The sequence below is a fragment of the Haliotis rubra genome, unplaced genomic scaffold (genome assembly GCF_003918875.1).
Source record: "Haliotis rubra isolate DU_JTF1 unplaced genomic scaffold, ASM391887v1 Scf796, whole genome shotgun sequence".
Taxonomy (NCBI): Eukaryota; Metazoa; Mollusca; class Gastropoda; order Lepetellida; family Haliotidae; genus Haliotis; species Haliotis rubra.
In genome coordinates this window covers 337,425-398,372 of record NW_025767519.1, presented here as the reverse complement: position 1 = coordinate 398,372, position 60,948 = coordinate 337,425, and the positions used below count along the sequence as shown (strand labels likewise).

Below are 60,948 nucleotides of genomic sequence, written 5' to 3'. Positions count from 1 at the left end.
CTTGCCGAATACTGAATAGTAGCTGCGTCACCTCCCGATGTCGATGTCACATGACCGTCGAATTATAGAGCGTGTCGTGGGAGAGGGTTTCAGCATCGTCATGGCCTTATAGACGGGGTATCAACAAGGAGTTGACGTTTTTTTGAGACTGCTGCTTGGAGGTGACATCCAACCTGACATAGCGAGACTACACTCATCTCCACGCACATATGGATTCACACGGATTCCCCTACACAGACCGGAGGTTCTACACTGACGGGGCAATGTCACAGGTATCCGTGATAATTTAACTCTTTGTTTGTATTGTCTGTGTTTATAGAGTTAGCAGTAGATAACAGTCGCCTTAGAGGATAATGTACCCAGTTCCCTATGTATGTACCTCTGCAGGGATCCCTGGAAAAATAGGTTCCCACTCCCCAATACTTCATTGTCTCACTGTTGAGATGCCCAGAAATAGATCCCCAGTAACCCATGCCTTATTCTCTGCAGGGATTCCGGAACAGAAAAAGTCCCCAGTTCCCCATTCTTGTCACATTTTAGGAATTTGTGGCATACTATTCCTCAAACTCCCCTTGCTGGTTTCGTGGAGATCAGTTGCCAAATAGGTCCCACGTTTACTATGCTAGTTTCGTTGAATTAGCCTCATTTTTATCACCTTATCCCGACCTGCTCACACCCTTATCAAAACTCACATACTAACCATATATTGGCCCTTTCTTCCCATTATTTATTTTCCCTATGTTTACCCTCTTTCCTGTGCCTCTCATTCCTTTATTTATCCCCATTCTGCACTCTATTCTCTACCCTCTGTCTCCACCTGCCTTGTCCCTGCTCTCTCTCTCTCTCTCTCTCTCTCTCTCTCTCTCTCTCTCTCTCTCTCTCTCCTCACTCACTCTCTCTCTCTCTCTCTCTCTCTCTCTCTCTCTCTCTCTCTCTCTCTCTCTCTCTCTCTCTCTCTCTCTCTCTCTCTCCGCTTTGTCCCTACCCACCCCTCTCCCTCCTTTATCTCGCCTCATTTGTCGCTCTTCTCACTGTCCCCTTTCTCTACCATACACCAGTCCACCTGTACTTTTATCCACTTTCACTTGTTTACCCTATCTTTATTATGCCTTTCCGTGTATATATGCCAATAACCCCTATTCACTCGTACCTACATATTATGTAGCATTAGTTATAGCAAAGTTAGACCTTTCTAAAAAGTCTTTCTGTTGACACTTGATTAAAGCTTCCGAACCAACCAGGCGTGTCCTGGTGCGACTAACAACCTGCTGATCTGTTGATGACATTCCTTGCCTTGGGCTGTGACAGCCTTTACTGAACGAACACTCAGCCATACAACTCAACCATAAAGGTTTACATGTTCACTTCACCTCAACCTCACAGGCCATATCAACCAGAATCATACAGTTCATATCAACCAGGACCATACGGTTCATATCATCCAGTAGTAACCTGGATATATTGATAGGTCACACCTGAACCATACGGTTCATATCAACCAGTTGTATGTTGGTTATATTGATAGGTCATACCTCAACCATACAGTTCCTATCATCCAATAGTATGCTGGATACATGTATATTGATAGGTCATACCTCAAACAAACAGTTCATATCAACCAGTTGTGTGTTGGATTTATTGATAGGTCATACCTCAACCGTACAGTTCATATCAACCAGTAGTATGTTGGATTTATTGATAGGTCACACCTGAACCATACAGTTCATATCAACCAATTGTATGTTGGACATATTGATAGGTCATAACTCAACCACACAGTTCATATCTGCATCTGTTATATGGATCGATGTTAATCAAACAGGTCATACCATCCAGTAGTTTTTTGAAAGGTATATACATGTAGGTCAAGTGTTACACAGATAGTTCATTTCAATCAATGATATATTGGATGTGTTGACGGATCAGTTGTTTAAAATACTGACGTACACATGTACGTCTTGACATGATGAAAGCCAACGGCGAATCTAAATGTTTCGTTGATGGTGGGAATTGAATATTAGATGTACTGTTTCAAGCATTTCGAAATTGTCCAATTAAAATTACTCGAAATTTGCAGAGTTCCAGTGGCAGGTTTACAAACTCTTACACTAATATTCTTAAAGAGTAATGAGTTAGTGAGTTTAGTATTGCGCGGCACTCAGCAATATTACAGCTATATGGCGGCGGTCTGTAAATAATCGAGTCTAGATCTAGACCAGACAATCCAGGGATCAACAGCATGAGCATCGATCTGTGCAATTGGGAACCGATGACATGTGTCAACCAAGTCAGCGATCCTGACCACCCGATCCCGTTAGTCGCTTCTTACGACAAGCAAGGGTTACTGAAGATCAGTAGTCTTACGCGGACCTTCACGAGTATTTTAAAGAGTATGAAATGGGGGTGCCTCATTCTATAAGATAGGGTCATCTACATGTGATCCCCATATGGTTTGAGAAAACTGACGTGTGTTTAACACGGAGTGCATAGTAAGGGTTTGTGTACTTCTTTTATGCCGTGTGCTCTGATCATGGGAATTGATCCTTCCTGGAGGTAACCTTTCCATGCGGGTGTATGCACACCGTGCCCTAGTTGTGAACGACACGCACTGTCTCACAAGAAACGTAAGAAGATTGGCAAATAATAACTTACAGTCTGACTGCATCTAAATTACCTGCCCGACGTTTACTAGACCTGTAGGCCGTCATACGTCGGCCATTCCAGGTAAATACCCTTTACTTCTTCACCATCGTATGAATTGTCACCTTAAAATCAGCTCTCCTATGATGGTCAATAGCTATTGACTTACTTCATCTAGGATTTTGTATTGTCGAAAGAGCTCAGAGGAAGGGAAAATAATTTGTTTCATGGACTTTGAAATGCACTTCATCCCTACACAATGCTAGGGAGGTGGGATGGTGGGATGGTGGCAGACGATATATCCGGGCAATCAGAAAAGCTAACTTGTTTGGTTCAACTAAATCAAGTAGAATGGCCTTCACATGACAATAATTGATGAATATAGAAACACAGAATGGATTTTCCTTTCACGCTCTATCATTTGAATGAACCAATTGTTACAATGGAAGTTTTGTTTGCTGTCTCGGTAAATATTTCGTGTCCCCGAGTAGGTTGTTAGTACGATTACTGATGTAAATTAGGGAGATCAGTCAGTCTCTTTCAACAACCAGGTTGGATGTGCTGCAGCAGTGTTTATACGTGAAGCGTCCAAGTCGCTATGGCAACTACATCTGATATATACATGTACTTGCAACAACACATTATTTCTATTGACCAGATAAAAGGTTAACCTAACTTGGTACTGTCGATGTTTCTTAACAAGAAATGACTAAAAGGTTTAATTGTAATGTAGTCTGTTCAATCACAATGTTAGACAATTTCACAGTCACTCATGCGAGCACTCCCGATACATGCGATATATTTACTTAATTCCTTGGATAATACATTAATGATGGCCGCACTGTGATATAGCATCCCAATGAACTAACAGCATAATCGATGTTAGTGACAAAATTAATGATGTATGGAAGAGCTCGTATCACCGCGTGCTGAATAATCACACTACATCCCCTACCTTTAAAGGTTTATAGTTTTAAAGTGGAGCGTGGAAAGCTAGGAGCGCTACGGCTGCAGTAACGACTCCCTCGGCTGTGACGTGGTCGTGGTTTTCGCGGCTCCGGAAAACATGGCTATCGGACGACTCTGAACAGGGATGTGGCTGCACTCGTGCTGGGCAACCATGAATATTTATCATTAACTCAATATTTTTTGCTGAATATATATATAAATATGCCTCATCATAGTGATATAATCACTACCACAACGTTGCAAGAGATCGCTTTTTGGGTTTCGTGAAATATCTTATACTCTATTTGCGTGTGCGAGGACGATATTAAAACGTGTCGATTAAATTAATAAACTTCAAATTGTACTTCAACACTTCAACAAAATGGATTAACAATGAGGCCTAGATGTATGCTGTACTAACACATGGCATAGATTTCCCGACACAAATCTGAGCTGTTAAATGGAACAAACAGAAATGTTAATCAACAAGTAGGAATATTTGATCAACTAATGTACTGATATTCTTGTCTGAATCATTAGTTGAAACCGGTTAATGTTCAACTTTTGTTAACATAATATTAATAGAGATCTGAGTAAAAGGTTTTTATCAGATTACTGCGGTAGAAACAAAGGCAACCAAGATGTGTCATCACGTTTGTTTGTTATGGTTGCTGTCTGTTTGTAATGATACATCTGGGTAGATTCTGTTTGGCAAATCCCACCAAAGCATTAAAGTCATTCAACGTCTGAACTAATGCGTCACGTGACTCGGTAATTTCACCGAGTGGTATCACCGCGCGCGCAGACATTTGATAGGTCACATGACCTGTCTGTATGAAGTAGGTGATGTTTATAAGGAAGATGTATGGTATTGTAGCACAGACGCAATTGCGTGTGTCATGGACGGCGCTACCTGGGGACAGAAGGTAGCTCGACGCCTCAGCACATCAGTGAGTACCACTATCTGTCTGGTTACAATTACTTCATGCCATCTTCATTTAGCAGTACTGTGGCATAACACTTATTGGTGTCGTAAACTATCATCCGTTGTCAGTTCTGTGGCATGACACTTATGGTTGTCGCTAATTACGACATGCCATCGTCCGTTACCTTGTTGTGTCTGAGGCTAACCACGCAACATGACAGAAGCAAATAGTAGCTAAGGAAGCAATGTTCAAAGTCTGAGAAATCTCAAATTGAGTAATCAGTTTGTAGGTAGTTCAACTCAAGTTTTGTCATGGTTGCGTAACATTGTTTGTATCAAAATATTGATACTGCACTGTATCTCAAGTAGGGATGGCAAACGGTTCCTAATTAAAAAATACAATTAACTTGAATATACATGTTGTTAGTACTTGACGAGGGCGGTAATAAAGACCATATGTCCACCTTTGAAATTCCAATTCTTATTCTTGACACATATGTGTACATTTTTCCATCACATTCTGATTGTCATCTGATTGTTACCGATGCCGTCAGAATTGTCTCCAGAGTTTTAGGATAACAAATACGTATTTCTTTATTTTTTTCGTTTAAGAAATAGTCATTTCTTAGAATGCAGTCTATTGTAGTCTTGGTGGCAGGGTTCCATTTTCATTTGACTCTGTGTTACAGATGTCCGGTTCTTACGATCCTCACTACAAGATGCCAAAGTCAGAAGAGAACTCCGAACCGGAAGAGCGCCCGAAGAAAACGGCCAAATCTGTAACCGCCGAGTTTGCGGACATGACATCGATGATGGGCGTCAACTATATCCATCACTCCCGGAGGCTGTGGTCCAAGGGCATTTGGCTCATTATCGTCCTCGGAGGATGTGCAGCGATGCTCTTCCACCTCTCCTACCTGGGGCAGGTGTACTTTCTTTTCCCAATTCAGACGAAACTTGAGCTTGGTTTCGACAGCTTGTCATTTCCAGCCGTGACCGTATGTAACATCAACCCTATCCGGGTCTCCAAGCTGGCTGAGGCGGGCCCACAGATGCAGGCCCTTATGCAGAATACCAACACTACCAACCTCATCCGGTACCTCAACGTGAGTATGGCATCCCAAATACAGATTCTTACAAACCGAAACATGAGTCTCATTAACCTATTCAGACAATGGCCTACTTTTCAGCAGATCCGAATTTTCTCGTGCGAAAGTGAAAATAGACATCACATACAACTATGGTTACACTGAATTCCAATTCTTTGTTTCATAAGACAATGGTATTTACAAATGAAGTTTAATTTTAAACTTTAATAATATCGTATTTCTATATTTTATGACGAGGTGTAGGCAGCATGACCTTAACTAAGATGTCACAGACTGCCCCTGTTTATTGAGGTCGTAAAATGATTCACAATGCACCTGGCTCACTGGTTACACATGTTAAGTGTTTTTTGCGCTTATTCAGTGTAGTTCTGTAACGCACAATGTGATTGGTATATCAAGTCCCTACCAGACCGCCAAACTTTTCAAGCGGCAGAGCCTCGTTTTAAGAGTTTCACGATTTCCAGGTTTCTGTTTGTCAGTGCTCGCTGTACAACAGAGCACGCTGCACGATATGTTTGCAAGGATTATAAGGAGCGTAGTGTTGCAATATACAAGTGCTTGGATGTATCAAATAATACTGATTATGTATCCAGTTAAATGAATTGGTCTCAAAATTCTGGACTGGTTATTGTACTAAGTTGCGCAATAGGATGGAACCCAGTCAAAAGGAAACGACACTGTTGTGTAATCAATGTTTTGACTTGTTTTCTATTGATGAAGTTTGGGCCTTTATTAACGTGTGTTGTTATATTTTTCCCAGAACACTAATTCAGCTGCAGAACCATCCGTAAGTGGCAGTACCCAAGCATCAGGGACCGGAAGTACCGCAGGATCAGGACCCGGAAGTACCGCAGCATCAGGGGCCGGAAGTACCCAAGCATCAGGGACCGGAAGTACCACAGTATCAGGGACCGGAAGGACCTCAGCATCAGGAACCAGAAGTACCCCAGCCTCAGGACCCGGAAGTAGCCCTCGACCACCAAGTAAGACGTCTATGAAAGTAAATGTCATATACATAACAGAAATATAAGAGGTAAAGCGCTTTCCATAATTATAAGACGTGTCCTTATTTCGACAATTCCACAAGCACGGATGTCTCTCAGTAATGATAATGGGGTGAACGTATCCTGCCACTACTTTAAACAAAAGAGGCATTGAGTTAACCTTTAAAAACCTATCATGAACATATGATACAAGTTTAAATATGGACTAGCAGTGTACATCATTTTTGTCACTGATCACGACAACTATCGTCCCTACGCCTATGTACCGCAACCCCTTAAAACCTTAACTAAGGGCCTTGACTATTGTAACTCCTGATCTTTTACCAATATACCCACAGGCTCTTTGACATCTTCAAACAATACGCCTGCTCCGAAGTGTACTTCAACCAGTTGCTAAAACTCAAGGCTGAAGCTGGGATGAATGTTGACGACATCAAAGGAAAGTTTACTCGGGAAAGTTCAGGTCACCCCTCGTGTCATTCAGTCTTTGGATAGCCTTTCGTCCAGTTTGAATATTTTGTGCGAGATCTGAAGTATGAAGAGATATGGCGGTTTCGCTTGGCTAGGCTTGACCCTTAATGAACGTCAGAAGTTAAGAAATGAAGGAAACATGTATGTTGACCATGTTTAGTGACAAATGGCCCGTAGATGAGAGGAATGTGGTTCGTGTGTGAGTGCTTGATTGCAGTGCAGGGTACAGACGCACACCTAATAGGTAAGGTCGAGGTAGAGCCGGACCGTATGGACAGTGCCCACAATCTGACAACGTGAGGGTCGGAGGTTCGATCCTACGTCTGCGTAATACTTCTGGAGGATGATACAATATGCCATTCCTCGGCCAGTCAGATGGGATGTACTATAGAGGTTCTGGGTGTTAAACTACACCATGGAAAGTCAATACAGTATGCTTACCGTATATCTAGTTTACTACAGTTCCAAGAGGGTGTTACCATAAACCGTCCTCTTAATGTCCACAGGGTGGCTCCGGCAAGCGAAGACGTAAACGTTGGCCCGGACGAATTTAAAGTAAGCGTCACGACTCCTACGTCAACATCTCTGACACCATCAATAGCGACTTCAATGACCAATGGCAAAAACAATCACCAAGAACGACAGAATCTGAAATTGAGCATGAATTTGAAGGCCATATTTTGGTAAGATACCAAGGTAATGCGCACAGCAGACCATCGCCACTGAAAAACTTAAGAACTGCCCTTGTCTAGACCTACTGTATTCTCTGTTTTCCTGTTAAGAGGCTAAACATGTCGTGTCCTTGTATAAATACTCTGTCCCCAACATTTCCCAGACCTAAACGCCTCCTTCCCTCAATACAACATTCTCTTTACTCACTACAGACCTCAACATCTCCTTCCCTCAATACAATATTCCCTTTACTCACTACAATTACCTGAACATCTCCTTCCCTCAATATCTTCCTTACTCCGCTACACCCTGAGACATCTCCTTCCCTCAATACAACATTCCCTCTATTTACTGCAGACCTGAACATCTACTTCCCTCAATACAACATTCCCTCTATTTACTACAGACCTCAACATCTCCTTCCCTCAATACAATATTCCCTTTACTCACTACACACCTGAACATCTCCTTCCCTCAATACAATATTCCCTTTACTCACTACACACCTGAACATCTCCTTCCCTCAATACAATATTCTCTTTACTCACTACAGACCTCAACATCTCCTTCCCTCAATACAATATTCCCTTTACTCACTACAGACCTGAACATCTCCTTCCCTCAATACAATATTCCCTCTATTTACTACAGACCTGAACATCTCCTTCCCTCAATACAATATTCCCTTTACTCACTACACACCTGAACATCTCCTTCCTTCAATACAATATTCTCTTTACTCACTACAGACCTCAACATCTCCTTCCCTCAATACAATATTCTCTTACTCACTACAGACCTGAACATCTCCTTCCCTCAATACAATATTCCCTTCACTCACTACAGACCTCAGCATCTCCTTCCCTCAATACAATGTTATTCCTTTACTCACTAGAGACCTCAACATCTCCTTCCCTCAATACACAACATTCCCTCTGCTTACTACCAGACGGAGACATCTCCTTCCCTCAATGTAACATTCCCTCTGTTTACTACAGACCTCAGCATCTCCTTCCCTCAATGCAATATTCCTTTTACTCACTACAGACCTCAACATCTCCTTCCCTCAATACAATATTCCCTTTACTCACTACAGACCTCAACATCTCCTTCCCTCAATACAATATTCCCTTTACTCACTACACACCTGAACATCTCCTTCCCTCAATACAACATTCCCTCTATTTTGCCAGACCTGAACATCTCCTTCCCTCAATACAACATTCCCTCTATTTACTACAGACCTCAACATCTCCTTCCCTCAATACAATATTCCCTTTACTCACTACAGACCTCAACATCTCCTTCAATGCAATATTCCCACCGCTACTCACTACACCTGAGACATCCTCGCTTCCCTCAATACAACATTCCTCTATTTACTACTGAATATAAACGTATCCAACTGGACACCAGCTGAGGGGATCTTGTGGTGGTTTCGCTGCCGGAAGAACAGTGAAAACAAGTGGTTCTAGGTCACCGAAATAACATCAGACCAGTGGGGATAGGTATAAAGCGCCGCCTTTGACTCGCCTCTTGTGTCGGGTGGCTTTATAAAGGGGACCTCCGTAACATTTATCGATGTTCTGCGGGCTTCGCTAAACGGTCAAAGTCGCCGACAGTGCTGTATCAGGCGATAAAGTACACTTTTGCATGACGTCGCACTATATTGACGCCATTACGCCATTCGCGGCCACCTCGTTATCAAACGTGCCCTTGGTAACCTACGTCACGATGCATGTCGTATGTGTCATTATCTCATAGCACTATGTTTCTTCGGTTTGCAGTTGCGTCATAAACCCAAACATCACTGAGTCGAAAACATTATGTCTATCATTTACGACTTAACACATGTCTCAGCTCGATTCACAATTAAGCTTACCGATACAGCCATGTTCATAACAAAGCTGTGTCTCCACAGTCAGGCCATCCATGGAAGGTCGGGTGACAAGTCCGCTTCGTCTCGATGTTCTAAACTTACGTTAGTAGTAGAAATGCGACGTTTATATTTTGCCCCATATAGTTTACGATAATCACGGACGTAATTATTATAATATAGAAGATCTTTAATCCGAGGCAATGAAGCCGTCATCACACTGTTTAATCGAACGTAAACCGCGATGACACTGTTTATCAGTTGTTTTCCTGGGAACGTGTGTCTTAACGTGGGGAGAAGAAGCGTCAATGGGGTAGCGTCAGTTATCCCTGAACGAGGATTGAATTTAGACGCAGACACCGTCGCTTTCCCGTTTGTTTTCTGCTTTGATTAATCGTGTTTGAGTATTAAGTTGGGCATCTTAGAAAATACAGTTCGCTCTACCCCAGTCTAAGTAAACTTCGTTATTCGTTACACTGCTATACTGTGGAAAAAGCTAGTAAGAGTCGCGTCAGCTAACCTTTCAATTGATGATCAGAACTTACAGCTTATAAATCGCGAAGTTGACATTCGCACGGCTGCCTTTGAACTTTACCTCGAAAGGTTTTGCCCGAACGATTCAATGCTTCCGGTAATGCAGCTGGAGCACGTCGCTGTGAACAGTCGCTGAAATAGCGTTTCCATCAATATTCAGTCGGCTTGGAAGCATGAGGCTAATGGTAACCATATCACCAGAAGCCTAAGCGTGAATCTGCCGTTCAAATATATGTGTTTTATGCGGATTTTCGTTTCTTGAGAGATCAGTGTCAGTGACCGGGAAACAGTAGCCGTTATCTGATTAGTTAAATCCGTTCGACCTTCTCACATTTGATTGCGCAGTCACGTCGCTCAAGGTTAGCTGACCTTCTACTAGGGTTTGTTAGACTCAGTATGGCAGTGTAACGAAAAATACTGAGACTATGTTTACCGAGACTGCTCCACTCCCATGTAAAGGCTTTCAGGGAGAAAGGCATTATGTCTTGTAAGAGTGCTCGACATATTATATCTAACATTTGGTTTTCAGTAACTACCTCATCCACCCTCCGCATGACCTGCGGGAACTGTTTCACCCTGGAGTACCCGGACTTTATCAGCCGGAAGAAGAGTGGACCTGATGATGACGGTGAGTAGCGTGTCAGCTGAGTAAGCGAGGGCACCTGCCATCGATGATCAATGTAACAACGATGACGGTCTGGTGAGTGTGGCGTCGGTCACCGAAATAGCATCAGACCAGTGGGGATAGGTATAAGCGCCGCCTTTGACTCGCCTCTTGTGTCGGGTAACTTTATAAGGGACCTCCCGTAACATTTGCTCGATGTTCTACGAGGCTTCGCTAAACGGTCAAAGTCGCCGACAGTACTGTATCAGGCGATAAAGTACACTTTTTGCATGACGTCACACTATAATGACGCCATTACGCCATTCGCGGCCACCTCGTTATCAAACGTACCCTTGGTAACCTACATCACGATGCATGTCGTATGTCATTATCTCATAGCACTATGTTTCTTCGGTTTGCAGTTGCGTCACTCGGCAAACATCACTGGTGAAAACATTATGTCTATCCTTTACGACTTAACACATGTCTCAGCTCGATTCACAATTAAACACCGATACAGCCATGTTCGCTAACAAAGCCTATGTCCACAGTCCCAGAATGCATCCATGGAAGGTCGGGTGACAAGTCCGCTTCGTCTCGATGTTCTAAACTTACGTTGGTAGTAGAAATGCGACGTTTATATTTGCCCCATATGGTTTACGATAATCACGGACGTAATTATTATAATATAGAGAAGATCTTTAATCCGAACGTAAACCGTCATCACACTGTTTAATCCGAACGTAAACCGCGATGACACTGTTTATCAGTTGTTTTCCTGGGAACGTGTGTCTTAACGTGGGGAGAAGAAGCGTCAATAGAACAGCACGTCAGTTATCCCTGAACGAGGATTGTCAATTTAGACGCAGACACCGTCGCTTTCCCGTTTGTTTTCTGCTTTGATTAATCGTGTTTGAGTATTAAGTTGGGCATCTTAGAAAAGAAATACAGTTCGCTCTACCCCCCAGTCTAAGTAAACTTCGTTATTCGTTACACTGCTATACTGTGGAAAAAGCCTAGTAGAAGGTCGCGTCAACTAACCTTTTCAATTGACCAATCAGAACACAGCTTACCAAATCGCGAAAGTTGACATTCGCACATGCCTTTTGAACTTTTACCTCGAAAAGGTTTTACCCGAACGATTCCAATGCTTCCGAGTAATGCAGCTGGAGCACGTCGCTGTGAACAGTCGCTGAAAATAGCGTTTCCATCAATATTCAGTCAGCTTGCGGAAACATGAGCTAATGGTAACCATATCACCAGAAGCCCCTAAGCGTAGATACTGCCGTTCAAATATATGTGTTTTATGCGGATTTTCGTTTCTTGAGAGATCAGTGTCAGTGACCGGGAAACAGTAGCCGTTATCTGATTGGTTAAATCCGTTCGACCTTCTCGCATTTGATTGCACGGTCACACGTCGCTCAAAGGTTAGCTGACGCGACCTTCTACTAGGGTTTGTTAGACTCAGTATAGCAGTGTAACGAAAAATACTGAGACTATGTTTACCGAGACTGCTCCACTCCCATCATCTTCACTTTCGAAATCTTAGATGGAAATGCAAACTTTTTGTGATCTACTTAATTGTGTCATGTTATATATCAAATTAAAGCTCTGATTACAGGCTTTTCAGAAATATGGTTTATTAGGGATCAGCCTCACCATATTTGTTCTATTTTTTTAAAAAAAACGTTCCGAAAAATATGAAAATCGTTTCCCGACATCCACATGTACATATGTATGAAACGATTATATAGAAATGACCATTCTTCAATTGTGTGAGAATTTTTACATGAAGAAATATTGTGATGAATCTGTACCAACCAATTGTCATTCCAAATACTAATGAAATATAATGAAAGATCAATACTAGTATTTTATATCAACACATTTTCTCCAGGTAAAATGATGAAAAACAAGTCATTTTGTTGATTGAAAGTTATGTGAGAGAGTCGTCTATTACTCAACTTCATAAATGGTATTTCATTAAGAGTGGATCAATATTTGTTTTACAGTTGCATATGATAATTGTCAACAGTTCCGTTGGAGCTTGGGGAAGATCTGCAAGGTTAGGATCCTTTTGCCATCTCTTTTCCATCCTTAATCTGTCAAACTAAGCGGATGGTAATTTCCTTTCAACTCTTGAATCTGAAAGTGAGCCCAGTGACTGACACTTGACTGCTGTTAAGGTTGGTGGACGATTCTTAGGATAAACATGCATCTGGCTTGAGGCTATTTTGTCACAAAAACGTCTGTGAGTAAGTTCAGACTTTCACCTGTTTCTCCATACAGGAGACAAACCATGGCCTTCCCTCCAGCTTGAATGATTTGTTTTGCTGTTCATATTCCATGGATTCTTGATGTCGTACCACAGCCTAAGACAGGATGTATGAACAACAATGCTTCATGCTTCTTCTTGGTTTCATTGATGTTCCAAAATGGAATTCTTTTCAAAGAACTTTTCTTGGGTGTTGACTGCAAGAAGATATCATGCGAGTCCAGATTTGTGTCACCAGCATGTCCGTGTCGTCCCCTATGAGAACTGTTTATGACTGGCATGCCAGTGAAACTGCTGTTTGAAATATCACATCAGCATCACCAGTGGCTTGAACTGTGTCACATCCTTCAGCTTCTAGATAGGAACACATCATCATGATGAACCGTTGTTTGTTCTGAACATTCTTTGATTGTAAAATCATACTCTCATCAAATTTAACCAAATTTAAGTCCACCAGTCCGTCTCATTTGTGTTGTATACTTTGTCCATGAACTTGAGTATCCATTCAACACAACAGTATCTCTGCCATAGTGTCTTTTGACATATGTGCAGTACGTGGCCAAGGTAGAGTATGCAGCAAAGCCCCGCCATCGAGATACATACACAGCAGTAGAAGCTGGACCACGGGAAACACTATAATCAAAAGCCGCGGTGGCTGAGGGGTCTAGGCGTCTGATTTTGTGTGCTGGTGATTAGGTGCTTGACTCTGATGGTGTGGGTTCGATTCCCGGATGGGACTCAACCCAACAAAAGAAAATGTAATCCCAAATATAACATATGTTACAGGCCATCATCTGAAGGTACAACCGAACTGCTTTTGGTGTACAAGTTATGACCAGCTGCTGCAAATAATGGCAATATCTCAGCAATAGACTTTAGGTGCATCTTCCAATTTCCTTATCTTTCAGCTTTAATGAAAATCCTTAAGATATCCACCATGTTCATGTACTGGATCCAACGTTTTGCTGTCCTCATATTGCTAAGCGCACCGTTTTCTTGGTTAACAAGACGGTGAATGCTTTCTAATGTGTTTGAAGAAGATACTTCCCCAACAGTCAAGGATTCACTCACCAGCTCATTTTACAGCACTGTCGCATGTTGAGATCCTCATCATCAGTGGAGGGGAGTGGCGAGGTCGGCTTCATCAGAAGGTTTACGGAAGCTAGGAAGGCTCACATTTAAAGTTCTTGATACCAACAGACCATTGAGAGCTGTGTCTACAAGAAAGTGAGCTCGAATAGCTCTGGCAACAACTTTCCTTGTTAGTATGTGACTAACTGTGCTACTGGCATATATCAGAAGTTCAAACAGAACCGATCCAGACATGATTTTTCCAATGCATCCAAAAAAGCTTATCTGTGTGTGAATTCCTCCAAGCCTTAGGAAGACGTTCTTAAAAACACTTGATGAAGGCTGACTGGAAATTATCATTGTCATTTGGTGTGACATTGTTTTTCATCCACTTTGTGACAGACTGGGGATGGAAAAGAGATGGCAAAAGGATCCTATCCTTGTACTTGATGAAAATGTGTTGATATAAAACATTGATCGTTCGTTCTATTTCATTATTATTTGGAATGACTATTGGTTGATTCATATTCATCACAATATTTCTTTATGTTAAAAATTGTCACACAATTGAAAAATGAATATTTTGGCATAATCGTAGCATACATATACATGTGGATGTCCAGATACGATTTTCATATTTTTCGGAATGTTTTTTTTTAAAAAAAGAACAATATGATGAGACTAATCCTTATTTCTGAATGTATAAATATATTTCTGAAAAGCCTGTAATCTGAGCTTTAATTTGATATATAACATGACACAATTAAGTAAATTACAAAAAAGTTTGCATTTATATCTAAGATTTTGAAAGCGAAGATGACCCCCTTTGACCTTGAGGGTCGAATTTGACCTTGTTCCACCACTGAGATTTTCCTAGACTTTTTATATGTTATAAAGGAATGCTTCAGGGTCTTAAAACAGTTGAAATCATTTCTGTTGCAATTTGTGGTGGGTATTCTCATAAATTGACTGGACTATAAGTATAACTTAGCTATTGGGGGCATGTTTCGTGACTCTTTATATTCTGCCTCAGGTGTTGAGATGGTGTTGTTCCTGGAGAACTACGAATATCTACGTGGTTGGACAAACGGCAATGGCGCTCACCTGGTTGTTCACGACAAGAGCACCGTGCCCCTTCTTGAACAGAACGGGGTTGCAATATCGGGGGGAACAGAGACGTTTATCGGCCTCAAGAGGGTAACCAACTATAGTCCATATACCTCAACATGAACTTCTTACATATCCATAAATTACTAATAAATAAAGGGTTCCGACATGGGCAATAGGTGTGTTAGGTGTGTGTGTGTGTGTGTGTGTGTGTGTGCGTGCGTGCGTGCGTGCGTGCGTGTGCACAATATGGCTAACGTCTATTACCATTGAATATCCAGGCTTGTCCGATGTCACAAATGAGACAGTCCTTTAGGCAGTGTTTTTATAGCTCAGTCCGCTCTCTGGTTAAACTGAACTATTTCCAATTTATACCTGAAATGACTGTACGGCTATATTCACGCTGTAACACCAACTACGTACAGGTAAACATCCAGCGCCTCGGTCGACCCTATGGCTACTGTGATGACGGCATACAGTTCAAGAGGGACTTCAACGTCACATACACACGACAGGTGAGTTGATACAGACTAATCCCCCCAATTCATCATAAATATTTCTCCGATAAAGCTAGTTAAAAATGAACCATTATGGGATCAAGCCATTAGCGGTAGTGCAGTGATGTCAGTAAATCAGGAACCAGTCTGGGAATAGTTAATATCCCCAAATGTTGCTGCCTACCCCCAGAGTGCTTCATCTCGTATCTGTGTTTGTATGCACGTTTCAGGCCTGTCAGGACTACTGCCTCGTGCGCCTCATCGTGAACGCGTGTGGATGCTATGACGGTCGCCAGGGGGATATGAACAGGATATTCCATCTGTCGGACGCCCATAGTGACTGCAAGAATCAGTCAGGTAAAACTGTATATCGAATTGAAGTGAATGATGTTGTACGCCGCAACCCATTAGCTGAAAGCATAGGCAAATACGCATGACATGATCATAATCATTCTAACTATAGTAAATTCAAAGGTCATTTGTCCCACTATGGCGATAAGAATTCTTCTTCTGTGAATGAAGTTACTGTAGATTATGTCCTCAGACAGAGGCATCAATGAATGTGGGTGCGTATTGTCCTCATACAGAGAAATCCATGAAGGCGGGTCGCTGTGTATTGTCCTTGGACAGAGGAATTCATGAAGGCGGTAGTGTATTGTCTTAAGACAGAGGAATCCATGAAGGCGGCAGTGTATGTCCTCAGACTGAGGAATCCATGAAGGTGGTAGTGTATTGTCCTCAGACTGAGGGACCACTGAAGGTGGTAGTGTATTGTCCTCAGACTGAGGAATTCATGAAGGTGGTAGTGTATTGTCCTTAGAAAGAAGAAATCCATGAAGGTGGTAGTGTATTGTCCTCAGACAGAGGAATCCATGAAGGTGGTAGTGTATTGTCCTCAGACTGAGGAACCCATGAAAGTGGTAGTGTATTAGACTCAGACAGAGGAATCCATGAAGGTGGTAGTGTAATGTCCTCAGACTGAGGAATCCATGAAGGTGGTAGTGTATTATACTCAGACAGAGGAATCCATGAAGGCGGTAGTGTGTTGTTCTCAGACAGAGGAATCCATGAAGATGGTAGTGTATTGTCCTCGGACTGAGGAATCCATGAAGGTGATAGTGTATTGTCCTCAAACAGAGGAATCCATGAAGGCGGTAGTGTATTATACTCAGACAGAGGAATCCATGAAGGTGGTAGTGTATTGTCCTCAGACAGAGGAATCCGTGAAGGTGGTAGTGTATTGTCCTCAGACAGAGGAATCCATGAAGGTGGTAGTGTATTGTCCTCAGACCGAGGAATTCATGAAGGTGGTAGTGTATTGTCCTCCAACAGGAATCATTGAGGGTAGTAGTGTATTGTCTTCAGACTGAGGAATCCATGAAGGTGGTAGTGTATTGTCCTCAGACTGAGGAATCCATGAAGGTGGTAGTGTATTTTCCTCATACAGAGGAATCCATGAAGGTGGTAGTGTATTAGACTCAGACAGAGGAATCCATTAAGTTACTAGTCCACAGAGTAAGGGATCTACATCCAAGTTAGTGTATTGTTCTCCAATATTAGGGTCTGTGGACGAGTTAGTGTATTGTTCTCAAACATGAGGGCCTGTAGACGAGGTAGTGTATTGTTCTCCAAAATGAGGGTCTGCATACGAGGTAGTGTATTGTCCATTGACTGACGGACCTACATACGAGGTAGTGTACTGTTCTAAAATATGAGGGTCTGTAGACGAGGTAGTGTATTGTTCTCAAGCATGAGGGTCTGTAGACGAGGTAGTGTAATGTTCTCAAAGATGAGGGTCTGTAGACGAGGTAGTGTATTGTCCATAGGCTGAGGGACCTACATACCAGGTAGTGTATTGTCCATAGACTGAGGGACCTACATACCAGGTAGTGTATTGTTCTCCAACATGAGGGTCTGTATGAGAGGAGTGATATTAACCTTTGGGAAACATTGTTCTGTCAACATGAGGGTCCGTGAGAGAGGGGTGATATTAACCTGTGGGAAACATTGTTCTCCAACATGAGGGTCTGTATGAGAGGAGTGATATTGACCTGTGGGAAACATTTCATCATGATTGTTCCCTTCCAAGAAATGCTCGACACAGTTTTTTACTCGACACTGAGATCCAATATGATTATACACACAGAGATTGAATGCATGGTCAGGGTAAAGAGGAAATACGAGTTTGGCCAGTACTCATCGGATTGCGTGTGCTACAGTCCTTGCACGTGAGTATTCCTTTCCCCTTTGTTTGCATATACTCACCTTCGGTATAAACATTCTGTCAGAACAAAATGCATCATGAATTTCTTGAGCTGGACAGAAAAACCATGGGGCAGGTACGCAATGTCGCCAGGTCGATTTTGTGTAGGTCACCAAAGCGTCATGTCTACTTTCGGAAATCATTCTTGAGATTTCCCAAAAATTATAAATCTCATTTAAAATTGTTAAATATTTCGTATCTAGGGCAAGAATCACATTGAAAATCACTATTCACATCGTGGATAATTTCGCTCACTTTGCTATTTTGTGTGTGTGAAGAATGTCAATCAATCTGCTTCCAATCGCATGTGCAGCCAGCCGATGTGAAATGTTTCTGATGATTGACAATCTTCCATGTCACCCTCTTTCAGCGAATCGACGTTCGTGAAAAGCATCTCCAGCCGACAATGGCCGTCCGTGGAATATGGGGTGAGTGTCTGTCAGATCTTTCCAGCAGCCTCCATCTTGATATAGTCTTGATATGTACTGAGTCAAAAAAGAAACTTCACAAAATGTAATTTGAAAAATAATGAATAATATTTCTCGGATGATACATCTATGTATCCGAAATGGGATCCCTATCTTTCGACTCAAGAAAAACGTTAGCAAAACCCACTCAAACCAATCCATTCGTCGTGCAAATGACGTTAGTGCCAAATCAGGTTTGATCACGTGATCTTCGCATCGAAGTTTTCTTCACATGCACGTGTTTGCCTTGGCCTAAAGAATTGAAAAAAACACTTTCAAACCACAGTTCTAACGGTACTTGAAATGCCACGATTGTCAAATGTGCAACGTGAACGTGCCGTTGGCATGTTGCAAGCGAGAAGATCAGTTATTGACGTCGCAAGAGCAATGGGATGCAGGCGTCGTACTGTATGACTAACGAGGTCGTCTACAACAAACTGGCACCACTTCTGACCGCCCAAGGTCGGGTCGTCCACGTGTGACGTCACGAGCAGAAGACCGTCAAATCGTCCTACGGCACCTACGTGACAGATTTCACGAACCAGGGCTGAGATGTTTAGAGGTCGACTGTCCTCACAGACCATTCGAAATCGGTTGCGGGCTGCCAATCTCCATTCCCGACGTCCATATCGTGGGCCAATATTGACGCCGTTTCATCAACGTCAACGTCTGCTGTGGGCCCAACGTCACCTCCGATGGACCCAGAGAGACTGGAATCGAGTCGTCTTTAGCGATGATCCAGGTTTACCCTCAGATTCGCAGACGGCAGGCATAGAGTCTGGAGACGACGTCGTGAACGGTATGCCGAATGTTGTGTACAGGAAGTCAACAGATTCGGGGGCGGAAGTTGCATGGTGTGGGATGTTTTCTGTGGGAACAACCGTTCCCGACTTCTGGTCATTCGTGGAAACCTCACAACTGCTGCTTACCGCGACCAGGTGCTCACCCCTGAACTCGTTCCTTTCATGGCGGCTCATGGTCTAGGTTTACAGTTCCAGCATGACAATGCTCGGCCGCATACCGCGATGTTGACACGAAATTTCCTTCAAAACGCTGGAATCAACGTCATGGACTGGCCATCGAGGTCCCCTGACCTTAATCCAATAGAGCACGTTTGGGATGCACTTGGGAGAAGGCTTCGTGGTCTTAGGAACCAACCTCAGAATTTGCAGGAACCCATGTTTTGGAACGGCGGTGTAGCCTAATGGAAATGATTATGGCACTGTCAGTGTATCGAGTACATCACACAAATCTCAGCAATGAAATAATAACAATTTAACCATCTTACCATCTCTTGTTCTTTTATAGTGCCCTGAAGAAGGAATGTGAAGTTTCTTTTTTGACTCAGTATATAGATTTCCCTTCAGAACACCAACGTCTACATCAAAAGTGTGGCCTTTACGTAATATTAACTCACTCACTCACTCTCAGTTTTTAGAACGCTTTGCCTAGGTCTTTGGCGCAGCTGCTTGTGCTGCAAAAGAGTTCATTTTGCCTTGCCATGACGTGTTGGTTCAGATCCGGGTGTATCCCAGCAGATCCACAGTTTGTCCAGCTGCTGCCAGATGTTGATTCCACGTTCATCTGTTTCAGCAAGTCCTGGTGGAGGCGATATGTGCTAAGGGGGATGAGGAACACTGCAAGAGACTACGGCGATATGATGGCTACCAGCTGTCGTAAGTACATCGTTGTCCAACTGATTGTTATAGAAAAATAGGATAGTGTCATACACTAACAGGAAAATCGTAACTGTGCTTCATATAAAGTGTTGTGTATGTAGTCATTGAAAAACAAACATATCTCAAATCATTGCAATGATCAATGTTTTATCAAATACATAACCCATAACTGGTGACAGAGCGATATACCCTACAAGAAGGATGTCATATACCTGATGAAAGCGGACAGAGCGACGTGCGCTACAAGAAGGATGGTCATACCTGATGACAGGGGGCAGGGCGACGTACCCTACAAGAAGGATGTCGTCCCTGATGACAGGAGACAGAGCGACAGACCCTACAAGAAGAATGTCATACCTGATGACACGGAACAGAGCGACGTGCCCTTCAAGAGGGATGTCACACCTGAAGACAGGAGATAAAGGGACGTGCCCTACGAGAAGGATGGTCATACCTGATGACAGGGGGCAGGGCGACGTACCCTACAAGAAGGATGTCGTCCCTGATGACAGGAGACAGAGCGACAGACCCTACAAGAAGAATGTCATACCTGATGACACGGAACAGAGCGACGTGCCCTTCAAGAGGGATGTCACACCTGAAGACAGGAGATAGAGGGACGTGCCCTACGAGAAGGATGGTCGTACCTGATGACAGGAGGCAGGGCGACGTACCCTACAAGAGGGATAGTTGTGATACACGTCCATACCATAATAACTACATTTGCCCTACCAAACTGATGTGTACAATTGACGAAAGCAGTCTGATGAAGACGTTGATATATCGGTGTATGTATAAGGTGCAAAATATGACGTACATATGTCTTGTTGGGTTACAATCTTGAATCTTGAAGCTAAGATACGAAACTTGACTATTAAAATCATACTATATCCAGAAATGTTCCCCAGCCATTTAGTGCACACTAGGAACTTCCGTGTGCGATCGATGCATTGTTTCTGATCGGTCTTGCCTTGCTTAATGTTGCTCAGATGATGATTCATATACTGGAGTGAGTGAGTATGGTTTTAAGCAGCTTTTAGCAGTATTTCAGCAATATCAAGGTGAAGGACACCAGGAATGGGCTTCACACATTGTACCCATATGGTTAATCGAACCCGGGTCTTCGGCGTTACGAGCGAATGCTTTAACCACTAGGCTACCCCGCCACCCCTGATACACTGGAACTATTACTAAGATCATGTTTTTTTAACAGACAAAACTTCATAAAACTCAACATATATTACGAAGATCTCAACTACGAAAACATCACTGAGGATGCGGATTATGCGGTAAGCGTTTGTGTTGAACTGTTTTGTCATTGTTGATTATTGGTGAGGCGAGATGACGCGCCTTGGTGGTATGTTGAAATTGCCAATCACGCATGTCATTCACATGCTCTTTATCAATCTTCTACATATTAATTATAGTATCCACTCCATTAGTGGTGTACACTCTGCAGTCACTGTACACCAAGTACCCACATTCTGTCTTATCCCTGTTCACCAAGTACCCTCATTCTATCTTATCCCTGTACACCAAGTACCCACATTCTATCTTGTCCCTGTACACCGAGCACCCACATTCTGTCTTATCCCTATACACCAAGTACCCACATTCTGTCTTATCCCTATACACCAAGTACCCACATTCCATCTTATCCCTGTACACCAAGTACCCACATTCTGTCTTATCCCTATACACCAAGTACCCACATTCCATCTTGTCCCTGTACACCAAGTACCCACATTCTGTCTTATCCCTGTACACCAAGTACCCACATTCTGTCTTATCCCTGTACACCAAGTACCCAAATTCTGTCTTATCCCTATACACCAAGTACCCACATTCCATCTTATCCCTGTACACCAAGTACCCACATTCTGTATTATCCCTGTTCACCAAGTACCCACATTCTATCTTGTCCCTGTACACCAAGTACCCACATTCTGTCGTATCCCTATACACCAAGTACCCACATTCTGTCGTATCCCTGTACACCAAGTACCCACATTCTGTCTTATCCATGTACACCAAGTACCCACATTCAATCTTGTCCCTGTACACCAAGTACCCACATTCTGTCTTATCCCTGTACACCAAGTACCCACATTCTGTCTCATCCCTGTACACCAAGTACCCACATTCCATCTTATCCCTGTACACCAAGTACCCACATTATATCTTGTCCCTGTACACCAAGTACCCACATTCAATCTTATCCCTGTACACCAAGTACCCACATTCTCTCTTATCCCTGTACACCAGTACCCACATTCAATCTTGTCCCTGTACACCAAGTACCCACATTCTGTCTTATCCCTGTACACCAAGTACCCACATTCTGTCTCATCCCTGTACACCAAGTACCCACATTCCATCTTATCCCTGTACACCAAGTACCCACATTATATCTTGTCCCTGTACACCAAGTACCCACATTCAATCTTATCCCTGTACACCAAGTACCCACATTCTCTCTTATCCCTGTACACCAGTACCCACATTCTGTCTTATCCCTGTACACCTAGTACCCACATTCTGTCTTATCCCTATACACCAACTACCCACATGCTATCTTGTCCCTGTACACCAAGTACCCACATTCTGTCTTATCCATGTACACCAAGTACCCACATTCTATCTTGTCCCTGTACACCAAGTACCCACATTCTGTCTTATCCCTGTACACCAAGTACCCACATTCTGTCTTATCCCTGTACACCAAGTACCCACATTCTGTCTTATCCCTATACACCAAGTACCCACATTCTATCTTGTCCCTATACACGAAGTACCCACATATCGATAGCCTTTGTGATATCGGTAATTTTAGTAATCTCCATAGTGTTAGTAATCTCGATACTCTTAGTAATATCGGTTTTCTCAGTAATCACTCTCGGCAGTCTCTCTGGTGTACAGTCTCTCTCGTTCCGCCTGTAACGGTAGTTTCGAACGCTCGGCTTGTCCAAAAGTCATGTGAAAGAGTAGCACGATATCAGACCATATCACCAATACTATTTCTGTTGGAACCATAACTAAGATCCAGACAGGTAAACAGGGGCGGTTCCAGGATTTTGGTGAAAGGGAGTGCAAATACATCATGACGTCCAAAGATTATGGGGAAATGCTCCTCTGGGAATCTCTTTCGAGGGACAGGGGGAAGCGCATACCCTCTCTGGATCCGCCCCTGGGTAAATCGATGATACAAAGTTAGATTTGACTAGATTTTCCTGTCACAGAAATTTGTGTTCCATGTTTGTCATATATTTACTTTACTTCAAGGATGCCCAGTTCCTGTCCGACATCGGTGGGACGCTAGGGTTATGGATTGGCTTGTCTGTCATCAGTGTCTTTGAGATCGGGCAGTTTTTCGGGGAGCTCCTTGGCGTATGCTGCTCAAGCAAGGGCAGCACAGATTCCCGGAAAACGACACCACGCGTGCGCAGTGAGCCATCCACGGACAGGCCACGTTACCCAGACAACCCGCCTCGCTCTGAGTACGGTCGTAAGCAAAATGGCGACTACCTTGGGAGCTATGGCTACAAGTAGCACCCGACCCAGACGTGTTCGGATCTTTAAAAGAAGATAATGCCACCTTGAAACGTAAAGTCCAAATCTGGGTTCACAGGTTTAGTTACATTTGGTCACTGTGGAGGTCGATTCCCAACACAGGTACAATATGAAGCTCATTTCCCGTTGTGATAGTGCTGGAATTGTGACTTAAGATCAAACACACTCACTGATTCAAACATTTCTTCAGACATTGGGAAAGTTTCAGATACAATGCTCTAGTTGAAGATTTTATTCAGCTTCCTGTAATTCTGGTAGAGAACACTTTACCCGATTCCCTCAAACAGCAACTGTGCACACCGGGAATATTCTTTATCCAACTCAAATCCTTATGGATTTCGCTGTTTGTTGTCTCGGGAGTATAAATTGGAGTCTGGATTTTGGAGAGTTACATTGAGATCACACCATTCACTTGTGCCACCAGACTGTCAGATTCACTTTAGCTGCATATATGTCATGTTCATATCTGTGACAAGCAAACCACTAGTGCAATAAACAATGGACGCACACGGACCAGTGTATCGCTGTTTTTACCTGTTTATCTACTTCCTCAATGGTATTGCTTGCTCCAAATACTAATATTTATATAATATCACAACGCACAACCACGCGCTCCCACATGTAAAATTCAGTGTGAGTTTAACGTACGACCACGACCCAAACGAGTGGCTATATACTGTACGTACACCCACCCAATGGATGCACATATATACCTCACAGAGAGCACCTCAACGTACATTGACTAAAGACCAACGCTTTGAAACGATTGTATTTCAGCAATCAAGATCACTTTACGCATTTTCAAATTTTACACATTCTGTCCTTTTGTCAATTTCTGACGATTACGATGATGTAAAATAAATAGTCTTTCACATTTTTTTATTATTTACACCAGGTTTGGACTAAGTTGCACGAGTAATTTGTCTTAAAATGGGTAACATCACGTCAGCTACTACACGAGTTACCTCCCTTCCACTGCGAACTGGCTGCCTGTTCCGCCTCCGCTGATGGACTCCTATTACATAAAGCCAACTTGTAAAGAACATGTGTGATATCGATGCATATAAAAACACACTTAGTTTCGCAGTTACAATTCCTTCCTAGGATATATCAATATATAAACCCATTTAACCATCTGTAATGTCATCGATTTTTCAGAATTGCTCTTTTAATGAAGTAATAGTTTTTATCGTGACCTGCCTTTTCGAAAGATGGCAAAAATAATCGATAAATCGTCTAATTACTCTCATTTCTCATCGACATTATGATAAAACTGATCACAACTTAATATTTGATAAATGACTGGACAGCCCATTACCTTGTCCCTTCAGCTTGTCGTGTAGGATATCTCAAGTCGTAATTATGGCTGCGTTCGCTTTTGATGGCTTATCCGTTGTGTATCAGCCGTCGCTCCCAATCAATACACCGAGCGACTGGAGCCTGCGATCATCCACATTTATCTAATTTCATGAATTTGGAGAAAGCGTTTTGTTGATCTTTATGGTGTTACTTCTAACTGCGCGTACTCGCTTCAGAAGATGTCGGGTACGCCTGAGTGACACGTCCTCTTGGGCTCGTCACCTCGGGATACCGTCATCATCTTTGACCAAGAACCACAACACAGGCTTGAATCAGTCTACGGTCCATTTCCTGAACGGGACCCGGAGTTGGTTCTAAATATATATTGAAATGTCCAACTGCTGAAATGTGAAAATGGTCCACCGCTTTCTGTCTAGGTGACTGATGATATGTATTGTCCCCCTGCTACAATCTCAATATATACACCCGTGAAGATCCGGGTTAGAATTGGTCTTCAGAAACCAGTGCTAGTCGGTCGTAAGAGGCGACTAGCGGGATATCCTGGCAGGCTTGTACACTTGGTTGATGATTGTCATCCAAACTGTGTAGATCGATGCTCAAGATGTTTGTCAATGGATTGCCTGGTCCAAACTCAATTTCGACCTTCTGCCGTATTCCACTTTATTTTAGGGGCCAATGATTACTTGTTATAACCTAAAAGATCAGGTTAACTGCAGTTACAAAGAATATAGGGAACACTGTTATTTTCGTTTGTATGTTGAATTATGCAGTAGTCAAGCATAGCAAATGCAACTGTATTGTTTAGGTAAGAAAACATTTACTTACATCAGTGGAAAACATGACGTTTGGTTACTAGAGGCTGAATGTCCTAACAAGATCCTGACAGTACCTCCCTACAAGCTACCTTCGGTCACAGATCCTTCTCACACAGTGCTGCGGTCTTGTGGAACTCTTTACCCTTTGACCTGAAGATCGCACCAACTCTGGGCTCCTTTAAAAGCCATCTCAAAACTCACCTTTTCATTTAGTTCTATGACTCATAAACAGCTCACTCTTACTGTACATATTGTTTTAATTGTAACGCCATGAGCATGCTTACGAGCGTGGATTTGTGCGCATTATAAATAGGCACTATATGCTATGGGGAAAATAAATATAATACATGCAGAATAGAAGAGACGCAACGGTTAACTGAAATGCTTTACACCCTGTCTACCTGATGTCCTGACTGATGCTGTTTCAGTGTTCACATGTTGACGTGGTGTCACCCTCTCTATCTGCCGTGGTGCCTGATGGTGCCGCGGTGCCTGACTTTGATGTTTCCTTGTTCACCTGTTGACGTGGTGTCACCCTCTCTATCTGCCGTGGTGCCTGATGGTGCCGCGGTGCCTGATTTTGATGTTTCCTTGTTCACCTGTTGACGTGGTGTCACCCTCTCTATCTGCCGTGGTGCCTGATGTTGTTTCAGTGTTCACCTGTTAACGTAATGTCACCCTCTCTATCTGCCGTTGTGCCTGATGGTGCCGCGGTGCCTGATTTTGATGTTTCCTTTTCAGCTGCTGACGTTGTGTCACTTTCTCTATTTGTGGTCGTGTCTGTTGCTGTTTCTGCATTCATCTGCTTCTAACTTTATGTCCCTCCCATATTTTCTCTGTATACAATTTCTCCACCAAGGCACGTACATGCGAGAATGGTATTATAATAACACTGAAAAGCTTTCTAAACTGATTATATCTAAACCATCCACTACGTATGATATAGAATCGAGCTACATGTCTATGTGTTGATCCAGGGTAAGTCTAAAGGCCGAGGCTTATCCACATGGAACCACTGCCGTACCTTTCATTTTGATTTAATTGAAGAAAACTGCGTGGCTATCATTGTGCACGTTATATACTTACATTGGTTACCAAGAGCAACCCTCACGTCTCCACAGGGTGTTACTTTGTCTCTCGGAGACGTCATGAACGACTCTCTGATAGTCATCTCACCACACTTAAATACATATTTTCCTCACTTGGCGGACTGTCTCCTTTGACTAGCCGAGCGCGTCATACCACCAAACATTAAACTACGGAACTTATTGTTACCCTGCCTGGCGATAGACTTCAAGGAATGGAACAAGGGCTGGCTTGGAATTTTATATTTCTCAATGAGGTATTCGGAGGTAGAGTATCTCAGTGGGCTGGCAATATAAGAGGGTAAAGTACAGCATCCGGCTTTGTATGGGAAGTACTATTTCACTTAGGAATTATTTCGTTAAGTTGGAATCTCTTTCGTAAAACGTAGTGTTTATCACGATCATAAACGGTTATCCCCTCAACTGCCCGTCATGTCACAAATTGAGGTATCGGATCGCCCCGTTAGAAAGGTGTGTCTACATCCCCGATCGGCTGCGGATGATAGAATAGTTTCACAGTTCATGTACCCACCTCTACCATCTTTTCTATTGCCTGGACTTCATTTCATCAACGATGGAAGTGAAAGACTCCAGACGGGACGCAAAAGCCGGTGCAGGTTGGTGTAAAACAAGATGGCGTACCTCGAAAACACCAACGATATTTATTGTTTATAGGATGAGGGTGAACGCAGCCCAGTGGTGACTAAGCCGTAGTTGACTCAACACATAAAAGTGCAGCATTGCTTTTTAACTTCTTTTGGTAAGGGTCAGGTACGATACAATTCTCTGGTGATTACATTGATTTCTCTTAAAAACTGGGTGTGGACCCAGCTGCTCCATTGAAACCAGACAGATAAACGTGGCCTGTGTTGTCTGAAAGAAAGCCCGTGTCCACATGTTTGTACGCAAACTGTTTACCCTCACATGGAACCCTTCTGTAGCATATCCTTACCCTCACATGGAACCCCCCTGTAGCATATCCTTATCTTTACAAGGAACCCTTCTGTAGCATATCCTTATCTTTACAAGGAACCCTTCTGTAGCATATCCTTATCTTTACATGGAACATGGAACCCTTCTGTAGCATTATCCTTATCTTTACATGGAACCCTTCTGTAGCATATCCTTATCTTTACATGGAACCCTTCTGTAGCATATCCTTATCTTTACATGGAACCCTTCTGTAGCATATCCTTATCTTTACATGGAACCCTTCTGTAGCATATCCTTATCTTTACATGGAACCCTTCTGTAGCATATCCTTATCTTTACATGGAACCCTTCTGTAGCATATCCTTATCTTTACATGGAACCCTTCTGTAGCATATCCTTATCTTTACATGGAACCCTTCTGTAGCATATCCTTATCTTTACATGGAACCCTTCTGTAGCATATCCTTATCTTTACATGGAACCCTTCTGTAGCATATCCTTATCTTTACATGGAACCCTTTCTGTAGCATATCCCTTTACATGTAGCATATCCTTATCTTTACATGGAACCCTTCTGTAGCATATCCTTATCTTTACATGGAACCCTTTCTGTAGCATATCCTTATCTTTACATGGAACCCTTCTGTAGCATATCCTCATCTTTACATGGAACCCTTCTGTAGCATATCCTTATCTTTACATGGAACCCTTCTGTAGCATATCCTCATCTTTACATGGAACCCTTCTGTAGCATATCCTCATCTTTACATGGAACCCTTCTGTAGCATATCCTTATCTTTACATGGAACCCTTCTGTAGCATATCCTTATCTTTACATGGAACCCTTCCTGTAGCATATCCTTATCTTTACATGGATCCCTTCTGTAGCATATCCTTATCTTTACATGGAAACCCTTCTGTAGCATATCCTTATCTTTACATGGAACCCTTCTGTAGCATATCCTTATCTTTACATGGAACCCTTCTGTAGCAGGATCCTTATCCTTATCTTTACATATCTTTATCTTTACCCTTCTGTAGCATATCCTTATCTTTACATGGAACCCTTCTGTAGCATATCCTTATCTTTACATGGAACCCTTCCTTTACATGGAACCCTTCTGTAGCATATCCTTATCTTTACATGGATTCCTTCTGTAGCATATCCTTACACGACATTTACACAACATGGAACCCTTCATGGCATATCCTTAGCATATTCGTACCATTACACGACGCCGTTCAGTGGTATATTCTTACAATTCACGACCCTCTTCTGTAGCATATTCGTACCCTTACTACGCTCCTTCTTATCCTCGCAAACACGTCGTACAGCGTGTTCTGTCGTACAGAAACCTGGAAATCGTGGAAATCTAAAATCGAGGCTCTGCCGCTAGAAAGGTTTGGCGGTCTGGTACGGACTTGATATTATATCAATCAAATTGTGCGTTACTGAACTACACGGTATAAGCGTAAAAAAGCACATAACAAGTGGAACCACTTATGCATTGTGAATCATTTTACGACCTCATCAAACAGGGGCAGTCTGTGACGTCTTAGTTAAGGTCATGCTGCCTACACTTCGCCAAAAAATATAGAAATACGATGGTATTAAAGTTTAAAATTAAAATTCATTTGTAAATACCATTTTCTTATGAAACAAGGAATTGGAAGTCATAGTTGTGTAACCATAGTTGTGAGTCATGAGACAACCCTGCATGTTCTTCATAGTATTACACATCTCCGAGCAGGTGCGCGGTATGCGCATGTCTTCTATTGTACCAGCCGGGATGTCAGAAGGAATTAGACAATCCAAATGTTTTGACGCCGCACTCCGTAATATTCCAACCATAGGAAAGCTATCAGTTAATAATCGAGTCAGAAAATCAAGTGATTATTATTGTGGCGGCCGGGACTCAAACTTCTAATAAACCTTGTCAGTCTTGTTTTCAGGAAGAGTCAAACACTTCTTTTCAATGAATAAATACCTTTTTTATTCATGGGTATAAATTTACTTCAGCACAATGCTCTTTCTAATAAGTAGATCCCTCTCAAGCTTAAGGTTTATGTGCATGGACCAGTGTTAGGGCAATATAAGTATGACCTTTGACTTTACTGTTATATAGATATGGTGATGGCTTAATTATCTGGGTAATCTGAATAACTTGATAGTTACTAAGATATTAATTTGTGTCTGTGTTCGAAAAGTGCAGTCGATCTATAGCATCAGCTATTATAATTATGTAAGGACAAGGGGAACTTTTGGGCTGAATTATCTGCCCTTGGTTTGAAACTGACCTGTAGACTGCCAAAGTCAGAATGACCCAACATGGATCTCACCGTATTTATAGGTGTTAGAAAATGGTCACATGTCAGTTCTAGACCAATCAAATAACGAGATATTACGTCCCGTTACGTCCTTATTCTTTTGAGGGATCTACTTTCACAACATGAAACCACTGAAATAAAGAGGAAGGCGAATTATCTCAGGAGGCAATCAGGTAGGGAAATGACTATTTTTACCAACCAATTAATTATGTGTAATTAATTCATTAAATGCCTTCCAATATCATGAGATCAGCAATTGCGTCTCTCTACGTCCTTGCTGCCTGATGAGGGGACGTAATATCAACAATCAGCATCGGCTGGGAATTATGATGGACAATTCAAAGAGGAAGATTACAGATGTCAGGAGGCAATTGGAGTTTATCTGACACATAAGATGTTTAAAAACATGACTCAGCCCCGTATACAATTTGACAGTGGCACTGGAAGTCATATTTATGAAAAACACGTTCATAAATAATGATGCTGAACATGGCGTATGAATACAACAGTGAGAATCACATAGTTCCCGTTGTCAGAATTAACATCGGCTTTGAAACATGACCTGATACATCATCAAGTACAATTCTGGGTTCCTCTACGTAATTCACAAGATTACATAAACTTTACAATGCAAAACACTAAGCTGAGTCAAAAGTAGCGGTAACCCCGTTGCGAAATAGACTGGCTGTCACAAAGTTAAAATGGCGGGCGTCACCAAAACATGTAGCTCGGCCCTGATCACAAATTCACCAAAGAATGGATAATTAACGAGTGTCAAGGGATTATGATCAGTTTGTCGAAGGACAAGGTAAGATTAATCCATATCGGATAGTTAGTTTTCGTAACTGGACGCTTAGAGCGAGGAAATGTCAAAAAGTTACGGTCAATTCAAAAAACTCTTGAAAAGGTAAACAAGATCGTTCTGACAGGAGACGTTGTTGACATTGACTCTTACAAAGTACAACTGTGTTCTAAACAAATAGTGTAATGTGATGGCACTAGCTTATGATGTTTTACGAATGCAATACATGTTATAATGCTCAAAACAACATGCTACGATCTTTTGCTAGATTTCTTACCAAAACAGATTTCAAAACACTGAATTACGTGAAAACGAGGTTGTCAATAATACTCGTATATAGCTGCAAAACTAATTACACGATAATTATTATAACAATTTCTGCACTGCCATAAACTATCAAAAAAAAATACAGATTGGAAATATCTAACAGATATGTCATGATGCCTAATCATTTACAAGCTTTTATAACATGAATTTTGCAATTAAAATGCAGGAGTATTATTTAAATCTTCGTGATGGCCATCACCTTATTATGAGCAACTACACACGTGACCGGGTGCGATGCACGCCAGAGGTCAGCATCCTCTACTCAGATAGTTCTTATATAACTAAGAAGAACAGTCTTTTTTGTTACAACTGGTCTTCAGCAACCCATGCTTGTCGGAAGAGTCGACTAACGGGATCAGGTGATCAGACTCGATGACTTGATTGACACATGTCATCGTATCCCAACTGCGTAGATCGATGTTCTTGTTGTTGATCACTGGATTGTCTGGTCCGGGCTCGATTATTTACAGACCGCAGCCATATAGCTGGAATATTGCTGAGTGCGGCGTGAAAACAACAGTCAAACAGTCTTTGTAAGACACAAACTATCATTGTCGATTTGAACCCTTAACTGGTTCTTCCCTACATCTCGTAACCGGCTGATGCTATTGGTAAGCATGAGGCAAACATTTCCTAATTACACCGACATGAAACAAATATGTTTCCACCATTACGCTGATAAAATGATGTTTCGACGGAAAAACACCAAGGTGAACGATGTATCATACAAACTAGTCTAAAATTGAAAAAATGTGTTCTGTATTCAATTTCACTGGAATTGATTTGCATTCAGTCATAAGGGCTGCCTCAGTTGGAGCAGGCGGGACAAATGTGTTTAAAGCAGTCGGTACATTTCCTCGTCGATTACGCGTGATTGGTTGTGGTGGTGAGCGCGGCTGAGGTCGGTGCCGGACAATAAATAGAGGCCAAGCAGCCTCCCCAGTTGTCACTAAAAGCTGCTGAAACGCAGGCATAAAACACTCGTGGTTATGAGATTCCAGAATACACATAGCTTAAGCGGGAATTGCCAATATTGCCACGGAGAGATGAGTGTCATAAAAACATGTATTTACAGGTTGATGTTGTTTAAAGAAGACAACTAAGTCGTTTCAACAAATTGGCTCCGACACGTCGGTAATATGACGGTGAAAGTATGCTGCAGGTATAACTGTAGGCTGAACGTATGCGGCAAATATAACTGTAGGCTGAACGTATGCGGCAAATATAACTGTAGGCTGAACGTATGCGGCAAATATAACTGTAGGCTGAACGTATGCGGCAAATATAACTGTAGGCTGAACGTATGCGGCAATAGGACTTTGGTGTGTTTACTGGCAAGGCTGAAAGTAATCGGCAATATGACTGCGGTGTCTTCACTGGCAAGGCTGATAGTATGTTGCAATAGGACTGTGGTGTGTTTACTGGCAAGGCTGATAGTATGCGCAATAGGATTGTGGTGTGTTTACTGGCAAGGCTGAAAATATGCGGCAATAGGACTGTGGTGTGTTTACTGGCAAGGCTCATAGTATGCGGCAATAGGACTGTGGTGTGTTTACTGGCGAGGCTGATAGTATGCGGCAATAGGACTGTGGTGTGTTTACTTACAAGGCTGATAGTATGCGGCAATAGGACTGTGGTGTGTCTACTGGCGAGGCTGATAGTATGCGGCAATAGGACTGTGGTGTGTTTACTGGGGAAGCTGATAGTATGCGGCAATAGGACTGTGGTGTGTTTACTGGCAAGGCTGATAGTATGCGGCAATAGGACTGTGGTGTGTTTACTACTGGCGTAGCGCTGATAGTATGCGGCAATAGGGACTGTGGTGTGTTTACTAGCGAAGCTGAAAGTATGCGGCAATAGGACTGTGGTGTATTTACTGGCGAGGCTGATAGTATGCGGCAATAGGACTGTGGTGTGTTTACTGGCGAGGCTGATAGTATGCGGCAATAGGACTGTGGTGTGTTTACTGGCAAGGCTGATAGTATGCGGCAATAGGACTGTGGTGTGTTTACTAGCGAAGCTGAAAGTATGCGGCAATAGGGCTGTGATGTGTTTACTGGCGAAGCTGATAGTATGCGGCAATAGGACTGTGGTGTGTTTATTGGCGAGGCTGAAAGTATGCGGCAATAGGACTGTGGTGTGTTTACTGGCGAGGTTGAAAGTATGCGGCAATAAGACTGTGGTATGTTTACTGGCGAGGCTGATACTATGCGGCAATAGGACTGTGGTGTGTTTACTTACAAGGCTGATAGTATGCGGCAATAGGACTGTGGTGTGTCTACTGGCGAGGCTGATAGTATGCGGCAATAAGACTGTTGTGTGTTTACTGGGGAAGCTGATAGTATGCGGCAATAGGACTGTGGTGTGTTCATTGGCGAGGTTGAAAGTATGCTGCAATAGGACTGTGGTGTGTTTACTGGCGAGGCTGATAGTGTGCGGCAATAGGACTGTGGTGTGTTTACTGGCGAGGCTGATAGTATGCGGCAATAGGACTGTGGTGTGTTTACTTGGAAGGCTGATAGTATGCGGCAATAAGACTGTGGTGTGTTTATTGGCGAGGTTGAAAGTATGCGGCAATAGGACTGTGGTGTGTTTACTGGCGAGGCTGATAGTATGCGGCAATAGGATTGTGGTGTGTTTACTGGCGAGGCTGATAGTATGCGGCAATAGGACTGTGGTGTGTTTACTTGCAAGGCTGATAGTATGCGGCAATAGGACTGTGGTGTGTTTACTGGCGAAGCTGAAAGAATGCGGCAATAGGACTGTGATGTGTTTTTATCGGCGAAGCTGATAGTATATGGCAATAGGACTGTGGTGTGTTTATTGGCGAGGCTGAAAGTATGCGGCCATAGGTATGTGGTGTGTTTACTGGCAAGACTTAAAGTATGCGGCAATAGGACTGTGGTGTGTTTACTGGCAAGGCTGAAAATATGCGGCAATATGACTCTGATGTGTTTACTGTAAAGGTTGAAAGTATGCGGCAATATGACAGTGGTGTGTTTACTGGCAAGGCTGACAGTATGCGGCAGTATGACTGTGGCGTGTTTACTGTGAAGGATGAAAGATATAATGCTTCTCAAACCATGGAATCGCCACGTTTGTGACGCGTAATATGACTGTAGTCTATCGCCACGTATGTGACGCGTAATATGACTATAGTCACATCTAATGTGAGCGTTGTCTACCTGCTAGGTTGGGATACACATGAGTGACCGTGGTCTGTCCATCTTTAGGCAAGTGTAGGGCAAGTGCGTGCTAACTGGGACTTCTGAATTGTCTAACATTGTGTACCTACTTGTGAAGCTATGGGACTTCTGTGTTGTATAATGCTGTGGGTCCATTGATGTAGTTGTCGGACTTTTTCGGTGTGTAATGTGTACCCATGGATGAAACAGTATGACTCCTGTGTTGTCTAATGCTGTGTACAGTAGGTCTGCTGATGAAACTGTACGATATAAATGTCAGATGTATAAATAAATTATTTATCAATATGAATGCGTTAATATTGCCAAAGAATCCACCTTTTTCTCCTACATCTCGTGTGTGTTTGTGTGTATGTTTGTGTTTGCGTGTATGCATGTGTTTATGTGTATGTGTGTCTGAGAGTTCGTGTAATTTTGAGTATATGTCTGTGAGCGCGTGGGCTTGTGTGTATCTGTGCGTGGTTGTGTCTGTGTACGTCATTTGTGTTTGTGTGTGAGGGTGTGAGAGCGTCTATGTGTGTGTCTGTATTTGTCTACATATACCTCTGTGTGTGTGTGTGTGGTGTCTGTGAGAATGTGTGAGTGACATTGTCGGTAGGATGACATGGCATTTGGTCATTTAGTAAGGATATGGGTGTCATTAACCTTTTATTACTTTGCATTATAAACTGGACACAGACGGACATAAGCAGGTCTATGTTTAGACGACTATTGACTCCAGAAGTGTTGGTGTTCTGTAACCTCTTATAGATTTTCGTACAATTTCTGTTGATCCACACTCTTGCCTCACGTGCTAGGCTCCTCTATCGTTCGCCATTAAGCGTCATAGAAATAAATAAAATAACTATAAACCGAAAGCAAATATTGGGATAATCGGTGCTATTTGGACACGCGTTATAGAGTAAATATGCCGGGTTGTGAGTTGTTCAAGTCGATATTCTGAATAATCTGCAGACATAGTGATGAACTGTACTCTTCTTTCAAAGTGAATATTCTTCACACAACCCATTCATCGTTTCTTCAGCTCAAAACAAATCAAATTCAGAATAAAGTTTTTGAAAAAAGTCCGAATCTGCAGACCAGACTAATCGGGTCTAGTAGAAAAAGTGTCAGCTCGGAGAGTCGGTGGCTCGATCCCGAGCCGTGTCGTCATACCAGATGACGTTAAACCGGTTGTTACCGGGTCCGTTGCTTGACATTTCGGACAAAAATACGAGCTGGTCTGCTTGGAGCTAGTTTCACGTGTCGGGTGTCCATGTTTAACTGCGACATGCTGTCTCAACGGGTTAGCACTTTTAAACCGGCGTTAGTCCCAGCCTATGAACGTCGCTATACAGACAGACAATACATTATTACCTTAAAAGGAATACGTTTTGGATCACAGAGCTTGACAAAAATACAAATGAATAACAACATAAAATATGACATTCCTAAAACATAAAGTGAGATAAATATGTGCTTAAATAGAATAAAATGAATAAGATGATAACTTGACATTCAACATTTGTTTAAAATTGCAATACTTTGAGGTACAAAAGACGTTCGAGCTCGTTTAGTCTGGGTGATTGGCACTGTATACTCACGATTTACAAAAATGTGTTGTGTCATTTATGATTTTTTCAGACGTTGAGAGTACGTGCCGCTTATAGAGAAGAGAAAGATTATCGATTATAAAGATTACCGGCTATTTTACTAGCTGTATTTACAATTTTGTTAAGTTTTGATTTGTTTTTGACTGAAAGAGACTCGAACCAGCACTGAGAAGAAAAAGTGAGTATACTCTGAATAAAAGTGGCATCATAATAGATTGGGAAACATTAAAAGATCGCAGTTTGCGCATTATATGGAGGCGTTGTTGACATTTACTATACAGGGCATCTGTGTTGGTATTCCACGCTAACTCGAATGGTTCATCATTAATGAATAAAGGTGGTACTTTTGGGGAGTTAGTTCTGAAATCAATACACAACAACAATGCATGCAACAAACTTGCATGACATTTTAATTGCATTGTTCTCGGGAAGCGGTTAAAGGGAGCGGATGGTCTTGAATGATGATCGTTTCCTTACTGCGTAATGTGATGCTCGTGATGTCAATCACTGGACTTTCTGGTCCAGATAGAACATAGGGCGGGAGATAAACAACATACCATCACAACCGTCATCATCTTAGGGTCGTCAGATTCTGGGGCTAGTGAGTGAATGTGAGTATGATTTTACGCAGCTTATCGCAATATTCAAGCAATATCACGGCGGGTAGGCCTACCCATGTTGGGAATCGAACCTGGGCCGCCGGCGTTACGAGCGAACGCTTTAACCACTAGGCTACCACACCGCCCCGAATCTATGGCTAAGGGCATTGTGTCATCTTACTGGACGGTGTGGAACGATGTTAACGTATTACTGCCCTTGAGCTAACACTCATGACTGTCAGTCATTCCAGGCATGTCCTAATTAGGAGCCCAGTGCGGCGTGCGTGACTACTTTCTGCTACTTCGTTCATACTCCGATCTCCGGAACTTAGTTTTTGGAAATTCGCTGGAAATTCGAAACTGTCATGGAAGGAAACAAATTCAAACTGATATTTCTTTTAGTTTTTTTAGAATCAATTGTATATTGATCACATATTTCACAGTTCAGACTTTCCGAACAGTTTTGGATCACGCAACGCTCTTTCAGCAGGCTTATCTTTATTTTCACCTGCCATAAAAATTAAACTATATTTAAGCGTGTGGCTACAAGGCATATAACATGCATGCATCCGGTGTCACACTGTGACATCCCACACTTCATTCACAGGTCCAATACTGCCGACAACGCAAGGTCCGTTTTCAACGTTGACAGTGTTCCCTGACCTCTCAGTGATGATCTGATGCCAAACTGGAACTTGCTGTCTGCTGCGTATGCGGAGTCATCTACTCCTCTGCACACATGCGTGTGGACAGAGTACGAGTTCATGAAGTGAAACCAACTGGAGATTACGATCAAATCATATTACCATTTAGTGCAAAACAATAACTATTTAACATCGTCATGACAGCAATAACTACCGCAATTAGGTTAACGAACATTGTAAACTTGCGTACAAAGCATAATAAGCATTTTTGTCCCATGATAATTCAAGAAATAATAGACTCACTAATCACAGATTTTTGTGCGCTTCGAACATTCGTTGTGAGATAAACCATTCACTTTTCATAATTTACTATGTTCTATCATCATTATCATAAATGTTATTAACTTAAAATTGAAGCCCGCTTAATATTCTATAAATGTCCAGCAATAGGTTGACTAGCCCATCTACAGGTCGCCATATCATAGCTGTAATATTCCTGACTGAAGCCTTCCCAGCATTTACTCACTCACTCACAGATTACCTCACACAATAGACTGACCAGACCAGACCAGATGGTCCAGATGGACAGTCTGCTAGAGCCGGACATTTCCCATAAGTGCAGATTCAGCAAGCAGCTGCGTATGAGCAGAGGCCAGCTTTGTAATTACATTTGACGTTTGATGCGGGCCGGATTAACCATGTCTTGTAACCTGTCGGAATACCGTTAGTAACAGAATATATTGAACTGACTGGAGGGACGTCTCCTAACTCATTTGTGTGATGGGATATTAAAAATGATCTTCCATCAAAACTGTCTTTTTATCCATGAAGCCATTTTCTGGCCTGATGTGCTGGTTACGAGTGCCCATGGCTCATATCAATCACAGTAAATAAATATACTAACTCGCCGGAGACACCTAAACGTTATGATGTAATAACACAGTTGAGTTAGCCATGAAACCGTCGACTGCAATTGTTGTGTGCTGGCTTCTACATATCTCTGACTGAAACATACACTGGTTCATCAGAGCTTTGTTGATACACATCATCAAGATGCACCTCTGCCTCCGCATACACCCTAAAACATGTTCACGCGAGATGAAGCGAGATCCAGCGAGACCATAGAGGCAGGAGATGGCACTGCATGCTAGGTCACGCATATAGTCAAGCTAAACAACCTCATATCTTCCAATGAATTGTTTGAAGTTCAATTCAATCTGCTGGCCGAATGCAGTGCCAAGGGACAATGTCTTTGAAGTCAATCTCTTTGAGGAAGTCAAAGACCGACTATTGATATAACATGCAGCTCGGCGACTATCTACGACTGCAGCACGGCGTTCAGACCACTTGCCCGAGTGTGTTTGATGATAGTAAGATTACGCTCCGCTGGTAGATTCTGATTAAAGACATGTGATTGGTAAAGGCGAGATCCCCTCATTTTGATTGGTTTACGTAGTTCAAAGGTGGTCTTTGGATAGCTTTTCAGGTTACGAGACGTAGGAAGTATTGCACACCTACGTACATGGTCAAAATGTACTTATCCCAGCGTTAATGAAATCCGCCGTAACATATCCAACAGTATGATATCATTAGGGCGACGAATGTAGACATGGTAAATATTGACTGGTACGGGAAGCCGAGGTATCTTTTAGAAATCCACTACACATGACCTTAAGGTTGTATCCAATCCTCGGAGGCTGTAGATGGCTTAACCTCCAGCATACATGATGTCTATCATTCATTGCGATGAAACTGCTCAACGAAATAATTGATGACAATATTAAGATTTTGCAAACACCAGTAACTAAGATCCAGGCTCCACATATTCGCAAGCCAATATCAGTCACTGTGTTTCCGTTAATACGATGTGTTCTTTAACCCTTCTTTATTACCAAGTAGGTTTCAGATTGTATAGAGGTATGTTTGCGTCAGATTGTATAGAAGTATGTTCACGTCAGATTGTATAGAGGTATGTTCACGTCAGATTGTATAGAAGTATGATCGAGTCAGATTGTATAGAAGTATGTTCGCGTCAGATTGTATAGAGGTATGTTCGCGTCAGAATGTATAGAGGCGTGTTCGCGTTAGATTGTATAGAAGTATGTTCGCGTCAGATTGTATAGAGGTATGTTCGCGTCAGATTATAGAGGTATGTTCGCGTCAGATTGTATAGAGGTATGTTCGCGTCAGATTGTATAGAAGTATGTTCGCGTCAGACTGTATAGAAGTATGTTCTCGTCAGATTGTATAGAAGTATGTTCGCGTCAGATTGTATAGAAGTATGTTAGGGTCAGATTGTATAGATGCGTGTTCGCGTCAGATTGTATAGAGGTATGTTCTCGTCAGATTGTATAGAGGTATGTTCGCGTCAGATTGTATAGAAATATGTTCGCGTCAGACTGTATAGAAGTATGTTCGCGTCAGATTGTATAGAGGTATGTTTGCGTCAGTTTGTATAGAAGTATGTTCACGTCAGATTGTATAGAGGTATGTTCTCGTCAGATTGTATAGAGGTATGTTCTCGTCAGATTGTATAGAGGTATGTTCGCGTCAGATTGTATAGAAATATGTTTGCGTCAGACTGTATAGAAGTATGTTCGCGTCAGATTGTATAGAGGCGTGTTCGCGTCAGATTGTATAGAGGTATGTTCTCGTCAGATTGTATAGAGGTATGTTCGCGCCAGATTGTATAGAGGTATGTTCGCGTCAGATTGTATAGAGGTATGTCAGATCGCGTCAGGTATTGTATAGAAGTATGTTCGCGTCAGATTGTATAGAGGTATGTTCGCGTCAGATTGTATAGAGGTATGTTCGCGTCAGATTGTATAGAGGTATGTTCGCGTCAGATTGTATAGAGGTATGTTCGCGTCAGATTGTATAGAGGTATGTTCGCGTCAGATTGTATAGAAGTATGTTCGCGTCAGATTGTATAGAAGTATGTTCGCGTCAGATTGTATAGAGGTATGTTCGCGTCAGATTGTATAGAAGTATGTTCGCGTCAGATTGTATAGAGGTATGTTCGCGTCAGATTGTATAGAGGTATGTTCGCGTCAGATTGTATAGAGGTATGTTCGCGTCAGATTGTATAGAGGTATGTTCGCGTCAGATTGTATAGAGGTATGTTCGCGTCAGATTGTATAGAAGTATGTTCGCGTCAGATTGTATAGAGGTATGTTCGCGTCAGATTGTATAGAGGTATGTTCGCGTCAGATTGTATAGAGGTATGTTCGCGTCAGATTGTATAGAGGTATGTTCGCGTCAGATTGTATAGAGGTATGTTCGCGTCAGATTGTATAGAGGTATGTTCGCGTCAGATTGTATAGAGGTATGTTCGCGTCAGATTGTATAGAGGTATGTTCGCGTCAGATTGTATAGAGGTATGTTCGCGTCAGATTGTATAGAGGTATGTTCGCGTCAGATTGTATAGAGGTATGTTCGCGTCAGATTGTATAGAGGTATGTTCGCGTCAGATTGTATAGAGGTATGTTCGCGTCAGATTGTATAGAGGTATGTTCGCGTCAGATTGTATAGAGGTATGTCTCGCGTCAGATTGTATAGAGGTATGTTCGCGTCAGATTGTATAGTATGTTCAGTCAGATTGTATAGAGGTATGTTCGCGTCAGATTGTATAGAGGTATGTTCGCGTCAGATTGTATAGAGGTATGTTCGCGTCAGATTGTATAGAGGTATGTTCGCGTCAGATTGTATAGAGGTATGTTCGCGTCAGATTGTATAGAGGTATGTTCGCGTCAGATTGTATAGAGGTATGTTCGCGTCAGATTGTATAGAAGTATGTTCGCGTCAGATTGTATAGAGGTATGTTTGCGTCAGATTGTATAGAAATATGTTCGCGTCAGATTGTATAGAGGTATGTTCGCGTCAGATTGTATAGAAGTATGTTCGCGATACAAACGCTATAATTACTATTGGGTCGTGACAACCTCGAGCGGTTGTCGGACGATGGAACCTATTTTAATTGATATATTTCTATTTATCTCTGCATCATTGACAATCACGATCTTTTTCTTCCTTGGTGAATTTCTGTAACATCTGAGAAGAAATCAATTCTAATTTTTTTACTGAATTCCTATTTCATAAGAATCCATCGAGAGAGGGCTATTACAGGGTCTAGCATATGTACCACCACATCATTGTCGAAACCAGTACACAAACATTAAGCAAAACTCTAGTTATACATAAGAGAGAAGTGGCGTTAATTTTGGAAAAATCAAACAATTTCTCGAAGTAATATAGAATCTTAGACCAGTAGAAATTTTCAAAATTTAAAAAAATATATATCATTGATGATTAATTGAAAGTGAAATTACATTCTGTCGTTGTACGGCTTTCGTTCTTGTCAGTTTCTTTTGTCATGAACCAACACTTTTTTAAACAAAGCCGTAGATGTTCTTTATTACTTGGTTCACGGATCTGCTTTTTACAATTTCATGATATAAAAGATACACGAGTATGACAACAGTACCCTCTTCCCTGTCGATACCCGTGAAGATCCGCGTTAGAATTGATCTTCAGTAACTATGCTTGACGTAAGAGGCGATGACGGGATCCTGTGGTCAGGCTCGCTGACTGGGTTGACACATGTCATCGGTTCCCAATTGCGTAGATTGATGTTCATACTGTTGATCCCTGGATTGTCTGGTTCAGATCCGATTATTTACAGACCGCCTCCATATAGCTGGAATATTGCTGAGTGCGGCGTAAAACTAAACTCACTCACTCCCTTTTCCCTGTCGCCCCTACTTATGAGGCACGTCAATAAGCCCAAAATTCATTGCAATTATAACACTTGTGTATAAAGATTCTTATTTTCAGAAGGCGCTTGAAAGCATGTGTATAGAAAACATGTCTTATTTTCTGCTCGATGGTTTACTAAACGTATCCTCATCTGTGAAATATAAGAAAACAGACCTATCAAATGAAACTGAAACAAAGGATTTTCAATAAGTCGTCTCCCTACTCCTTCCTACTTCTTCCTTGCTCCGTGATCTCTTACACCTACCGTGTCATAATGACCCAATTACCCATAGATCTCCAATAGTGATCTGGGGTCATTCTTTCGTTAACCGACCGCACAGTCTCTTACATTGATCTCATATGCTGACCTGCGTAAATTTCTGCACTTACGACAGGTATTAGTATATAGTGACATGTGCGCTCTCTAAATATAATCATGTCATCTCATGTGATCTCCTTTAGATTCCTACACCAATAAGCATGATCTTCTGTACTGGAGACTGGATGAAGTATTGCACTTACGATAGATCTATATTTACATGTGTGCTCTTTAAAACTGATGGTGTGATCGCCTTTAGATTCTTGCGTGATCTCCTACACCACCTTGCATGATCTCCAATACTGACTGCGTGATCTCCTACACCACCTTGCATGATCTCCAATACTGACTGCGTGATTTCCTACACCACCTTGCATGATCTCCAATACTGACTGCGTGATCTCCTACACCACCTGCGTGCATGATCTCCAATACTGACTGCGTGATCTCCTACACCACCTTGCATGATCTCCAATACTGACTGCCTGATCTCCCACCTACACCACCTTGCATGATCTCCAATACTGACTGCGTGATCTCCTACACCACCTTGCATGATCTCCAATACTGACTGCCTGATCTCCTACACCACCTTGCATGATCTCCAATACTGACTGCGTGATCTCCTACACCACCTTGCATGATCTCCAATACTGACTGCGTGATCTCCTACACCACCTTGCATGATCTCCAATACTGACTGCGTGATCTCCTACACCACCTTGCATGATCTCCAATACTGACTGCGTGATCTCCTACACCACCTTGCATGATCTCCAATACTGACTGCGTGATCTCCTACACCACCTTGCATGATCTCCAATACTGACTGCGTGATCTCCTACACCACCTTGCATGATCTCCAATACTGACTGCGTGATCTCCTACACCACCTTGCATGATCTCAATACTGACTGCGTGATCTCCTACACCACCTTGCATGATCTCAATACTGACTGCGTGATCTCCTACACCACCTTGCATGATCTCCAATACTGACTGCGTGATATCCTGCACCACCTTGCATGATCTCCAATACTGACTGCGTGATATCCTACACCACCTTGCATGATCTCAATACTGACTGCGTGATCTCCTACACCACCTTGCATGATCTCAATACTGACTGCGTGATATCCTGCACACCACCTTGCATGATCTCCAATACTGACTGCGTGATATCCTACACCACCTTGCATGATCTCCAATACTGACTGCGTGATCTCCTACACCACCTTGCATGATCTCCAATACTGACTGCGTGATATCCTACACCACCTTGCATGATCTCCAATACTGACTGCGTGATATCCTACACCACCTTGCATGATCTCCAATACTGACTGCGTGATATCCTACACCACCTTGCATGATCTCCAATACTGACTGCGTGATATCCTACACCACCTTGCATGATCTCCGATACTGACTGCGTGATCTCCTACACCACCTTGCATGATCTCCAATACTGACTGCCTGATCTCCTACACCACCTTGCATGATCTCCAATACTGACTGCGTGATATCCTACACCACCTTGCATGATCTCCAATACTGACTGCGTGATATCCTACACCACCTTGCATGATCTCCAATACTGACTGCCTGATATCCTACACTGCCCTGTTTAACCTGCGCTGATCCGCTGTGATCTGTATATCGCGTCCATCCTACGTACCATCAGCATAAAGGGACATTTCAATCCAGGATATCACACCCACAGCACCCTCCTCCAGTCCGGCTGGTCGGGCAAACGATGTTTATGGTTTGTGAACCACGGAGTATTCCTTGCAGGTCGCTCTATGTACAGAGGATCTTCAAAGGCCATCAATGCCTTGCCTGTGGCCTCTGCCAATCATTGGGACATCGGCTGACAAATCACTTTTCAATAAAGGGATTAGAATTTCTTCCCTTGGGAGCCAGGGTCATCTCGATGGTGATCAAACGACCATGTTGTCATGTGACCTTGCAGTGCACTATGGGACACATGAGATCGTCTGTCACTCTCGGGATGTATCTAGGTCGCGTGGACGAATGGCCTTGTGGAGCATCTTTAACAGAGCTCATTGCTTTTAGTCTGAACATAGCCATCATTGCATAGGCATTACGTTGATATAATCTGATCGAGAGTACATTTGTACGACACTATCATACCCGTTTATGATCTGAGGTTGAGTGAGTTAATGAAACTTAACACCATTTTACACATTTCAAGATAACGGTGGTGGCCATGAACTATACACAGGGCGCATCTTAAAACTCGAACAGGGCTCTAAGGCGTAACAGGCAAGATCTTCCACCAGTGTGCTACACTTGGAGTAATTGTCCTTATATCATGATGCTGAATGTACGGAATGTACGACCTCTTGCCCTTTAATGTCATTGTGAGGAATAACACCGACGTGTCTTGTAGCCTTGAAGTGAAAGTATCTGAAGTGTGTCTGATCCGCCTCCTGATATTGTGTCTGATCCACGTCTGATCTCCTTCCAGTGACTGTGTCTGATCTATGTCTGATCTCCCTCCTGGGATTGTGTCCGATGTGTCTGGTCTTCCTCCAGGGACTGTGTCTGATCCACGTCTGATCTCCCTCATCTGATCCACTCTCCTCAGTGGCTATGTCTGATCCACGTCTGATCTCCTCCAGGGACTGTGTCTGATCCTCAACGTCTGATCTCTGATCCTCCAGTGACTATGTCTGATCCACGTCTGATCTCCCTCCAGTGACTGTGTCTGATCCACGATCTGATCCCTCCTCAGTGACTGTGTCTGATCCACGTCTGATCTCCCAGTGACTGTGACTGTCTGATCCACGTCTGATCTCCCTCCAGTGACTGTGTCTGATCCACGTCTGATCTCCTCCAGTGACTGTGTCTGATCTCCACGTCTGTCTCTGATCTCTCCAGTGGCTAGTGACTTCCACGTCTGATCTCCTCCAGTGACTGTGTCTGATCTCTGATCTCCAGGGACTGTGTCTGATCCACGTCTGATCTCCCTCCAGTGACTGTGTCTGATCCACGTCTGATCTCCCTCCAGTGACTGTGTCTGATCCACGTCTGATCTCCTCCAGTGACTGTGTCTGATCCACGTCTGATCTCCCTCCAGTGACTGTGTCTGATCCACGTCTGATCTCCTCCAGTGACTGTGTCTGATCCACGATCTGATCTCCTCCAGTGACTGTGTCTGATCCACGTCTGATCCACGATCCACGTCTCCTCCAGTGACTGTGTCTGATCCACGTCTGATCTCCCTCCAGTGACTGTATCTGATCCACGTCCTCCTCCAGTGACTGTGTCTGATCCACGTCTGATCTCCCTCCAGTGACTGTCTGATCTGATCCACGTCTGATCTCCTCCTGTGACTGTGTCTGATCCACGTCTGATCTCCCTCCAGTGACTGTGTCTGATCCACGTCTGATCTCCCTCCAGTGACTGTGTCTGATCCACGTCTGATCTCCCTCCAGTGACTGTCTGATCCACGTGACTGTGTCTGATCTGATCTCCTCCAGTGACTGTGTCTGATCCACGTCTGATCTCCTCCAGTGACTGTGTCTGATCCACGTCTGATCTCCTCCAGTGACTGTGTCCACGTCTGATCCACGACTCTGATCTCCCTCCAGTGACTGTGTCTGATCCATGTCTGATCTCCCTCCAGTGACTGTGACTCTGATCCACGTCTGATCTCCTCCAGTGACGTCTGATCTCCCTGTGTCTGATCCATGTCTGATCTCCCTCCAGTGACTGTGTCTGATCCACGTCTGATCTCCCTCCAGTGACTGTGTCTGATCCACGTCTGATCTCCCTTTAGTGACTGTGTCTGATCCACGTCTGATCTCCCTCCAGTGACTGTGTCTGATCCACGTCTGATCTCCCTCCAGTGACTTTGTCTGATCCACGTCTGATCTCCCTCCAGTGACTGTGTCTGATCCACGTCTGATCTTCCAGTGACTGTGTCTGAGCCATGTCTGATCTCCCTCCAGTGACCGTGTCTGAGCCATGTCTGATCTCCCTCCAGTGATTGCGATGTAGCCCGGCAGCAGTCGACCCGAGAAAAGAGTCTCCGGGGCCTGCTGTGTAAACGTTACCAGGGAAATAGCATTTGGCTCGGAGCACAAATATAATGTTATGTCATGTCGATAATAGAAATTTGGAACAGTTTTTCAGGTTTGTGCTGATCTATAATTGATAATGATTTTGATATCATATTACAACATAACACAGCAAGTATGAAAGGTTCAGCGTGTCCACAATGTAAATACCACCACGGTTGTAAAGGATTCCTTTTTATGACTTTGTAATTCCATTATTACACATCTTAGAGAGGCTGGTGCTCCGTTATTTGACGGCGGTTTTATCGTGGTGTTGCATTCACAATAGAGGCATCGCCAGCTATAAAACAGCGGCACAAAGGAAGCCAGGGCTGCTGCTCAAATTGAATGTAGGACATTGCAACACTCACTAGATTAATGGCGTATCGAGATCTCACAGCGAGCAGAAACACAAGCGTTTAATGTCCGCCTCCCAAATCATGAACCAATCACTGTGTACGTGTTGTTCGTGAACGACGTACATATACTGTACAATGAGGTTCATAATATTACATGGTTTGCTAAAATTATCATGTACTAAGAGTTACGAGTCCTTACACGTGCCAGGATCCTGTGCTCGTACCTCCGAATTAAGGATCGATTGTGATTATGTGTCTTGATGTCTTCGTTTGTCAACCCCATATACCGTGCCTTTTGGTTTCACCTGAGCTTTAAAGGTGAATGTCACACATTACTTCATACATATACACACATTATACTGTGACCGTGACGTACTGTAACGCTCAAGTTATACACACGTGGCGTCCCATTATACCCATCTTTAATGCAATATGCAACTTGTTAGCAGGTATAGTTGGTTGGTTGGCTGGTTGGTTGGTTGCTTACTTGCTTGCTTGCTTGCTTGCTTGCTTGCTTACTTGCTTGCTTCCTTGCTTGCTTGTAGCTGTATGGCGGCGGTCTGTAGATAATGGAGTCTGGACCTGACAATTCAGTGATCAACAGCATGAGCACCGGTCTACACAATACGGAAACGATGGCATGTGTCAACCAAGTCAGCGATCCTGGCAACCATAAGCCGGTAGTAGCCTTTTACGACAAGCATGGGTTACTTAAGATCACTTCTTACACGGATCTTCATAGGTATACTCGAGGGACGCAGATTTCTCGCCGTTGTTTGGATTCTGAACACGATGCCATTGTGTGGAGTCCACCCTCCCTGAACTTGTGTACTTACGATGGAAACAGAACCCAACGTCCTCAGCCTTCCGGGGACTCCGCAGCTTACGGGGATTACCAAATTAACAAACTAGTTGCACCGTGACTGTACAACATACTGAAGCAACATTCGTTACGGAATTACCAGGAGATATAGTAAACATTCAGATGGCTGTGGACCTCCCTAACCTACCATTACACTACAATAACATTAACCTGTGTTGCAGAGACACATACAGGCAACAACCGTGTGTACTGGGCGCATGGTTTTCCATTAGTGTTTGATTCGATGTATTTCGACATGAAGAAGATTAAATCAATACGAAGAAGCCCCAAGGTGTTGGGCTGACTGTCGAGGACACTTACGCGTTTCAGTCCTGTGACGTCCGACACCGTTGCCACTACGACGGCCCTGTCGATGCTGACTCCTATTATAACGAGGCTGTCTTCAGCAACTCCCGAGGGCTCCCGTATGCTACTCCTGGGGAGATCAATGGCGGTATATGAAGTGGCTGTGTATGCAAACGCTTGATAAGGCCACCAAAGAATATCAAATCGTCTCAGATCCTGTAACAAAACAAAAAGACGTGTTTTCAAATGTTCGGGTTTTTTCATGTCCCGTTCGCCTTCGATTAGCTGTAATGATATCAGTAATATGTGGAAACTTGGGCTCGGGGACCGCGCTGAGAAGAAGGGAAAAAATAGTATTGGAACAAGAAGATCCCTCTGGAATCGACTTCAATGCGCGCAGCTTTTAAAAAGTCTTCCATCGATGTAATGTTCTCCACTCCCAGACTGGGATTACTCTAGTGGGACGACTCCGCTACATTCAGACAGAGTGAGTGAGTGAGTGACTAGCCGCTTCTCACTGTATTTCAGTATTGTCACAGCTAAGTAGGCGGAAGGAAAAGAGATATCGAGACAAACGTTTATAACGTTAACCTTAGTGAATTCTTCGACAGGCATCAAGGATTTTATGTTGGTGATATGAAACTTATGAACTCACGATCAGCGGATCCTGCTCGACAAAGAGACACTACTCTCCACAGATAACAACTAAATAAGATATGTGACGAAATGCAATCTGTCCGGCATACAGCAATCACCAACGATGTTGTTTTGGCTCCAGAACGTGTTGACATGTTCAACGGGTCAGTAATGGACATTCTGAAAGTTTGCTGACCAAGAGACTTTCCGAGGACACCTCAGAGACACGTTGAGGCAACCTGCAAAGGTTGTGGGCTGACGGACAACTAGACGCCAATATTCTTAATGTATAAAAGTGATATAAGCAATGGAATTGAGCTGGAAACAGTGGCTAAATTCATATCAAAGCATCTCTGAAACAGAAGAAAGGGAACAACAGACAGTGAAGCATCATTAAATTGAGGGGCAAACCATAATGACTGAAGTGAAACGTTTTAGAAGAGAGATTTTCTCCTTAAAAACTGACTCTTAAGTCTCTGACCTCTGCACTGCCCAGTCCAACGAGTGATGGTGGATCTTGACGCGGTGTATCGGACATTAACTGTAATTCTGGAGGGTTTTTTCTGCGTTTTCATTCCGAATGTATCTTTTAGGACTTATGTTATGATGTTACATCATTTTGTGATTAAATGGAACGATGTTTAATCGAGGGTTCTAATATTTTTTACAAAATTCGACACAACATAAATGCTTGTCGGCTGGGAGGAAATATGTAATATATTATTTTTATGACCAACGTCTTCATCTTTATCCCCATGAGAACAACTAACCAAACGGATTGTCAAGGACACATTGTTCTGACCATTATAGCTTGTCGGGAGCACGTTCGTTCATTCCTCAGTAAGCATTAGCCATTACCAGGAGTTTGATGTGGGATACAGCGGACGCCAATGGTGACGGATACATGGACATGTTTTGGTTTAGGAGCTCACATTTTGTTTGAAAAACAATGTCCGAACTTCTTAAGAGTTGGCTTAGAGACAATGTCAGATTTCTTTACCACAGTTGTTGGTTTGGAGAGAATGTCGGACTAAGCAGATATTTGTTAAGATAGACCGACACTCTTCTCAGACAATTTGGGTATGTTCAGAATATCGAACTATGCCGGTTTAGAAAGTGTCCATTGTAAACAGAAACTTTGAGATAACCTGGTGACGTCAGCTGTATGGATGAAATGAAAGTATGGCTATTTTAAACAGTTTTTGAGGTTAGAGCGTTAGCATTGTACACAGTGTTTACACGTCTAATGCAGCGACAGACTCAACTCAGTTATACACGCATTGGCGGGTCTTCCCACCAGTTGGGAAACATTTTAAAATGAGATTGCCGAGTTAGAGGAATCCGCGGGATAATTCAGCGCTATGTAAACACAAGCCAGTCATTGATTATGGTGCAAGCACTGAGTCGGCTCAAGGCAGTCACTGGAAACACGAGTTGGGAGGCAGCAAACGCACGACTGCTAGCATGTCAGGATGTTTGAACAGATTAACCAAATAGATTGTGAGATACAGTTATGTTGATTGAATAAAATCAAATCAAGTTTCCGCTTTTGTGTTCTTAAGTAATTCCTCCACATTACAATCAGTGACTTTGACAGGTCGCTTGTTGTTCCGAAAATATACCACGCTGCCACGTGGGATCAGGTACAGACATACACACACGTCAGTGCAGGTCAAACTATTTGGAGATATATTCTGGGAGGCATAAAGGATAACAAAGAATACTGATATCGATATTTCTGAATCTGCAAGATCCAGCAAATGTATAATCTGCTTGATCGGAGTCATGCTTTCTTGGTGGGAAAAGCGGGTCAGAGATCAGATCTGAAGGCCTGATTATTTCATAATACACACGACAATACCTGGCCAGAGATTTGTCATAACACACACAATGTTCAATACCTGGTCAGAGCTCTATCATAATACACACGACAATACCTGGCCAGAGCTCTATCAGAATACACACGACAATACTTGGCCAGAGCTCTATCAGAATACACAAGACAATACCTGGCCAGAGATTTGTCATAACACACACAATGTTCAATACCTGGTCAGAGCTCTATCATAATACACACGACAATACCTGGCAAGAGATTTGTCATAACACACACAATGTTCAATACCTGGTCAGAGCTCTATCATAATACGCACGACAATACCTGGCCAGAGCTCTATCACAATACGACACGACAATACCTGACCAGAGCTCTATCATAATACACACGACAATACTTGGCCAGAGCTCTATCATAATACACACGACAATACCTGGCAAGAGATTTGTCATAACACACACAATGTTCAATACCTGGTCAGAGCTCTATCATAATACGCACGACAATACCTGGTCAGAGCTCTATCATAATACACACGACAATACCTGGCCAGAGCTCTATCATAATACACACGACAATACCTGGCCAGAGCTCTATCATAATACACACAACAATACCTGGCCAGAGCTCTATCATAATACACACGACAATACCTGTCCAGAGCTCTATCAGAATACACACGACAATACCTGGTCCAGAGCTCTATCATAATACACACGACAATACCTGGTCAGAGCTCTATCATAATACACACGACAATACCTGGTCAGAGCTCTATCATAATACACACGACAATACCTGGCCAGAGCTCTATCATAATACACACGACAATACCTGGCCAGAGCTCTATCAGAATACACACGACAATACCTGGCCAGAGCTCCATCATAACACACACAATGTTCAATACCTGGTCAGAGCTCTATCATAATACACACGACAATACCTGGCCAGAGCTCTATCATAATACACACGACAATACCTGGCCAGAGCTCTATCATAATACACACGACAATACCTCGACCAGAGCTCTGTCATAATACACACGACAATACCTGGCCAGAGCTCTATCATAATACACACGACAATACCTGGCAAGAGATTTGTCATAATACACACGACAATACCTGGTCAGAGATTTGTCATAACACACACAATGTTCAATACCTGGTCAGAGCTCTATCATAATACACACGACAATACCTGGCCAGAGCTCTATCATAATACACACGACAATACCTGGTCAGAGCTCTATCATAATACACACGACAATACCTGGCCAGAGCTCATCATAATACACACGACAATACCTGGCCAGAGCTCTATCATAATACACACGACAATACCTGGTCAGAGCTCTATCATAATACTACACGACAATACCTGGCCAGAGATTTGTCATAATACACACGACAATACCTGGCCAGAGCTCTATCATAATACACACGACAATACCTGGCCAGAGATTTGTCATAATACACACGACAATACCTGGCCAGAGCTCTGTCATAATACACACGACAATACCTGGTAAGAGCTCTGTTTTAATACACACAGCAACACCTGACCAGAGCTCCAACTTAAACACATTGGCCAATACTTGATCAAACACATCAGATACGCGTTCTGAGAACCGCCGTAGCACCTCATATACACAGACATTTTACTGACACTAAGCATATTGGATATTCTAACATTTAAAATATAACAGCTCTTCGGCTCCAAACAAATTCCAGCCACCAAGAAGATAGATTTGTCTCTTCAACCCAGCTATATCAATCAATGACGGTTATCCAACTTTTACACTCTGACATTAATATCAGATCCTAATATCAATTCCGTTTGCGCAGATATTATTTGGTTGTTATTTTTTGTCGTTTTCAGATCGCCTGACAATATGGCTTACGTGTGTCTGAGACCCAAATCCCATGTAAATACTGGGCAGCATATAAGACTGTGACGAGATTAATACTGGGAGGTTTCCTCCTCCGAGGAAGCTGGGAACCAAACGGAGACTGGCTTCCACATGGATCCCGGCTAGGGCAATGATGACGCTCGTTCAGCCAACGGGATCAAAGCGGGAAAGTTGATGATAAGATTCTCCACAAAAGACAAGTTTAAATACGATATTGAACATGTCTGAGCTACAGTGGAAAGGGTTGGACAGTCGGAGGAGGAGAGAGCGAGGGGAGAGCGAGGAGGGACGAAGGGTGAGCGAAGAAATCCATCTTCCCAATCTATGAGAGAGGGAATTCCGTCACAACAGAGCGGATCACAGCAGGTGGCTCCTAAGTAGAGTTGTGTCAATAAAATACAATATGAAAACCTGAGTGCTGGTGAGCGCTAGACAAGATTCGGGGAAACGTTTCTGTTTTCTTTATCTTCCTGACTATTAATATGAAAAGAGTTTCTTCCCACAGAAACTAGAGTGTGTTACTTCTTTTCTATTAATAGTTGAAAGAAAACTACAGGCTTGACGCCAATGTAATGGTTCTTATTCATCGGGCGTCAAGAACATATAGATATTGGCTGAGAAACTGTTGACAGTAATGAATGTTTCCTCACAACGGCGTTTGCTTCAACACTTAAGTGCCAATGACTGACATTTGATCCAAAACATATCGATGGAGTCAAAGGTCGCTGTGACCTATGAATGTCAGAGTGACTTGGATTCTTTAAGCACGTGTTGTTGATAATGCGCGATAAACATTCGATGTTTGTTGGTTGTTTAACACCACGCTCAACAATATTCCAACTTTATGTGGTGCTTGTAAATGATCAAAATTGGGCGAGATATTATTTAGATATTTTATCAACAATCAACGCTGTCGACTGACGATCACATACACTAAGCCAAGTCACCAAACCTGACCACCGGATCTGTATCGTTTTCTCGTTAAACACGGCGAACTGGGGTTGCCAGGGATTAATCCTACACTGGACTACAGCGTGATACGCACATACGTGATTTCCATCACTTTGATGAGAATCAATCAGGATACTAACATGTTATCGATAATGCTACCTGAAACCAAGCGTACAATTTCACCATGACAATACATGATGGCTGCCGTTCTGTAGCAACGACATACGATGCATGTGGTCAGGATGAAAACCGACCGGCAGGCAGGACATCCCGGACAACAAATTTGATTCTGCTATCCATATAACGCTCAACAAAGGAGAAACCATCTTAAGTTGTACCAAGATATCTGAACGGACGGGCAACTGACCAAATTTGGATTGTCCAAACTTTCAATGAGACCCTGCAAGATACGTAATTAGAGTTTGGCATGATTCAAATGTTACATCTGATCTTCTGAAACCCATCCTTGTCGTAAGAATCAGCAAGTAAGCTCGAGCGGTCAGGATCTCTGACCTGGTTGAGTTAAGTACATCGATACTCATGAGGTCAATCACGTGCTTGTCTGGTCCAGACTTGATTGTTTACAATCCGCCGTCATATAGTGAGAATATTGCGATGTGCCGCGTTAGTAAACATACAAACAAAACAATCCAGTTAGTATTTGATACGGTACAAATGCATTGTATAATCGACATCATCAATGGAATTCGTAAGAAAACAGCAATCACGTCATCATTAACACCCTAGGAAAGGGTCGGTGGGGTAGCCTTGTGGTTAAAGCGATAACTCGTCACACCGAACACCCAGGGTCGACGGCCCACAATGTTTGAGGCCGATTTCTGGTGTTGCTGGGAATGATATTGCTAAAAACGCCATAATTCCATACTCACTCACGCAACCTAGCAGAGAAAAAGGTGTGATACAAATGGAGGTTATAGACAGGGAGAAAACCTTGGTCTATCCGCACATCACAAACAACATAGGTTTCTAGCAGACCAGGGCGGGCCTCTGGGCTGCAGGGACCCTTGGTCGCCCGGTCATCTCGACAGTGTGCAGGGCGCCGGTTGGTAGATGGTACGCAAGGGGAACGGTTCAGACCGTTAGAACGTTAGCCACTACGTCATCAGCTCGTTGTGAGTTCTCATTTCTGATGAGAATCGGTTCCAACTTTTCCCGATTGTTGTAGGAATCACACGGTCCGCGAGGGGAACAGGACACAGGCATCTGAGTTCAGGCCGCCGCCGAGCTGTAGGGTGGAGTTGGTGCCGAGCTGTAGGGTGGAGTTGGTTGGTTGGTTATTCAACGTCACACTCCAGCTACACTAAACGCCAAAAGAAACGTTACCCTCCTTCCTTAATGACGGATGTACCGATTTCAGCTGGCGTTGTGATGCGTGGACGTCCACTTCTTGGTCTGTCCATGGTGACCTCAGTCTGTCTGTAGCTCTGAATGAGTCTTATAACCGTGATACGGTGGCATCCGAGGGCGTTGGCAACAGGATTCCATGTCGACCCCACCTGCACCATCCCAATGGCTCTTTCTCTCTCTTCAGCTGTTAATCGTGGCATATTTCTCGTACTTGTGTATCATATCATATCCTAGTCTCTCTGTATACCCTATAGAATCATTCTAGACGTGAAATTGATGCAAATACTGCTTGAATATTGCTACGTTTTGGCGATTGATATTGCTATGTGTAAACAGAAAATGGAAAAAATGTTACTTTGCAAGCAAAAATGTTAACAAAGATCATTTTAGATGTTCCTAAACACTTTTTTATCAAAGACACATTTTACTTATTTTCACTAATGCAAATCAGCAGAAAATGTTTTAAAAGACTGCAAACATAGGAATGACCCTTTAACAATTTTACACACTCTACAACGGTTCTTTCTTGTTTTAATAGTTGAAAAATGGTGACTGTAATGTTTTATCTTTGTCTCCCAGCAGAAATTTATTTCAACCTTTCTTTTGGACATCTAAAGCACTGTTATTGGTTTGTTTCGGCATGGTCGAAAATAGAACAATTTAACCCTTTTTGAAAAAGATGCATTTCACCTAAATATGAATGCATTTGAGAATATTTTTTCGTGATGTACATACAGCTGTGTTGTTCAACTTTATTGTAAACTAATACCTTCTAACACCTCTTTGATAGTTTTTAGGTAATTCATAAAGGTACTAGGGTAACGTTTCTTTTGGTGTTTAGTGTATATGGCGGCGGTCTGTAAACAAATCGAGTCTGGACCAGACAATCCAGTGATCAACATCGTGAGCATCGATCTACGCAATCGGGATACGATGACATGTGTCAACCAAGTCAGCGAGCCTGACCACCTGATCCCGTTAGTTGGATTCCGTGCTGGCCTAAATACAAATCTGGTGGTTTACGGTGTCAATCAGACGCAATATCGAACAAATATTTTGTTCCTATTGAACACTCCTTTCTGCAACAGGACGCAAATTGTTCCAACAAGACAATACCAGCACTTTTTGAGCTTTCAAAATGTAGTTGTTGTGTTTTGAATTTAAAACATTATTGTGTTTTAGAACATGCCATGTTGTGTTTGGTAACATTTCTTTATTTACCGTACATCCATTCGAAACGCCTCGCAAGAGGCAATCAGAACTTCTTGTTTACACATAGTGCACTGGCCTACTCAACAGATCTGTTAAATGATGAGTTAAACTAGGGACGTGGTTATGTTCGTAAATTGACTCCATTTTCTCCATAGTGTTGTTACAATTTCATCAATATTGCTTCCTGTACATAACGTGCGAAACATTGAACATTCAAAGAAAACAGACTAAAGAGAATATGTAATCATGCTATGTATTTTACATACCAGCCAGTCCAACAAATCAAACCACCCAGTAATCCACGAGCTCTCCTGTAAGTTCACCCAATTACTCCTAGTACCACCTCGCCCACAGCCCTCCTCATTACCCCCACCTACCACCTCTCCCACAGACCCCCTCATTACCCCACCTACCACCTCTCCCACAGACCTCCTCATTACCCCACCTACCACCTCGCCCACAGACCCCCTCCTTACCCCACCTACCACCTCTCCCACAGACTCCCTCATTACCCCACCTACCACCTCGCCCACAGACCCTCCTCATTACCCCACCTACCACCTCGCCCACAGACCTCCTCATTACCCCACCTACCACCTCGCCCACAGACCTAACCTCCTTACATTCACCTACCACCTCGCCCACAGACCCCCTCATTACCCCCCCACCTAACACCTCTCCCACAGACCTCCTCATTACCCCACCTACCACCTCTCCCACAGACCCCCTCATTTACCCACCTACAACCTCTCCCACAGACCTCCTCATTACCCCACCTACCACCTTCTCACACAGCCCTCCTCATTACCCCTACCTACCACCTCTCCCACAGACCTCCTCATTACCCCACCTACCACCTCGCCCACAGCTCCTCATTACTCCCTCTACCACCACACCTCATTACCACCTACCACCTCGCCCACAGCCCTCCTCATTACTCCCACCTACCACCTCGCCCACAGACCTCCTCTCATTACCCACCTACCACCTCCCACAGACCTCCATTACCCCACCTACCACCACCTCTCCCACAGACCTCCTCATTACCCCAACTACCACCTCTCCCACAGACCCCTCATTACCACACCTACCACCTCGCCCACAGCCCTCCTCATTACCCAACCTACCACCTTTCACACAGACCTCCTCATTACCCCACCTACCACCTCGCCCACAGACCTCCTCATTACCCCACCTACCACCTCGCCCACTGACCTCCTCATTACCCCACCTACCACCTCGCCCACAGACCTCCTCATTACCCCACCTACCACTTCTCCCACAGACCTCCTCATTACCCCACCTACCACCTCTCCCACATACCTCCTCATTACCCCAACTACCACCTCTACCACAGACCCCTCATTACTACACCTACCACCTCGCCCACAGCCCTCCTCATTACCCAACCTACTACCTTTCACAGAGCCCCCTCATTACCCCACCTACCACCTCTTCCCACAGACCTCCTCATTACCACACCTACCACCTTCTCCCACAGACCTCCCTATTACCACCACCTACCACCTCGCCCACAGACCTCCCTCATTACCTACCTACCACCTCTCCCACAGACCTCCCTCATTACCCCACCTACCACCCTCGCCCACAGACCTCCCTCATTCCCCACCTACCACCTCGCCCACAGACCTCCTCATTTCCCCCCTAACCTACCACCTCTCCCACAGACCCTCATTACCACACCTACCACCTCGCCCACAGACCCTCCCTCATTACCCACCTACCACCTCTCACACAGACCTCCTCTTTATTCCCACCCTACCACCTCGCACACAGACTCCTCTCCTCCCTCCCCACTACCTCACCCACCACCTCCCTCATTACCACCACAGACCTCGCCCTCATTACCCCACCTACCACCTCGCCCACAGACCTCCCCTTACCCACATTACTTCCCACCTACCACCTCGCTCCACAGACCTCCTCTTCATTACTCTCCCACCTACCACCTCTCACCCTTCCTTTATTACCACACCTACCATCTCTCCAACATACCCTACAATTACCACCTTCTCCCACAGACTCCTCCTCCTTTACATTACCACACCTACCATCTCTCCAACAGACCCTATTACACTTCACCTCCCTTATTACCTTCATTGACTCCACATCACCTCCTCTCCACAGACCCTCACACCCCTCCTACCACCTCCCCACAGACCCCTCGTTACTCCCACCTACCACCTCGCCCACAGACCTCCCCATTACCCCACCTACCACCTCGCCCACGAGCCCACCCCATTACCCAACCTACCACCTCGCCCACTATTAGACCCTTCTCATTCCCCACCTTACCACCACCTCCCACAGCCTCCACCCTCACCCACTGTGCCTCATTACCCCACTTTACCACCTCGCCCACAGAGCCTACCACCCCACCTGCCACTTTATCCTCCACATATCCACCCCACCTACCACCTCACCCACAGACCTCCTCATTACCCCACCTACCACCTCACCTACATCAGAGCTCCCCTCATTACCCCACCTACCACCTCACCCACAGCCCTCCCTATCATTACCCCAACCTACCACCTCACCCACAGACCCTCATTACCCCACCTACCACCTCACCCACAGCCCTCCCTTTATTACCACACCTACCACCTGCCCACAGACCTCCTCTATTACCCCACCTACCACCTCCTGCACCTACAGACCTCTCATTACCCCACCCTACCACCTCGCCCACAGACCCTCATTACCCCAACCTACCACCTCTGCCCACAGACCCTCTCATTACCCCATAATTCCACCTCCCCACAGACCCCTTCATTACCACACCTACCACCTCTCCCCACAGACCCCACCCTCATTACCCACATACCACCTCCACAGAGCCCTATCATCACACCACCTCTCCCCACAGACCCCACATTACCACCTCTCCCACAGATCTCCCACACTACTCCCATACCACTTCTCGCCACTGAGTCTCCATCTTCCCTTATTACCCCCACCACCTACCACCTCCCCCACAGACCTCCTTATTACCCCACCCACCACCTGCCCACAGACCTCCTCCTCACACCTACCACCCTGCCCACAGCTCCCATTCCCACACCACCTACACCTCACAAACCCCTCCTTCCACCTCCCCACCCATTCCCACCTACCACCTCGCCTACAGAGCCCCACACCCCACCTGCCACCTATCCCACACACCCACTCATTACCCCCACCTACCACCTCACCCAACAGACCTCTCATTACCCACACCTACCACCTCTCCCCCACAGCCTCCCTCATAACCCCACCTACCACCTCACCCACAGAGCCTCTCATTACCCCACCTACCACCTCACCCACATACCCTCTCATTACCATTACCACCTACCACCTCTCACCCACAGCCCTCCCCCATTACCCCACCTACCACCTCTCCCACAGAGCCTCCTCATTACCCCCACCTACCACCTCGCCTTACAGCCCTCCTCATTACCCCACACCTACCACCTCGCCTACAGACCTCATTCCCACCCCCACCTCATTACCCCCACCTACCACCTCAAGCCAGCAGCCCTCCTCATTACCCCCCACCTACCACCCCGTCCACATCCCTCCTCATTACCCCACCTACCACCTCTCCCACATACCCCTCATTACCCCACCTACCACCTCGCCCACAGACCCCTCATTACCCCACCAACCACCTCGTCCACAGACCTCCTCATTACCCCACCTACCACCTCACCCACAGACCTCCTCATTACCAGCATCTGCAACGTTGTTTTCAGGACCTACCTGTAATTTATGTTTCTCAAGTCGATCCTTGACAAGTTCCAGATATCTTCATGTAAAAACCTCGTTCCACTGATATACAGTGACGTTGCCTCTTGGGACACTTGGGTTGTCAGCTAAGGAAGGACATTGGGTAATTAAGGCTGGCTGTTGAAACATCACAAACCTCGGACACTGCACAGAGCTACCTAAAATGGATTTTAATGCTCGTCGTTGACATCTTCCTGGCTACAAATAAAATGATCTCGCTGCATTATTTAAATGCCGACAAAAATGACGAAAGATCTGTTTCATCCACAGCCGATAAGATGAGCAGTAAATTATCGGGACTGCTGATTTGTCGCTTGCAATGAACTGACAGACGTGGACCCTCCTAACATGGCTTTCTGTGTCACTATGGCATGGCGATATGGGTCTTTTTCAGTAGTGCTTCTGACATTAATTCTGTCACTTACTTGGGATGCTGGTTCGTGGCTTGCATTGAACTGGCAGACATCGAACATTTTATATCCTTGTGTCATTAAACACTCTTCTACCCCCGTGCTATAGAACTCCCCTCTGTACCATTGTGTTATAGAACACACCTCTCCCCGTGTGTTACAGAACACCAATCTATCCCTGTGTTATAAAACGCCCTTCTAGCCCTGAATTATAGAACGAACCTCTACCTGAGTTATAGAACACCTCATTACCAATATGTTAAAGAACGCCTCTCTACCCGTGTGTGAAAGAACACCCCATTACCCCCGAGTTATACTCATATTACCCAAATGTTGTACAACAATCCCTCTGTTATAGAACACCCCTCTACCGTGTGTTGTAAAACACCCCTCTACCCTTCTGTTCTAGAACACCAATCTACCCCTTTGTCCTAGAACACAAATCTATCCCTGTGTTAGGCAAGTGAGTTTGTTCAAAATTACCTATGTTTACCCAGCAGAAAATGGGTCCCCGGTAGGATAAGTCATATGACTATTAACGCATTAGCGCCTCAGAGGCAGCTTGGGTTATCAAGGGTAATACTGACCTTCATGTTGTATGCGCTTATAGCATGTCCTAGCGGCGTGGAGTTCAGAGCTATATAAGTGGCCAAAAATAATTATTATTATGTTTTAAAAATTAAAAATAGTATGCAGCAGAGATGGTTCGGGTGCTCCTGGCACAGTCAGGCTGGTAAGGCTCATCATCAACTCAGGGCCCTCTACATACAGCCGGAGGGGG

General features: G+C 43.6%; 2 protein-coding genes across 2 annotated transcripts; both read left to right on the top strand.

Moving 5' to 3' along the window:
* The first annotated feature begins 2,275 nt into the window (after window positions 1-2,275).
* LOC124261322 (amiloride-sensitive sodium channel subunit alpha-like) lies at window positions 2,276-24,225 on the top strand. Its single transcript, XM_046695629.1, has 13 exons — window positions 2,276-4,538; window positions 5,203-5,619; window positions 6,383-6,605; window positions 6,965-7,018; window positions 10,709-10,807; window positions 15,163-15,326; window positions 15,662-15,751; window positions 15,964-16,090; window positions 17,880-17,961; window positions 18,367-18,424; window positions 20,057-20,139; window positions 21,356-21,431; window positions 23,425-24,225. Exons 1-13 carry the CDS (start codon window positions 4,410-4,412, stop codon window positions 23,689-23,691), a joined length of 1,869 nt encoding a protein of 622 aa, XP_046551585.1. The 5' UTR covers window positions 2,276-4,409; the 3' UTR covers window positions 23,692-24,225.
* A 28,429-nt stretch (window positions 24,226-52,654) lies between these two features.
* LOC124261321 (extensin-like) lies at window positions 52,655-59,736 on the top strand. Its single transcript, XM_046695628.1, has 4 exons — window positions 52,655-52,729; window positions 56,235-56,278; window positions 56,652-57,849; window positions 58,114-59,736. The coding sequence occupies exons 1-4, from the start codon at window positions 52,655-52,657 to the stop codon at window positions 59,734-59,736; spliced, it is 2,940 nt and encodes a 979-aa protein (XP_046551584.1).
* Window positions 59,737-60,948: the final 1,212 nt, after the last annotated feature.

What these genes read in the sequence shown, in the direction of transcription:
- LOC124261322 (XM_046695629.1), top strand. Translation starts at nt 4,410, where the DNA reads ATGACCTGTCTGTATGAAGTAGGTGATGTTTATAAGGAAGATGTATGG. An exon ending in TGACTGCAAGAATCAGTCAG is followed by an intron (nt 16,091 to 17,879) that starts GTAAAACTGTAT and finishes TTATACACACAG; the next exon opens with AGATTGAATGCATGGTCAGG. An exon ending in GTGTGCTACAGTCCTTGCAC is followed by an intron (nt 17,962 to 18,366) that starts GTGAGTATTCCT and finishes ACCCTCTTTCAG; the next exon opens with CGAATCGACGTTCGTGAAAA.
- LOC124261321 (XM_046695628.1), top strand. Translation starts at nt 52,655, where the DNA reads ATGTCTGAGCTACAGTGGAAAGGGTTGGACAGTCGGAGGAGGAGAGAG. An exon ending in AGTAATCCACGAGCTCTCCT is followed by an intron (nt 56,279 to 56,651) that starts GTAAGTTCACCC and finishes CCTCTCCCACAG; the next exon opens with ACCTCCTCATTACCCCACCT. An exon ending in ATTACCCCACCTACCACCTC is followed by an intron (nt 57,850 to 58,113) that starts GCCCACAGACCT and finishes TCCTCTCCACAG; the next exon opens with ACCCTCACACCCCTCCTACC.